The 72,089-nt window shown below is 40.1% G+C and overlaps 1 protein-coding gene across 1 annotated transcript; it reads right to left on the reverse strand.

Moving 5' to 3' along the window:
- Positions 1–6,414: 6,414 nt before the first annotated feature.
- Positions 6,415–56,177, reverse strand: MDFIC2 (MyoD family inhibitor domain containing 2). Its single transcript, XM_067303671.1, has 5 exons — positions 56,103–56,177; positions 55,333–55,420; positions 26,234–26,272; positions 12,649–12,870; positions 6,415–6,674 (listed from the first exon to the last, which is right to left on the reverse strand). Exons 2-5 carry the CDS (start codon positions 55,418–55,420, stop codon positions 6,415–6,417), a joined length of 609 nt encoding a protein of 202 aa, XP_067159772.1. The 5' UTR covers positions 56,103–56,177.
- Positions 56,178–72,089: the final 15,912 nt, after the last annotated feature.

Raw genomic sequence — 72,089 nt, forward strand, 5'->3', positions numbered from 1 at the left:
ATGCATAGTAAAATCAAGGATTTGAAAATGGATTAATATTTGATTATATCTTTGAGAAGATGAATGTTGATGCATGTCCACTCCTGATTTTGAACTGTACTGAAGTCACTTACAAATGAAACTTATTTCAGAGACAGCATCTAGACGTAAATGAGGAAATCGTTGGGCAGGTCGTAATAGGGCAGGGAGTGAGGAAGCAGAAAGCTCCAGGAGCTGGGGAAAAGGCCTGCTCTTGCTTGCTCACCTTCCATACTGCAGCATGCTTGCTTCTGGTGCAGTAGAAATAGCAAAGATTACTTTGACAAGCGAAACCTGTTCCGGGGAGCAATTGAGCAATTGGAGATCACTAGCTACTAACAACTTCTGTCAGTTACTTTACCCAAAGCTACCCAATGTCTCTCTTTCTTAATTCTTTGCCTGTCTGTCTATATATCTGTATATACAGTAGACTTGGCTGAACACTGTACTAGTGAAAAATGCTTCTTAGAGAGAGATTTTCTTTCGACTACATTTTTGATGAAAAGGCTCATGAAATTCAGGGCGTGCTCTCCTGTTCCAAAGAGAACAGATTAGAAAACCTGATCCTTTTATTTCAAGCAATTGACTGTCCCATTAAAAAGCAATTTTTAGCACATTTTGCTTTCCCTTCAATGTGGAGAAAAAATGTGGTACAACTCCCTGAAAGTTGTTAGGAGCTGATGAAACTGTGGCTGAAACTATGGGCAGCTTTGCTATTTCCTGAGCACAAGTTTGTGTGTATAATGCCTTTATTAAATGATAAGGCACATAAACACTTTGAGGTGATGACTGATGCAAATATACTGGAATAAAGGATGAGCCTGTAATTAGCTGTATACTTATTAATTAGTACCATACAAAATAGAGGTACTAAGAGGATGCTTCAATCAGGTTTTTAAATGCTGTATATGATGGAGCATAGTTTGCAGCATAAAACCAAAATGATACTTTTGCTCTGCTCCTTGTCTCCCTGCCCTGTGTCTTTTCTAAAGTGAACATGTCACTTTGGATGTATAATCTTATCATATTTAGATTTGATTTAAATCCTGTCCTTCCTCAGCTGTGCTTGCTAATGGAATCACTCATGCTTTCTTTACAGTTGATCTAATAATATTTTCTTCACTGCTCTCTGGCATTATTTTTACTTCGTAGAAATCATGGAAAAACTGGCAATATAAATTGAGTCTGCATTTTAATGATATTGGTGGTGACTTTCTTGTGTGCTTGTATAACTGGTGAGTTTTGTTGTTTCTTTTTTTTCCCCTTTGTACCATGGTCACTTTAATATACTGTGGCATGAGGATGTGAATGACTGTTTCAGTTACAAGGTTCTCTAAAAAGGAAGCAGAATTTTCCAATAGTATATTTATAAGCAGGATACCCTTGTGATCTGGTCCTTCTTCAGCACCAGGACAATGGTAGCTCACCACTGGAAAGCACTAGGAGATTGCCCCACTGCTGTCTATATTCTAAGTCGGTGACTTTTAACATTTTCTGATTTATGGATTTCTGTGATGTCTATCTGGAGATTCATGAATACATACTTTATATTTAGTGACAACAGGTTTGTTTTTCTTAGCTCCCTTCTGGAGACACCTAGAAAGAAGACAGATTACATACTGACAACAACTGCTTCTGTTGTTTTTTTATTCATGCAACCTCCATGATGACTTTAAAAGGAAAAAATAAAATAACTAAATAAAAGGCACGTTGAGTACCCTTAAGAGTGATTCTTCTAGGTCTACTATCTGAAATACCAACTGATACCTTGGGAGAGTGAAGCCCATTACAGAGGGAGCAGATGCAATTCGGCATTGCTCTTTCTATTGTGCCTCAGTTCTGACCATGGAAAAGCTAACTCTTGGGACAGAAAGTGCTCTGTTTACACTCAGACCTTGGCGTTTTTCCTAAGGGTACCAATTATAACAATGTTTTTTTGTGATATGGGCACACATCCATTATAAGTTGGCTTGCACCCACCAACTCATTTTGCGCAGGCCATGGAACACACATCAGATGGCAAGGATTCTTGCTCGTGTGCAATGTTAAGAAAATCTAGGTTATTATATGGAATTCATTATTCTGCTGGTAATTGTTCTGTTGTGCAATTATATGAAGTATGCTAAGAGAAAGTGCAGTTTCCCAATACTTCACTCCCCCCTCCCTTTTCTTTTAAACCACAGTAATGATAGATTATTAATCATGATTAATACTCAGTTACTATGATTTATAGTACAGTGGTGCCTGGAGATCCCAGTCTGTTTGGTAACCCTATTTACTCATATAATAGGAAACTTACTTTGCATTTAAGATGTTTAAAATGCAGCTTGACATAGATTAAAATTAAAGCAATGCAGAAAACAGAATTGAACTAGCTATTTCATGTAATTAAAAGAAAAATTTAATAGATACATTTTTAGTCCAACACTACTGAAAGTTTATAGTTACTACAGAAGCATAACAATAGAAGAATATGATTGCAAACATCTTGATTGCTCCCATATTTTGCTTTCTTCCTGAGAAACAATGTCTTCTAGAGCTTAACTGTAGCATTCAGCCAGAATCCCTATAGTTAAGGCAGAGTCATGCTTTGAATTGAAATCTGGAAGATGTTGGTCATTCTGGTTGTGGTTGCTTCAGAGAATATGAACGATCAAAATGCTCTAGGAAGGAGAGGAACGTCAAAGGAGATGATATAATATGGGAAGCAAAGGAAAGTCAAAGGAGAAAATATAATACTCTCCCTCTATGCATTCGGGGAACTGCATGGACTAATTTAGGGCACTTTGTTAATCCCCTATTCAAAGGGACTCATAGTGTGTTTGGAGAGTAAGGCACCAGAATGACACTATGGAAGGGTTTGTGGTCAGTTGGAGAACTTCATTTCCTTGAAGATAACTGTTCTTTAACATTTACCTCTCAGCAGCACCTTGAGGCATTTCATGTTGGGTCCTCCGTGTGCTGGGTGCTGTACAACACTCAGTAAATGACAATTCCTGCTCCAAAGAGTTTACATCCTAATCTGTATTGGGATCTGTGAGCACCCTGGAAGGAGATGGAAAGACATTTACCTCCCAAGAATGAGACCACTGAGTCTTTTCCCAGAGGAGATCCTTAGAGAGTATTCCACAGTCCTTTTTGGTAGAAGGGGGAGATATAGTTCTTCATTATTATCTCCATCTTCTTCTTCCCCCAACCAATCTGTCAGTGCATTTATGGTGCTGAGGAGAGGCGTCGTGTCGGAACGATGTTCCAGTTTGCAAAATGGTAACGTCTATTTGTTGTTCTGGGGAGCTGGTTTCACACGTTGCAGAGATGTCAGCTCTGTGAGCACAGCTGAGTTCAACATGTTCAGAACAGCGATCCACCCAAATGCCTCCTACTCACACACTCAGGCCTTTCTCTCCAGTAAATAAAAAAAAATAGAGAGAGCGAGCCTTGAATTATTCCTAATATTTCTGTTTAACTGGAATGTCTACCCAAGTTCAAATCTGATACCTTGGTAATTCTCTGTCCTATGAAGTCAGTTTAGTGTGGACATAGGGTAGCTTTCTAGCATGCTTAATGGAAAAAAAACCTGACTTTCTTTCTCTGGTGCTTGGTGTAAATGTATTAAATGGTTCCTGTGTGTCATGAAAGTGTTACTTTACAATTAGAAGTTTTATGTGGGGGAAAGAAAAGATATCCTGAACTGTTAGTTCTACTACGTTATATGAAATAAGGTATGAAAGACATTAAAGATGGAAGAATATTAACACATTTACATGGTTTCATTGCTTGGACAGAAGGCCTACAAAAATCTACTTCCTAAAACAGGAAGCTGAGCTATGTATCACTTTACACATTATGCAAGGAGACATTGAGATATTATTTAACACACCATTCACTACAACAGCAGCTCTCTGTTTTCCACCGTGTGATTGAATTTACATTGTTGGGACATCCTGTCTCGCCATGGCTATGATCATGGCCATTGTAAATTTATCTTTGACCTTACCCCTGCCCTATAGTAGACATGACCTCAGTTTGCCAGCCGATGGATTATGACATGAAGAAAAGCTCTTTTAAATAATGAGTCCTAGGAACCCAGTTCCATGACTGAGGAATGAGACCTCACCTGCCAGGAGCAATTGCAGGACGGTCAACGTGTATAAGCTTGCAAGGTCAGAGCTATAACAAGACATGTCCTGGCTTGCAAAGCAAAATCCCCTTTTCTGGATTCCCCTTCATCTGCAGCCCTGTGTGGTACTCCCCCCTCTGGGTGCCTCTCTCAGGCTCCTTCCAACCATTTGCATTTGTGAAATCCTTCCTTTTGGATGGCAGCATCAGGAGCAAGGACTGGCAATGTGCATCTCTGTTGGTACTTCTCTCAAAAATGGTGTGTGGAACAAGTTCTCCCCTCCTTCCCCCACTTAAACGGTTTTGGTCAGTGTCCTTGCTGATACATGCTTGCTTGTCACTTTGCATGGACAACCTATGATGGAAAGTGGAATGATCCAGGCTCTGTGGCCAACTCTCAACAGGTTGCACTGAGGCTCAGGTGTGTCCATACCCTACGGCCAGATTTAAGACCAGCTATCTGCAGGAGAGTGAAAACTGGAGCACTGAAATTCAGCATTGCCCAGCCCAGCGTGTGCAAAACATGTGCCTCCCAGATGACTGCATGGGCTGTGGTTAGCGCTCTCTGCGTTTGGGTCCAGGTGTGTCTGGCAAGCTGACACAGGCTGGACAGTGGAGGACTAATGACTTTGTTCCTTTACATGGCTACAGCTAACAAACTGATGTTGCAATTAATAGAGTGAAACAAACCTGTTCTACTCCCCACCAACGTCCTGGGAGGAGTGCAGAAAGCAGGTACTGCTGAGCTGCTCTCTCCATTTCTAATTTCTCCCTTTTTCTCAAGAACATTTTTGAACTTTTTTTATTTATTAGAGTAAAAATCTTTCATTTGCTAAGAGGTCATTGAGCTTTATAAGATATCTGTAGAAAGACTGTTAGCATTTCTACTTTTCACTTACCTGTTTTTTAAAAACATGAATTTCCAAAGCAAGGGGTGAAAGGAAATTCACATGATTTTTTATTTCCACTCATTAAGTATTTTTCAGGACTACAGATTTGAAATTCTGATTATTAAACAGGTGGCTTCAATGATTTTCACAAAGCTGAGTATCCTGGCACCTTGTCCAGGATTCTTGTCTGGGATTCCCCAGACACTTCTGCACTGAGAACAGTGGGTGGAAGAGCTTAGTGCCTGTGCAAAGTAAATACTGTCTTTGGTATTAGTCTATAAATTTCTAACATGAGCACGCAACTCTGTATTTTCCTCTGTGCTTAATAGGTGCATTCTTCACCCTGAGGCAGCCGAATTTACATGCTTTTGTTGTCATATGTGTAATGTGCAATGTGTATTTCCTTTTTATTAATCAGACCTTCCATCAAAAAAGAGATAGAGGGAGTTTGAAAGCACAGCCAGGATAGATACTGTCATTTTGTAATCTTTTGTGCACAGGTGGAGATGCCTGTTTCCACTAGAATAGATGGCAATATTCTGCTGCTTGCAGAAATCTTGCAAATGAAAATCAGGCAAAGGAGTTGCTGGCTATCCATGGGGTAATTCTCCTCTGGAAGTGTGCAGTCAATTTCCATTTAGGCTAATTACACTTAAGGAGCCCTTTCCTATAACTAATGAACAATAGGCATAACCTGTTATTACATAACCATAGGCACGCACATTAATACACTGTTGAATTGCACTACCCTGTTAAAATGCCTCCTCTACAAAATTCACTGGAGATTTTTAGAGACATTTGCTGTAATTACCACTAGCATGGTTTCTAATTCATTTAATTTTCTTTTCTACCTAAACTGAGCATATAAGTGTGTTTTAAGAGATTGAATAAATAAATTTTTAATTATAAAATGATGTTATATCATACATTATTAATAATAACCAACAATGTGTAATACATGTTTATGTATGAATCCATTAGGAAGATGAACTAATATACATCAGTCCTAAAACAATGTCCTAATTTATCCTGTGTTTGTGAATGGGGGAAATCCATGTTTAAAACAATTAGAGGTTTATAAAAGCATCAGATTGACAGTGGGTAAAGCATTGAGCACACTTGGTACTTAGGAATTCTGTTGTCGTCTATGGCAAAGGAGGAGACCCTTGTCTGCTCTTTATTGGTTCCAGCAGTTTGTGAAATTGCACAACTGGAACGGTACAGAGAGACCTGCAAGGCAGGAGCAGCATAATGCACATAGTCCTGACTGGCAAACACTCTGATTATTATTGTTATCTTAAAAAAAAAAAAAAAAAAGGCATTTCTCCTTTGTACCCTCTCAGCTCCCATTCGGGTAGTTTGGGGGAATTCTGTCAATTATTTTCTATTAGCGATAGCAGACTTCGGAAATCTCCAAGGCAAGTTCCAGGCACTCGCTAGTCTCATGACAGGACTCAAAAAGGCTGCAGTCAATGTCACAGTCACAGTTGCAGTCGTTGTTGGCGTGGTCTTCGTTGGAGGTCTGGTAGTATCTATTGGATGGACAACAGGTATCTATCAGCCAATGTTCACAGGTATCAGGCAGCATTATAAGAAAGTCCCAAAACTGGCAGAACAAGCAGGCCAGGATAAGTGTTGCGCATTCATCTAAGAAAAAGGAAAAGCAGCAAGAGGTAAGAAAAAGGGAGTGCTTGACTACCCAGGCTTTGGCTAGTGTGACTACACAGAAATGAGATGCAAAAGACAAAGATCCCTGCAGCACACAGGGTAGGCTAGGAATCCAGTGTTGAGAACTGCTTTCATTAAATAAGCCAAATGAAAGGATATTCTATGTTGTTTGTCCTGGAAAAACAACTGACGTGAAAATATTTTGAATGAATGTACTCTGTGGAAGTGAAGGTCAGAGGAGCAAGTGCACTTAAACTGCTTGGGGTGTAAGCTTCAGCACATGAGCGAACTTCACTCAGCAAAGATATTCTGCTTGAGGGTTTGCGGTATTGCAAAAGTGCATGATGCCACGTGTTCCACCTGACCCACAGGCACTACATGGGAATTGATTTTCATCAAGTTCAAGTTTCAAGTTCAGGACTGAATCTTTCTTATTCAAACAATTCTTCTCTGGGTTGTCAGTCTTCTGTGGTCTGATTCGATCCTTGTTGGAAGTTAGTGTGCAAAGACCCAGTGATATTGTGGAGAGTGGATCACGCCCTCCAACTCTCCAAATCTAGTTCTTGGCTTTATACCTGGTTGTTCTGGATGCATAGGATGTTGTATCGCTGGTTCATAAATTAGATATGGCATCTGGATAAAGACTGAGATAACTTTATGAGCAAGACCAAATTCACACATATGGGGGGAAAAAAGAGCACAGATTCATCATCTGCTTATGGTTTGATTTCATAAGTAGTCTAACAGTAAAAATGTTTAATGACTGCTCAATTGCTTAACTGAGGAGAGGGAGTAAAAGCAAGTGTGGAGAACAGCATTTACACAGGGCAGTATGATGATCAATACTCACCCCAGGGTCCTTCTACTTTCTCACTGAAATGGGTTTCTCACCTTTTTTATTCACAGATTTGTTAATTTTTAAAAGGAGACAAAAATGTGAAAAACAGTGTCAGCTAGGAAATATATGTATGTATATAAAAAAAAGGGTATATATGTTTAAGGGAAGTTCTCTTTATTTCCAGCACTGAGTAGGGTACTAGCAACAGCATTCATCTCTATGCCCATCTGTGTCACCATTCCTACAGGAGCCAGTGAGTATTTTTGAATAGATATTCTTGACCTCCAAGTATTGTATGTCACTAATCCCCAGGCCACAATTCTTTACGCTATTTGTTTTTTATTTTTGTGATCTGGTATTTCCTTTTCTCTTTCACTTTCTGGATCATTTTGATCCATCTCAACTATGTTTAGCACTAGAAATAAGACATTTCAACCATATTTTGGCAGACTAGGGTTAAGAGTGTATGTGGGGGGAAGTTTGCTATTTGCAGCAACGGGGCTCTGAAAGGTGGAAGTAGTTTGGTTTGGTAGACCCATCTTTTTAAAAAATAAAAATAAAAAAAAAAGCCAATGGGAAACTCCGGTCCCTACTGCTGATGCCCGTGGGTCTCTGCTGAGTTGGCTTGTCAGGTGGCTTCTCCTCTACCATCCCCATCCTCTGAGGCTCAGCTCGCCAAATCCTTACACCCAGGTAGTGACACTGTCTCTGAGAACTCCCACACCCCAGCTCCAGGATCAGTTGATGGTGGTTTGGCACTGCACCACTATGAAAGGATATTAATACTGTGGAGTAGGTTGTTTCAAGAAATTATGGGTTCTTCATCACTGGAGGCTTTAACGACCATGTTAGACAAACATTTGTTTACGCTGAATTTATCACCCTCTGAGATTAGAGGAAGTAATTGGTGGTCCATGTGAGGTCCTTCCTGCCCTGTTTTCTGTGGTTCTTTGATTTCGCATGCAGGATCCAAAAATCAGTTATGTTATTCTCAGTTCTTTTAGGTTGCACATATTAAATGAAAAAGCAAAAAGTGGACTGAGCTGAAAGCTGCCTTGACTGCAAAAGAACCACGCATTCAGAGTGGAAGAGAGCTAAATCGCTCTTGCTTTAAAGGCAGCTGGTCATTGCAGTCAACTCACAAAATTCAGGGGTTAGCCAGCTGTTTTCTGGGGGATCAAATCATACAGGCAATCATGAGAGATGCAAATATACAGTACTACAAGGAATTACGCTCACAGACTTAAACATTTACATGCGCGCACACGCACACACACACGCTGCATTTTACATACATATTAAAGGTAGTCATGTTTACTGCCGATCTCTTCGGATCAGAAGTTTCACCTGTAAAGTGGATTTCATGGGACTGAGCCTTTGCTTTAGGTGTAGATGTGTGTCTATAAAGCCAATGATAATGCTGTGAGCTATTTAATGAACGACTACAACTGGCAGGACATTTCTGGAGAGTGATTTTACATATTTCAGAAAGCATAATCCCATCCTTTTGCTCTCTAGATCTCTCCTCTCCTCTCCTCTCCTCTTCTTTTGTCTGTTGGTTTTAGGAGAGCTTTATGCTGGTAGCCTTCCTTTACTGTAATGTGCAATCCTAAATGGCAAAAACTTTGTATTATATATTTCCCCCTCAAAAGTCAACTATTACCCACACTTCAAATTACAGCATTTGGGTAGAATGCATTTGAGTGCAGCAGTGTTTAGAGTAGGTGTGAGATTCTGCCTGTGTGAATCCAGTTGGAGTGCAAAGACCCAAACCTTTCAATTTGTTTTTTTTTTCTCTCTCCTTGTTTTTGGAAAGGAAAAATGCCTCCAACAATATGAATATCTTTTCATTGGTTCTTTCAGGAAAGCATATGGTTATAACCACATTTCTTGCCCTAGGATGACTAACTGTGAAATAACTCATTCAACTACTTTGGTTCTGTTGTGGCATTTTATATCTCACGTAACATAAAGTTCACTGCCAGGAAGTTTCCAGAACTATGCTTTTTTTTTTTTTTTAAAGAAAGCTTTCTTGATGAAAAACAAAATTAAAAAATCATTCCAGCTCCTTTATAAAAAAAAAATCAGTTACAGCAGGTAGCAAGAATAAATAGCATGTGATTGAATTTCTTTCTAAGTAGCATATCATCACCAATGTTATCAATTTTAATTCTTATTTAAATATGTCAAGATCTATTTAAGTTCAGACAAGCACAACTAACTTCTAAGTCAGTTCTGTAGAATAAGAATGACTAGATTTTGGTGATACTTAGTAAATTCATGCTTATATTTTTTTCTAAGTAAATGAACTGAAATAATTATAAAATTGAAACATTGTATAAGGTGACACTGCTGCATTTAATTGTATGAAATTTACAGTGTAGAAAATGTAATCATTTTATCCAGTAGTCCATGGTGTAATTAAGACTATTCTTTTTAGGTATCTTATGTTTATGAAATTTCCTTCCTGTACCTAGATATGAGAGATCAAATTCAAATTATATATCAATTAAGGATCTTTCTAGTTTTCTTTTTTGCTTTAAAGGTCTATTTTCTAATAACAGTTTTTTTCCTGAATGTGTTAACCATAATGGTGCTTATGTAATCTTAAGAGAATAGATATGATTCTTAGGGCTTCATCCAGGAAAGGGAGCACACAAAAAGCACAAGATTTTAATAATAAAGTAATGTTTCAGCACAGAGTCTGTGATGTGCAGTAAAGATGCTTTTAAATTCCCATCAGAGCACACACCATGAACTGTGATAATGGATGTAACACATTTTGCAAAATCTGCATGTGTGAGGCTTTTTTGTCCTGTTTTAAGTGGGGTAATGTATATAAATAATAGATATTAGCAATTAAACATCCATTCCTATGCATTCATTTATATATTTGAAAATAAATTAGCCACAAACTGCATAAAAGAAGATGCAATCTCCTGTTTTCTCTTCTGTTTTCCCTGCTGTTTGTGAAAAGGCATTATTGCATTTATCTCAGTGAGAACAATGACCTCAGCTCTCATTCTCTACATTAGTAGATTAATTACCACAAAAGAAGAACTTCTAACAATTTTGCCAGCCTGTCTGGACTCTAAATTTTCCTGCTTTTGGCTGGTGGCTGTCAGCTCACCCTCCACTCAGGCAGATAAGTCTCTGTATGAACCTGGTCCAAAGCTCACTGATGCCACCAGGGTCACTTCTGGTGACACCTCTGAGCTCAGATCTGCTCCTCTTTAAGTACTGGATCCAAAATAAGCTCCAATTTCCTCAGCTAGTGCTGCTCTCAGAGGTTGTCCGTGCACCAGCGAACAGGATTTGGCCTTGTGTATGTGAAATAAGCAGTAACTTGTCAGAATAGAGTGAGCAGAGTATGCAGTGACAACCACAAATCTGGCTTCCTTTGGTTTCCTTGGCTGACGTCCAGCCCTTAACATTATTAATTGAGCACAGATTGTTTTTTTGTTAATTTCCTTCACTTTTAGCTTTTTAAGGAGTATGAAATCTGTTATTTGCATCACATGGTACACACCTGTGTGCCAGTAATGGTTGAGGGGCCCAATCCAATAGTCAGTAAATCCAGAAAACAGTGTGTGTCTGGACAAGAGGATGAGTCCCTTTAATGTAATAAGTACTTCCTTTCCTTCATTGAAATTAAATGCATTCTAATAGATGTATCAGAGACATTCCTTTTATTACAGGATCAGTGATACAGTAGAGATCCTAATGGTTCCTTTGGAGTACTGTGGTTTATTATGTTATCTGTATTTAGTAGTTCTTGATTCAGGGGTTGTTAATATGATATATATGATATATCCCAACTACATCGGATATAACACACTCTAATCCTTTATTGTAAAAGGCACACACAAGAAACTTAAAGAAGACTTCACAGAACAAAAGCAGCCTTTTTTCAAATCTATGGGAATAACCAGAAGTAGCTTCTCACATGCTGGTCATCAGCATAATTCCACTTAAATCAGGGGTATTATAATATTTATAATAGCAGGAGTCATGGCGCATGGTCTGTAATGAGTGTGCACAATCAAGTCTCTTCCTTAACTCTCAGTTATACTACTGGCTGTGAAACTCTTACAAAAAGTAATGCAGGTATCCAGCACCTTAACTTGTGCTTTTATGAAATAGAAAGGAGCAGCTCCTTTAGTGAAAAGGTAAGACAACTCTGATCCATAGTCCCAGGGCAAATTATGTACTAGCATCAGGTACTGTTCATTTGCAAAAATGTACTTGCACTATTGGGCTTCTGCTGCAATTTTGGTTTTTAACTATCTTTCATAGTGCTTTGTTTTCAAATACGCTTTTCCAAAACTCACAGTATACTGGACTGACTGGAAGTCCTATCCCTATACAGTGCCATTTTGTCTGAGGGAAGTTCTAACACATATATAAAAGCTGCAAGACCACAATTCATCTAGGAACAGTAACATATATCCAAGTTTAAGGACACTGCACCTTTTATGCTTAACAATAAGCAAGTGCTTAAGTACCTTGCTGAATCTGCAGGGACAGTTTGCTACAAAAGCAGAATATAAAGACCTCCTCATCCTGACCCACATGAGTTTTGCAGTATGGGCTGCAGAGGGAGGATTTGGTGATGGGTCAGCAGGATGGCAGTGTTGCATGCAACGGTTTACTGCTTCATATAACCAATGTCCATACCACTAAACACGGCATCTGTTCAGCAACCACAGCAGCTGCTGCGATAGCAACAACAAAAGCAACAGCCCCTGCTATTAGAGAGAAGGGTGTGTGTGTGTGTGTGTGTGTGTGTGTGTGTGTGTGTGTTTATCTGATACCGACAGATCATCTCTGTGAAAATACTGTTTACAAAGGTACAAAGGCTCTATTGCACACAGCGCCATAGGCTCTCAGCTCTTCTTCTATGACTTTAATATCACTGACACTTTAAAATCATCTTCTACGGATTCTCATCTGTCACAAAAAATGTCTGCAGGGCAACTTAGTAATGCTTTTGGCTACATTCTTGAACCTGCTGTTCGGCATGTAAGTATTTATTCAAGCTAGATGCACATAGTGCTCTTGAAATGGTCATTATTTAGAAATCAGCTTAAATGCAATCTGTTTTATAAAACATACCGTCACTGTCTCTCTGATGTACTGATGCATCATCTTCAATGTAGGTGAATTTTCTGCATTTCCCCAGGGAAGAAATGGATGATGTGCTAGAGCCTGACAATTTCTTCTCTTTTTTGGTATCCTTTGATGAAGCATCTGTAATGCTGAATTCTGAGACAGAACTCATAGCAATACCTTTCATAGGCTTTTCATCCGTATGCTTTTCATTTGTAAGTTGGTTATCTGGTGGGATTAGAAAAAAAAGGGTTTGTTTGTGAGACTAAGACAAAGATCCAAAAGAATCACACATGCAGAATTTCCAAGCCTACAGCTGTTTAATGCCAAGATCGAACCTTACTTACCTAATGATTTCAAGGGGACTCTTTATATACATAAAGTTTATTCACAGAACAAGTATTTGTAAACTTGCAGTCTAAGGTTTTCTCTTAAACCCAGTGGACTTAGTGGTTAAGTGATAATCCATTTCCATTGGATATGATAAGACTAGGAGAGAGAACAGAATTATTGCCTCCATTGAAATCTATTTAGAGTGTGATGATATCCTAGGTTTAACTTGCAAAATGAAAGAAGGCAAAAGAATTATCTTGCTATTTTTCAACACCAGCTCTGTTTTCCTAAATTTACAGCCAACAGTGTGCATGTAGGTGGTACCTAGATGCAGATGTGCCAGCTCACCATGGCTCATAATCTTGTTGCAAAGAAAGCCAGATGGTCTCTGTTTAACATCCAGATTCATTATTTCATAACTTCACCCATACTTGTGTTGTTGGCCTGGAAGTCAATTAGAAGACGGGCTACTTCACATGCTGTCAATTTGCCAGAGAGGCAGCTCAAAAACCAGAGGGAGAGCTTAATTTTAAGACCCAACTAGGCAAAAGGTTAAGAAGAGTTCTGAGCTCAATTTATTCTTGAAGAACTTCTCAGGCACAGATAAACATAGGTTGATATATAGTGTCACTCACTCTCCAAAGTGATCAAGAGGCCAAGAAACACATTCATTCTCTCTACTGCTGGGATGATAAAACCTCATCAGTTCTTATCTACAGCTGATTAACTCCAGCACCTCGCATCAAGCACAGCCTCACTTTTTATCTTACTTAAATCTTGTGATATGCTTGCTCTTAAGCTATATACAGAAAATCAATCATTACAAACACCTCAGTTTTGTAAACATGAGAGGAGCAGTAAGTGCACTAAAGCAGTTAGTCTGTTTTCTGCTGCAAGGAACCAGAAGAGAAATCCTGCGTATTTTTTGTTTTCCACATACCTTTGATACCTCCTGTATTCTAAAAAACAGCCAAGAAGAGATGGAGAGTGAAACCTTGATGACACTGCAGTAGTCTCCCATAGTATTCTTTAGCCAAACAGAGGAGATTTGAACAGGATGGGTGGATTGCAAGGTAGGTGAGAAACCATTGGGATGATCGGGCGGCTGGAGAGAGTCCAGTGAAGGGCCACCAAGCTGGCGAGGGGTCTGGAGAACAGGATGTACCAGGAGAAGCTGAGGGAACTGGGCTTGTTTAGCCTGAAGAAGAGAAGGCAAAGAAGGGTACTAACTGTTGTCTTCCACTTTGTAACTGGGGTAACGGAAAAGCCAGACTAGGCTCTTCTCAGAGATGCACAGAGCTGAAAGGACAGGAGGCCACTGGCACAACTTGCAGCAAGGGAAGTTGGGATTGCATACACGAAAAAAATTCTCCATCATGGGAGTCGTAGAGCACTGGGACAAGCCCCTGGAGAGGCTGGGAAAATGTGCAGAGCTCAGCTGGGCACGGCCCCCAGCAAACTGATCTTTGAAGTTAGCCTGGTTTTGAGGTGGAGGCCAGACTAGATGATTTCTACAGGTCCCTTTCAACCTGAACTTTTCTGTGATTTCTGTTTCTATTTACTTACAAAATGAGTGAACAATTCATTTAAATTTTTACCCATACTCAGATTTCATGCAGTTTTAGGTCGTCTTCATGTGGTGAAATTTATAGAAGCAAAAGGCTGGGTGGAAGTTAATGAGGTAAGAACCTGGAAGATGGTAAGATGAAATACTAAGTGATTGTTTTTCTTAACTTTAAATCATTGTTTTAAGAAAGTTTGCTGACAGAATTTTTGGCTTGATTTTGAACTTATAACAATGAGAAGGCCCTCTATGAAGGAAATGTGGATTGTCCCTATCCCAGAGAGTTTACAGGTTGGCCTTAGGTAGGAAGCGACTGGTGGGTTAGGCAGAAGTGGAAGGAAGAAAACAATAGTAGTAGTGGCACAGAGACCAGTCTTGGAAACCTATAATCATCAGGTTTTGCAGGCATTATGACAAAGGAGTTGTACAGTGAGGAGGAGAAAGCTTTAGATGTTCCTGGGTGGCTCCTCCGGGCCGAGAGGCAGCACTGCACAAAGCACAGTGGTGCTTGCTTGCGGTTTGCACACATGATTACAAAAACAGCATCCTGGGCAAGGCAGGTCTGCGATTTTGCTCATTTATTATAATTTGTTGAGGGTTTCTCCCCTTGAAGCAGGTAAATATAGCTTTCTTGCCTCTCTGACTCCTTGGCCAGCCTCTGGCCAAAAATGTGAAAATTCACACACTTTGGCTGTACTTACAAGCATCGTAAATGTTGTTTTGCAGTGTTTATAGATCAATGACATATCACAGTTTTCCCTGCCCTTTCATTCAATAATATACCATCTCCAGGAAAGGCTGTGCTAATTGAAGTAGCAGGGCTCTGGAGGAAGCAATGGCCTCCTCATGCATTGGTTTTATTGGATAATAATTGATTTGCAGGTCCAACCCATCCGTTATTCGGGTGCCAGTCTTACAAATGGATCTTGTTCATCCAGTCTGGGACCGTACACAGGTTGAAGAGTTGAATACATATGGATCAGATTGAACGGCCTATGTGAGAATGGTGATTTCAAAATTAGCCCTAAAATCTAAGCTGCATATATTTTAAATCACAGTATATCTGTTGAGTTCCCCATTTTTGCAACAATACAATGGCCCACAGAATCCATTTAAGCATTCAACAAAATAAGACTGAAAAAAATCAGACGGAAGTAATCGGTAAATGCCAGACTAACATTTACTGTATCCACCGACTTCTACTATTCATACTTGGAGTCAATTTTTATTCTTGAAGTGCTGTTGAAGAGAAATCAAAACCAGAAATAGAAAGGCATAGACATAACCTGAATATTTCAATACAGCACCATCAAACAAAAGGGTAACAAAAGCTGTCATTCAAGGATTCTTCTGTTTGTTAAAGCATACTACATCTTTGAAAATACAGTGCATTTTAGTGTCAGACTCTTAGTTTGAAAAGCTCCCTTTAAGTAATGTTATACTTGTCTTGTACAGCTAGATCAAGTCTTCATGCAATCACCGTAACAAGCAACTTGCTATGACAAGCGAGATCCTTGCTTCCAGAAAACAGTGTGATAGAGGCTAAAGCAGTGTACAATTATAGGTCTCCATTTCATTTTTATGCAATTACCTTCAGTTCAGCTGTGGGTCCATCTACATTATGTCTTTTATCAATTTAATGTTTGCACAAAGTGTCTAAAGAAATAAAGATTATGCTAGACCAGCATAAAAAAAGTGGTTAGCTTTTTTTTTTCTTTCACAGTTTGTTGCTGCAAGGAACGGTAATAGGTTTAGAGATTGGAACAAATAAGTGGAGCCAAATAGGCTTTAAAAATATATTATGTACAACCGATATTATTTATGATTACTTTTAAATGCAAATTGTAGAAAAATTAAATTACAATTAGAAATGAGCAGGAGGTGAAACTTCACAACTGTCTTCTTAGAGCCTACGCTCAGAGTTTCACATATCCACAAATATCTGTTTCTAACTTGTGGAAATCAACCACTGCAGTGAATTAAGAGGGAAAAGTAAGTGTATCCTAATGATGAAGTTTCAGGCTATTCAGTGTTAGACTTTTAGACAGATTTAGTTAGAAGTAAGCCCCGTGATGCACCAGCTTTAAACAGTATCCAGAAGTAGCAGCTTTCTTCCCAAGTTGAGCAAGGAGCTTGCCTTGCCTGTGGCAGCAGAGGACTGGGATCACTTACCCATGTTTATATTACAGATAAAGATGGTCTCAATATTTGCATGAAATTTCTATTCGTTTTCAGATTTGGGTGACTTAGGTTCCTGACTACAATGCCTAATTTCACGAGAGCACAAAGTAAATCACTTATTATCTGCTGGTGCCAGCCACAGATGCCCCCGGCCGGTGGAAGCAGCTGTGCTGTTAAGGCTGGCATTTACAGCAGGTCGGCTGACCCCTGTTTCCCTTCCCGGCTCAGGCACGAACCAGCTCCTGCAGGACAGGAAGCCGGAGCTTCTTAGCACCCTCTTGAAACTGGCTATCGCACAGCGGCGTATGGTTTTGGGTTGCGGGACCAAGAGGTGTGCTGGGCAGGGGTGGCAGCAGTACGGGCAGCGGGGGGAACTGCCTCTGGAGAAGGAAAAAAACATCTCTCGCCCTAGATAGGGCTCGTAGATAGTCTGTATTTTGTAATCGGAGGACAAGTGATGGAGGAGCCGCCACGCCGCTGGCCATCCCCTCTAGTGACATGTGCTACCTGTCCGGCCTGGCAGGGCCCTTCGCCCTGGGGCGAGAGGTCCCAAGGGTTGATGGCAACCTACCTGAGACGCTCCACCAGCTGAGCACGTCCGGCTTTTGACTTTGGCCGCGAGGCGTCTTCGCGCACCGGCTCAGGAAAAGAGCGGAAGGGGCGCCCGGCTGGCCTCTCTGCCGCTGGGTTCGCTGCTCCACGGCCACTCTGTTGAATTTGTCGCCTGCTCCTCGCCCGAAAATAGCAGGGCGCCGGGTCCCTTCAGCCGCGGGGCGAAGCAGGCGGAGCCGCCTGCCAGCCCGAGGGAGGGAAGGTGCCGGGGAAGTTTACAGGCTTGAAGGGAACTCGCCGGGTTTGGAAAAGACACGTAGTGGAACGGAAGGCCTGAGCGGCTGTGTTTTTAATTATTAAATAAATAAATAAAATAAATTATATTAATTAAAGCTGACAGGACCGTCGCGCTGGGCACCATAAATAAGCGTGGTTCAACATGAATCAGCCGCAGCCGCTTCATCAGAGTGGTTTACGTTAAGACCTGTTGTTTCGGGGGTCGCATGGAGGCCAGTACGCTTTTGGGGAGGGGGGTCGGGGTTAGGCGCGCGCGGGCGCCGTTCCCGCCATCGCGCGGCTCCGTTTTGGAAAGGGAGGCAAAAAAAAACAACAAAAAAACCCCCAAAGAAACCCCAAACTGCTGAGAGAGGCAGTCTGTGAGGAGAGCGGCGGAGCGTCGCAGCCTGGCGGAGGGAGGGAGGGAGCGAGCGCCTCAGCGCCGCTCGGCTGCCCGCCGGAGAGGCCGAGGGGGAGCCGGCGCCTCCGGAGCGACCTGCCACGGGCACCTGCGTGGTTTCGGGCCCGCTGGGTTGTGCCGAGCCCAGGCACGAGGATCCGGGGGGTTTGGAGACCGTTTGTTTCTGTAGCAGGGACGCAGGGAATGGCGTGCGAGGCTATAAATACGCCTGGGGCCGCCTGGGGCTGTTGGGCTACGTGTGGGCTCCACGGAACGGTGCGAGCGCTTCTCTTCTGCTTTACGATGATGGACTGGTAACGCGCAGGAGCCGGGGTTTGCCGTTTTTGTGCCGTTGCAGTAACAACGCTAATGGTGCCCTCCCTGCAGGTGGTATTCTATCAACAGTGAATTTTTGACCTCGCTGCATACGTTTTAACTTCATGAATTAGTGACCCAGCTGACTGTAAAGCCTTCTATAGGCTTACTATAAATCTGTCGCAGGCCTGGCAAAAAATTTTGGCCCAGATCCTAAGCTCTGACAGGCATGTTTTGATGGACTGCATACCAAGCACTTCCACTAATATTTCTTACTAATTATACCATATATTAAAAAAAATGAATGAAGCCAATGTTTATATGTAGCTTTAGCTGCTTTTGATACAAGAAAGAAACACAATCCCTAATAAATTTTCACCTTCAACATTTCTATTCATTATAATTTTTACCATGATGAATGAAGTCAGAACCGGAGAGGGAGGGGGTTCATCTCGAAATCTGTTCAGTGAATGACTGAATTTCCTTCCCTTCACCAACTCGGATTCAGGAAGAAGGGAACAGATGGACACAGGAAGAAGCGGGAGGCAAGCGAAGAATGAAGAATATGGGCGAGGAACAGATGGATTCGGAGGAAACTGAAGAGGAGAGTCAACAAGGATGGTAAGAGAGTTTTCCACTTGACCTTTAAGGAAATCTGCATATACCGTGGGTCAGCTGGATTTTGCTTTGGGATGCACCTGTTTTCCTCCCGGTGGCACATGATGCCTCAGGCTCGTAGGCCATGCCACCGGCACGCACTGGGAAATGCATGCAAACCCAGTACCCAAAATGGGCTGGGCATGGTAAGACGCCCGGGCACCCGAGCCAGCCCAGCAACTGGAGCTTACGATTTTGAAGGGGTATCCTGCACCCTGTTTGTTGCTAGAGTTAGATACTCAAAGTGATTTATGATTTTACCCGCTTAAAGAAAGACATTTGAGATGGCCTGATTTTCAGAATATGCTGAGCATCTGCACTGTGAAGTGTATTGAATTGTATTTCCCAAATCACAAGAAAGTTTCAGAAAATCTCGACTATATTCTTAATTCTATTGAATTGCCTGCATATAGTCCATTGATTCTGGCTTTGCTAGCTATAGAATGGAAAAGGTGAAAGTTAAATATTGGCCATGTGTGTCATTCCCTTTGAAGAAAATGGGAGCCATGTGCACTCACCTAACAGCAAAATTTGGCCCAAACTATGATTTCACAGCTGGGCCCTAACTTCAGGAATGCCAAAGCACTAAATGGCTCAACTGGAGTAACCTGATCAATGCTGTATTTTCACTGTGAATTTAAATTGCACACACAGCAAAAACAGAGTTGGTTTTCCTCTCTTTCAAAATCACCTTTTTCTGCAGAATTGATAACATAAATATCAAGTTTTGCTCTCATCGCACAAACAAGTAAAATGGCAGAAAATGTATGTTTAAAAAATGCACAACATTACATCCTTTTTACTTTTTGGAGACTGTTTAAGAAAATGGCTTCATTAGTTTTGACTGAAGAAAAGATTCCTTTAAGGGATTTCAGTAGGTGACATGAAAAATGTTAATATGAATGATCAAGACAATGGAGGTTAAAACTGTTTTGAAAATATGTTTCTTTTATAGATCTCAGCTGTTGGAAGAGTTACAGAATAAATATACGGTAGTGCTGACATTCAGTGCTGTTTCATCTTAGCAAAAGAGTTTTTAATAAAGAAAATTCTTTTCAAGGAATGCTTTCTGCAGCCAGTCTTCAAAAAGAGGTTTTCCCCCCTCCTAGTTTAATAAAATTAAAGTAATTTATGTCATATTGATATGTCGATATGTTTTTCAATAAACTTTTTCACAGAGTTTTTTTAAAATTCTCTTCACTTTAAAAATTATAATTATATGTCTTCCTCCCACTTTGAAAATGGCACAAGGTGCTCATTTGCAGAGCTCTACTGTTCAAATCTTCACTGAGAATAGAAATGTCATGACTCAGTTAACAATGCTTTATTATTCACATTGATCTTTTTTTATAGTGTTCTTTATCTCAAAAACATTGTAAATCAGATATCTTCCTCCCACTCTTTTGTTCATTTGCAAATTTTTATTATTCTAGTTTAAAAAAGCAATGGAGTGTCAAGAGTCAGTGTATATTGTTTATGTTCTTTTTTGCTTTAAAATTACTTTTAACTATAAAAAGTAAGGATGTACAGCCAGGAAAAAAAAAAAGCTGGATTTAAAGATGCTTAAAATAAGGATTGGAGGAATCAGTGTGAATTTTATGTTGTTCACTTACACCTTAGAGTTGTAACGGACTTTGAAAGAAGGGGGACCAAATATTTTATGAAAAAGCTTTTTATGTGTTAATTCAAAAGTCCCTATTGTATCAGCCATCATTATCTGCATTAGATACCAGACATAATTCATACTTCCCAACAAACACAATAGCAAACTTCACCAATGCTTTTGCAGAGCATTCGCTAGTTGGTTTACAGATGCCTGCCCGGAGACCTGCGCTTTCAATTGCTCTGTGTCAGTGCTTGGTGCCAGGTTCTCGGGAGCCCTTGGCTGATGTGTGCCGAGATAAATCACTAGATTTTCTCAGGAACTTCACAGCACTCTTTTGCTCACAGCAGCAGCTTATTCATAACCTGGTGGGCCGGGTACCTTCTCTTGCAGGCCAGATGCGGGATCTGCAGCCCTGGCAGGATGCTGGAAAGCTGGTCCAGGGCTTCTGAGTGATACGGCCGTGCAGCCCTCAGAGAGGAGCTGCGCGTCAGCCCCAGGACTGGTTTCTAGATTCGATCTTCCAAATTCTGCTTCAGACCCCTTTTTCTTTCCTACCGAGCTTTTCTTTAGGTCTCTCTTTATGTCTTGGGTGTTGTGAGTGCATGAAATACAGTCACTTACCCTCCATGAAATAAATCCATTGCAGTGATTGGGGCTAGTCCAGCAAGCAGCAGGATCTTGTGGCATTTCACATACTGCTTGCTGGTAGGTAATGTTTTTTGGCCTGTTTTGAATTCACTTCCTCCCATTTATGATCAGGGCATCCTGGCACCCTGCTGTGACTCCAGCAGTTCTTGAGAGACATCATCCTCTTTGGGATTTTCCTAGAAGGAATGGCTATTTCTGAGGCTGAAATTAAGCCCCAGATTGGATTTTTGGATCTTGTAGGTGCTGTGGCTACCCTATCATATGAGGCAGCCCTATAAATCTTTTGTTAAAAAAAGAGAGAGTCATCTTTCAATATTCTTTTTTTTCTTTCTTTCTGTTTCAAGGCTAGACCCTCCTGACATTTTGCTAAAAGGGTTTATTAAACCAATTCAGAGCAAGAGAGACTCAACCTGAACCTGTGCCTGAAACCATAGCCCTGTCCTTCCTCTTCCAAGCAGAGGGTTAAGCATCTATTTGTTTTCTTTAATGACCAGGCGATAAGTATGGCTGGAAGGGGGCAATAAGGGACTATGTCACTCCTCGGGACTTGCTGTTCCCATTTCAGGAGATGGAGGGCAGATGCTGAGGGGATGCAAAGAGCCTGGGGGAAGCAGATAGGGGATCTCATCCCTCGATGGTCAGTGCCATCCACGGCCATGCCCGTCCCCATCCCCTCTCCAGGGGTTCTGGGAGGTTCAACGTCATGCAGAGCTCCATGTGGCCACCCAGCTCCTGGGGGGGTGCAGGGATGCACAGGCATCCCACACCCAGCCCTTGGTGCAAATACATCCCAGCACTCACTGGTAGCTACTTGTTATACTTCAATGATAACTTGAAACTGTAAAATTCTCTTTCTTCCTCACTGCAGAGTGTGAAGCTGGAGATTTTGATGCATTATCTTATCTGAACTGATCATGTTGTTTTTAAACTAGAGAAAATCCAGAACTTATTATTATTATAGTCCTTGCTTTGGCAGCACTGCTGCATTAATTCAGTCTTCCTTCCTTCCTCTCAGGGTTAATTGCTCACCCCGTCAGTGAGGTTAAGACTGTCTGACAATATGATCAAGTTTGAAAAGCAAAATCCTAACCAAAACGGAGGAGCCAGAAGTGGACAGTACTTTGTTTAATACATTGGCATAGTAACTAAAGGTAAGTCTACCCTATGGACATGCTTGTGTAATTGCTCACTATGTTTAGTTTGGGAAATTTATAGATAATGTAAAATAGAAAATGTTGAGTTTATTACAAGGGATCTTTTTCCACCTAAAACTCCATGTCATTAAATCTGGAAAGCACTCAAAATTGTTGTTTTAACTGTTGTTGAGTGCTATCTAGTGAAAAGTGCAGATACCTGAAGGATTTCCAGGCAGAATTTGTGAACTTTTCAATGAAAAGATAGCATAGTATATTCCTTTCCTGTCCCATGGTCTTTGGCAACAATACCTCTTTTTGAATGACACTGAAGTTATATGTTTAGAGTTTATTCCCAAAGCAGATATTATGCATGGTGATGGTCACAAAGATATCCTTGCACAGCATTAATGGCAGAGGAAGTTCGAGGCTGTCAGCATTTTGATTTGGTGGGGGGAAACACCGTCAAAACAGCATGTTTTCTTAAAATGTATCCAGTTTAAACGCTGTCAAATAGAGCTGCAAATCACAGAAGATTCAGCATTTCTCATGGACAGTCCTTAAAGCTCTGCTCATAGTAAATTGGCATATGATAATATATAACTACAAAAAAACGGGACTTCTAATAAATTATACAGGCTTTTCTCTGATTTGAATCTGATGATGCATGGCGATCTGTGAGCGTCTTATGTCTTTTAGAGACTTTCCTAACAAACACTCCTATTTCTCTCTCAACTGCACACGGTACTTGAACACAATTGGGAGCTGGACTTGTCTACTAATGCAAATGCTATTAATCTTCCTGCCATCTGATCACCTCACTGGGTGCCTCTGAGCAGCCTTGATCAGGTGGTGTTGAAAAACCATTTGTTTAACTCTGCAAGGGCCTGATCCCATATCAGCAGATGTCAATGGGAAGACTTCCACAGAGCTCAGTAGATCAGGCTCCAAAACAACTTTGGACGTGATTGCTCCTGAAGAGTTCTTGTAGGCAAAGCACTTACCAATTTCTGAAGCAGAAAAGGATGTATTGTGCTGTATCTTTTCCCAAAATATATTTTTGTAGGCAACTCCCAAGCTGCAGAACATCTATTCTGGAGGAACGCAGACTACATTCTCTATTTCTTAATTGCATGAGAGGTACTTTTAAGACAGTGCACTCTGACAAAGGAAAACATGGAAAACATTTTGCTCACAGTATTTAAATGCGCTTCTCTCACTGTGCAGTGGAAGGGCGTGTTTAAAAGTGCAACCTATCACTGGTTTTGGATAGTGTGGGAGACCAGGGAAATTCAAGATGTCTTTCCCTGTGTATATTAACTTATTTGGAGCAAAATAGTGTTCTTAGAAAACATGAATCCTTAAGGCTGAAGAAAGTTTCCTTTGTGACTATGGTGCAAAGGTTTCCAAATGGCTGCTTGTTCATTCGGATGCACAAAATATTTGATTCAGCTTGGTTACAAGTGCAAAAAGGTAATTTCTTCTCACCATGACACCCTCACTGTGGTCATTTCTGCCTAACTTTGTAATAATATTGGCAAGTGCAGTATTAGCACAATTTATTCATTCTATGGGCTTTCAAAGAAGCATGCCTGAATTCCTCTAATCTCATTGAAATGCCTAACCCTCCCAAATCACTGACAGTTTGTTTTCCAAGGAACTGCACTCACAAGGAATTTCGCTAGAGGCTTTTGTCAAAATCAGTGTCCAATGCAAGCAGTGAACACCAGACCTGGGATGGAAAACCAGAGATTTCAAGTTTTGTTAGATGGTAGGCTGGCACATCCGTGGACCACGCACAGGGATAGAAAGCTGGATTTGGCGAATCTCGACACATTAAACTTGCCAAAATCCCAGCAGCGGCAGCACTTGTCTGTCTCCCTTTGGGCTTCCCTTGCCCCACCAAAGTCTGGTGAGGTGAGGTGAGGGTGCGGGGGCATTTGGTCCCTGGGACATGGCCCAGCAGAGGAGCTCGTCCCTCTCCTCAACACCAGTCAGTGCTTCCTCACATGAAGAGTTTCGCTGAGACTTGTACTCAAGACTCAGGTGAATAACCCTTCTAAGCAGGGAGATCACAGCCCAGATCCAGAGAGGAGAAAGCATGTGTAAATTAAATGGAAGAAATGTCACCGTTTTAATGCTGAGATTGGGCAAAATCTAACCCCCATTAATCCTTCAGAGTAGGGCCTCTGGTTTATTCTTTTTTCAATCTATTCTGTATTCAAAGCAAGTACTTTTTTTCTGTCACTATACCGCTATTGTTAACAACTATAAATGTATTAAAAACACAGGGGCATTTTAGTATGTGTATTGTGCATAAGAAATATTGTTACATGACAAGCTCCAATTGGCAAGTGAAAAGAGGTTTTATTGAAGGAAATAGCAGTAGCAAACAGTGAACTATGCAGAATAATGGTAATTGTTCCTTTAACATTGGCAGCGCACGTTCACTTAATATGACTGCTCCTCTGTCTCTGCCTCATCCAGACCCAGCGGACCTGTTAGACAAGCAGGCAGCCACCTCTCTCTGGGATCAAGCTGTCAATGCAAACTTGCTTTCTTTCTATTTCTCGGAGCTAAGCTATACCCCCAGAGCTCCAGAAGCTTTTCCTGAGTGAAAGCTTTAAAAAAGCTCTGTTCTAAATTACATCACACGAGCCATTCTCTTCAGACTGACAGAACAAAAGAGGGGGGGGAAATGCCAAAAGTACCATCTGAATGACTTCTGAGTTGCACAGAATGATTTACCTCTTCATGGTCTATAAGAGCAGACTAAGATTGTCTTGACCTTGCCTACCTAACCCCCAGCAGTGTCCTCTAACTAGCTTCTGATCAGAGAAAGTTTGCATCATGTGTTTGCAATACAAATAAATGCAGGATAGAGCTGCTGTGCACAGCCTTTTGGCTTACAGCAACAGGGTCTTCAGCATCCCATTAAAAATGGTCCTAATGTGGGCATGGTGCTTCCTAAATTTTTTCAATGAGGTGATCTCTAATGCAACCAGCACATTGATGCTGGAAGAGCCCAGCCTGGAGCTGCTGCCCAGCCTGGTGTGCTCACTCTCTAATCAGCTATACCCCAATTTGCAGCTGTGGTGAGGGAGGACTGTGTGGAGAGAGCCGCTGCAGAAATCCAAAAAGTCTCTTAGGTTGGCTCCATCTGGGACTCCCCAGTTAAAGGGGAGTAGCAGGTGCAGAGGGCCTGGATGAGCATCGCCCAATCCTGCTGTGGTTGAACAGGAAGGGGATATATTGGCAGATCTCCCACTTCCTCTAAAGGCTTTCAGGTGGTACCAATGGGTCAGAGAGCTCTCATTCAGTAAAACACGGCCAGCTGGGAAAGAAGAAGGCCCTTCCTCCCACTTCAGATTATAAATAAAGGTAAGCAGGAGACAGCAAGGTCACAGCTATTCTCCAGGTAAGATAGAAAATCTGCAGTCCTTGTGAGGTGGCTAGGTGTTGGTTTGGATTTTGGCAGCTTTGCCTCATTCCAGAGTAAGCCACTGAAACCCTGCAAATTGAAACAAGCAGGCTTTGTGCAGCTCATAGGCTGACTCTTCAGGGGTCCTTACTGAACTTTCTTATCAGAATGTGTATAAAATTGAAAGTGTTTAATCCATGTGATCCAGCAAAGCATGCAGTTTAGCCAACTGCACTTCTATGTTTGTTCTGCTACTTTGAATAAACCTTGAACTTCTTTAACTCATATTAGTACAAATAATAGTATCATCTTAAAGATGGGCTAAAATCTGAATCAGATGATGGGTCAATATTAAGGCAAAAAATATGCTGCTCAGATTCTTCATAGAACTAGAATAATTCAGCTCCTTTTCTTGCATGAAAGAGGCTACTTCAATCATTATAAATACATGGTACTGTTATATGTACTGTGGGAAGAAAGAACTCAGAAAGGTGGGAGGACTTACCAGAGTCTCCAAGGGGCTGTAGGATGGGGCCATCCAGTTCTGGAAAACAAAGTTAGAGAGAAAGGCTTCACTATGTGGGGAAACCTTCCTCAGTTGATGAGGCAGGTTTTGCTACCCAATGTAGATGCTGGCATTTTTAAAACTGCTGCATCTGCTCAAAACCTTATTGTAATCACAGGAGAGAGAAAGGTTCAGCTACTAAGGTGCCTCAGGGGCTTAGTCATCTAATTGACTTCGCAGCATGGAGGGGGAAAAAAATGCTATTACTAGGAGATACCTCTTCCTTTAAAGATCTGGCATCCTCAGGCCTCTCACTGAGACCTTTTTTTTCCCCAGAGGACAAACCTGGTTTCCATATGATTGGCACAACCTGTCTTAACCAGAGCAGAGACAGAGCCCCAAGGATCCTGGCTCACTAATACAGCATTCATCCATGAGTTTTTGGTGAGTAATGTTTACATTTATGGTTATGTCCTTTTTGTGGCTCTGGTCTGAGTTGTCTTCACGCACCTGGTCAGTGAAATGGTATTGCCTTGTTCGGTAAGGAACCGACTTAATGCCCATTAAAGCTGATGGAATGCTTGGCTTCAGGGTGTACTATTTCAGGTGTTATATCTGCTGCTTATGCCAAATTGTGAAAATCTTAATTGGGCAAAATCTTCATTTAAGTAATTGGGACTGAAGAAAATGCTAATAATGAACCTGAATACTGACATCATCACTGTATATTTTATCACATCCCTGTTCCTATCAGTGGTAAATATGAAGATGCTAGAGCTTCAGTGTTTGAAGCTAGCAAAGTGAATTAAACATAACCACTGTAATGTATGCAGTGTAGCTTTCTAAACCATAGTTTAGGCATAATAAGCTGGGTCCAAGTTTAGCTCATCCATCTTTATTTTTCAGTTTCAGGGTGGAGATGTTTTGTAGTTTTTTAGCTATATGAGGGCTTTTCACTGCCTTTCATTACCATGGTATCTATATATCTCATAAAATCAATAATATTGGTGTCTATGGCACTATGTGTTTCCCCTCTGCTTGGAGGGAAAAACCTAGATATTATCTAAATGAGGAATTATATACTGGGTGGCATTGCTATGTTATAGGATGTGGGATTTTGTGCCATGCAGGTGCCACTCAAAGATAGAATGGTTTGAAGTCTCTCTGGTAAATCTGTACTTGGGTCTAAATGTATGAATCGGGGAAAAAATACTAGCTCACCTTGTAAATCTCAAGTTGTATCTGTCATAGTGGCAGCCAGAAGCTTGCTTGCTTGTAAAAGGAGGAAATTTGATCTGGAAGTAATTTTGAGACAATAGACAGGGTGCCATGGCCCTGTTTCCAGGCTGCTGCTTGATTAAAGCACAAATGGTCTTTCAGCAGGACAGCAGCAAGGTTCCTGATGACACAGGGACAAGTGTGCCTGTAGGCCAAGACTTCATGGGTTGCTGACACCCCACCACAGGCAGGCCCTGCACACCTGGACAGGTCTTGTGCACTAGTTGGCTTAGAAGAAACTAATTTGTTTGTGCTACCGTACAAACCATGCTACCCTCTGCTCGTACCCTACAGCGATTCACATCCTGTACTGATCTGCCTGGTACACTGTTAGCTACCTGCTTTGAGGACATATATGATGGGTTGCCTGCTCTTGTCTCAACCTAGGTCTGCTTCCACTTTGAAGTCTGTAGGTGACTTTTATTCTCCCTTTCACTCTACAAGTATGTGCAGTCCAAACTTTCTTCTAGCTTTACGAAAAAGAGAATGGTAGCCTATGCCTTTTTCCATGTGTTTATTTCAAGCCATGATTCTTCTAGGAAATGTGATTTGTTTCTGTCTTTCAATAACAAATGACAATGATTAAGGATGCATCTCTGCCAGATGCCTTCTAAGTGGTTTCAAGTAGTTTACTTAAAGAGGGATTATTTCACTTCTCACAGAATACGCGGCAGCTGTGAGGTAGTGTTGAGCTCACACAGAGCAAGGCCACTGAGCATTTAAGGAAGGAAATGTAAGGTCCAATACACAGACAGTAAGATCACAAGAGCTTAGAGAGAGTTTGCAAGTGTGTTGTAGATGAAAGTGCAAAAAAAACAACTGGGCACTTCCTTTACTGATGATTCTGAGGTGGCACCAGGAAGACTAAGAAAGGCTAGCGAGGTCAACCTCCCATTGGAGATAACTTCTTAAACCCTGACTGTCCCTCACTGAATGCCTAGACTAACCATTTAATTTTTGTGTGCCTTAATTCCACCCCTATAAAGTGGGGACAGGTATACTGCCTAATTGTATATGATTGTTTTAAAGCTGAAGTCATGTCTCCAAGTTAATATATGCCCTGTAAATGCAGTTGTCAATGTTTTTTTTGGTTGCCCTGTTCAGCTCCAGAAAGCATCTTAAATTCTATGCAGTTAATTTCTATAGCTATTGCAGTTTATGACCACTAGTTAGCTACAACAGGAGAATCAAACTTTGCAGACTCCTGAGTTTCTTTCCAGCTTGTAGTTTTCCTTCCTGGCCAAGTCTGTTTTCTACTCTTGCCACTCCCTTTCCTTCTGTTTAAGGGGATTAGCAATACCGAATAGCCCCTTATAAGAACTAAGTCATTTCCATTTTAACCAGGGAAAATTTTTATGCTATGTTTGACATGAAAGATCTGTGCATGTATCTGGTTTGGGTCATGGTAAGCCAATCATTTGTTAGAAGACCAGTGTACAATGTGTACTCTTGCTCTTAGTTGTATATTTACTGGAATTGTCTGTTTGGAAAGTTGGTATGAGCATTGCTAATCTAATTTTTGCTCAGTTGGAGGTGATGGAAATATAAAGATAGGAAATAAAAGGTTATTGCCATGTGTGCTGAACTGTGATTTGGTAACAGTAGTTGTCTTGTAGTCAAGTGGTCATCAAAACCTTTCTTGGAGCAGCAATAAACTTAAAAAAAAAAAAAATCAGGAAAATGTATCAGTTTTCAAAGAGTGAAGAAAGATACAGCAATTATTGTGACATGGATTTTCAGTCTGTTTCTGATTATCCTTTTGGCTGGAGAGTTGGGGTTTCTAATTGTAAGGTTAAGGAATCCTTTTTATCTATCTCTTGCCTCCTAATCCTCTGCTAGACAGTATTGTTTTCTGTGCCTTTTGTCTTCTGGGGAAGGAGACAATCTCTGGCTCATGTGAACATCTTGTTAAAGTCTGCAGAGGATTAGGGGGTGTGACAGTTTTCTTGCCGAGCCTTTTTATTGGGGATTTTTATGCCTGCTTTTCTGGGAGGTCTTTGAAATGTCTTTTATGTAGCAATCATTTCACTCTTTCTTTGTTGTCTCAAATGTTGAGGCTGTATTCTTCTCATCTGTTCCTGTTTATATTCCATACTAGCTGGTCATAACAATCTGGCTTGAAATAGTACACTGTCATCACTCCATGTGTGTCTGAATCACAGAAGTGCTGCTAACTGCTCTACCGCAACAGCAAAGTTGAGTTTCATTTTAGCCAAGCTCAAGTTTTAGCATGGTTATTTAGTATGAAATACTGTTAAAGGGTTTCCAGGTGAAAAATACTGTAGTTTAAAAAAACAAAACAAAAAAAACAGGAGTTGGACATTTCCACAGCTATGCATAGGCATTTAAAAATGCTTCTGCTATGAGATAGATCCCACTTAGGGTGGCATTCATCATAGCAACTGTAGTTATTTAAGTTAGGTGTTCAGTCTGGGCTAAAGTCTTGTTATAATCCACATAAGAGACAGGCCTGTCTTGCTGGCCGTTTGTCCCATCTTGATTACAAGTGTTTAAGCCAGGAATGAATTGCTCTTTGGAAGTCTTCTGTGCCCCCCCACCCACCCCTTTGCCATTGGCTGCAACAAAATACAGACAATTAGCGCAGGCTAGAAATCCAACTTTTATATGACTGAAGTTGGATAATATGGAGACTAAGCCTGACCAAAGCAGTGAAAGAATTCACTTAAGAAAAGCTGAATAAGCTTTCTTTGAAAAAGGAAAATTTTATTAATTTCACATTTCAGTTTCAGAAAGCTATGGAGTTGGTCTGTATATTTTAAGTCTTGGTAAAACACAAGGTTTTCTTCTAAGAAGTTTTATGAAATCAGTGTTTCTATTTCTTCAGCAGCTATCTTAAGATGCATAGACTTTTCAAAAATCAACCCAACTGTTTTTTTAAATGAAATGGTAAGCACATGTTATAGCTGATTTCCCATGATGCTGATTTCTGACCTTATGCAAGCTCAGGTACCTCATGGGGAGTTTCTAGATTCAAGGTTAAGCAAGGAGCCAGGTTATGTGATCTTACTAATAATGAAGGTCTCAAAAATAGCTTTCTTGGAGAAAATGGCTTCATCACCTTCCCCTGGGAGAAGACTGAGGTAAAGATTCTGTTTCCATGAAGTTATGACGAAAAGTGACTGACTAATGTGGACGAGATCCTGTTTCAATTTTTACCTAGCTAAACTGTTATTTATTTCAACTTTACAACTGTTATATCTTTGTAGAGGAAGGAGGTACCCACTTAGATGTTTATCTTTTGCTCTAGTAAATACCTTTCTAAAAGGTATTTTTCTCTCCCCTATCAGCAATTTGCCTCATATAACAGTGTTTTTACCTGTATTCGCTTGCAGCCTCCCTATCCTAATTTCTAGTGTCTAAAGCCATATATAATCTCCTTCTGTTTCGCACTTAACCACAAAACCCACTCTTCCAGATGTGACCTCAGTTTATTTTATATAATGTGTCTTTTGTTAGAGTATTTTATACAAAGCATAATATGCAATGATACGGCACTGATGTTTATCAAAAATACGTTTCACACTGTACTTATTTCTATTCCTGTCTTTTGGATCAAGTACAATACAGCTGCAGATTAATACCACCTTTTAAAATAGATTTAATGTGTTTATTTTCTTACCACATTCACTCCGTCCAATAACTTGTTATATGGATTATACTTAATGGGAATCTTGTGGGACTATCAAAGGGCATTTATTTTCTATTGAAATAACAATTAAGATAACACACAAACTAATATAGTAATCAAACAAACCTGACAAATAACAAAAACTTTTTTAAAGCTGCAGAGGCATGCTAACAAATCTATTTGATCAATATATGGGATGTGAAAAAAGAGGAGACAAGATTGACTGATGAATAAAATGGAACTGACACAAATAGGCTGACAGCCAGTCGCAAGTCTCTTTAGGGCAAATGCAATTAACTTAGAATAATAGACTCAAATTTGATGGTTAGAAATGCATTTTTATTAACAATCACAGCCTGAATCATTATGCGCTCTTATGAATAAAATTGTACTTATATTGAATGTCTGTGTATATGTGTATGCATGTACATACAAAAAAAATCTTGCTGAAGGAGAGCTTTATTTTTGTGTGACAGAGAATAACAGTATGAGATTTAAAATAAAAAGCATACACAAGTATAAATCTAAATATTCAAACCAGTGATATAAAAATCACATATATGGTATGCTAGTATTAACAATAAAGGCAATAAGCATCAGTCCCAGGACTGCTTGTTCTTTTGGGAAGTGAAATTGCAATCAGGGATTTACAGATTTCATTCTGAGGCAGAGAAGTCATTACTAGAAACATAAGCTCATTCTCTTTACTTTAATAGGTATTTTAAATCATTCATTTAGAAAATACATTAACTATTTATTGTAAAGGCAGTACATTTCTATTGGCGTTCCATTTTCATGCTTTTTTATAATCCTTTTAAACAAATTATTTTATTAAAAGAAGATTAGAATTAGCAAAAGGATCCTGCCAATTTTTGAAAATGCTACTCTTGAAGAAGGATATTTCCCATTATTAACAGGTATGAGGTATTAAAACTTTAAAGGGAGGGAAGATATTCAATTGCTAATGTGTCCTTTTTCTGTGACCTTCATTGCAGAGGCTGATTGCTATTTGTAAATTACTTTCAAAATTATTAATCTCATTTAACTTCTGAATAAATATAATCTTTTTTCCCCCCAAACATCCTTGGGATTTAGATATTAAAAGAGCTGCCTATAGGATACGCTATGGTGCCAAAGTGTCTTATTTGTTGGAAAAAGATTAAAAAAAAAACACTTAAAGAAATGCTAGATGGTATTAGCAAAGTATAACATGAATGTGAAACCATGATACTCACAGTGCTTGGTGGTTAAATATCTTAAGAAGATGTAATGTTAGAAAATAAAATCATTGCACTGGAAATGACTTTAAATCAAGTGTTCTCCATCTCAGTATCCTCTCTGGACCACTGGCTGGCCAGGGACTGAACAGCAGCAAAATAGAATGCTCTGTAGTTGCATGAAGAAGCTTGTATATAAAACTGTCATGCTTCTCATTATGTTTCTGGGGTTGCGAACCTGGATCCAAGCAGCAACCATACTCAGCTTACTCCACTGAGGCAGTGGTTTTAATCCTCCCTGTTTCCCAGAAAGAGTGAGAAGTGCACAGATGTCCTGGGAAGCCAGACTGCCTGCCTTTGAAGAGCCCCTTGCTTCTTGTTGGGGAAATACTCATGAAAACCACAGAGAAGCAGGGATAGCATGAGGCTGGAGATTTTCCTGTAAGCACCTGGGCTTGGGGGGAGTCACTTTCTTTTTCCCTTGAAGTGGCCATAAGGTCATTGCCATGGGGGAAAAATTTCTCAGCAACTCCAAAAGGTTGCTGGAGACTTTCCAGCATTTTTTTCTCCTTCCATAATCTACTCTAGATATTCATAGCAGCCTACCACAACATTTCCTGAGCTGGCTTCTTAAATAGCTGAAACTGCCTATTGTTACTGGTAAGATGGACGGATCATATGTTGTTCTAGCTTCAACAAATCTGCTGTGTGTCTAAAAGGAGAGAATAATAGTATGGAGTCTGGCATAGGGTTGATTTACTTTGACATAGAAATTATTGGAAAATGCTCAGAGACTAGGACTGCTAAAGATTTCTTGCAGAACTGGATTTGGTTAGGAGGGAGTTGAAGTAGTCAAATTTACGTTATCAATTCAGTTTGTTCTCTCTAACATCTGTGTAGATGCGTGACTGGAGACCAGTGGAAGAAAAGCTACTTTTTGAATGTGTTGCCAGACAAAGACTACATGCTCCTTTATGACCAGTCACTTAATATTTTAAATGGGCAAAAGATCCTAAAATAATTTATATGAAAGTTTTAGTAGGTAAACAAGCTAAGGAGGAAAGACCAGATGATCTGCTGATTTATATGGAGACAGCTTTTTGCAGTTAATTTACAATTAATAAAGGGACTGGGGCTGTGGGCTCTGTTCTTTTATCTTGTTGGTTTTAGGCTAGTGAAATATTGCTCAACTCCATGCAGTGTTTCCTAATGTATGGTGATATAAGAGAAGGGAGACTGAGGCCCTGCATGATGATAGACTAATTCTCCACTGATGTAATCACCCAACCAGAACAAGAATGACTCACTCTATCCATAAATATCCTAAGGCCTGCTTCTGATCACATTTAAATTTGTTCACACCAACCTCATCTCATTTGCTTGAATGGTCTTACTCCTGAGTTAGTCTAATACATGCAAGAGGAAACCCAGGCCTTTAAAAATCAAATCATAATTAGTTTCTCTCTTCATAGCTGCTTTAGTTAAAAATTATATATATGAAAGCAAAAGAGGATGCTTTAAAGTGGAAGAGGTTTGTTTTTCTTTTTTTCCTCTTAACCTAGCAGCAGTAGAATTTTTGGTAATGTATCATATTTACAATATGTTTCTATTGGCATTCAGGCTCTGTGCTTTTATATTCCCTTTTCAGAAGTTGTTTCATTAAAAGAAGATTAGAACTAACAAAATGTAACTACCAGGTTTTGAAAATACTTCTCCTGAGAAGGATATTTCACTCCATCACCTGCCTTTTTTCCCTACTCATTCATCTTAAATGTGTTCAAGCTCAGAACTCTGATTTCACCCTTTCATGCTCCCCAAATATTAAAAGATTCCAATCTACATCAGTTTCCATTTTCATCAGTTTTTATCAGCTATGAATATGGTTTGGCCAAGATGTTCTCAATAAAACAAATACTTTCACTTTATGTTCTATTCACCTTGTCCTAGAGCAGGATTCGCAGGTGCCAGGCAATCAGGGGTAACTAGTCTGGTACCTGAGAAGTGTTCGCGTATGAAAATTCTAGGCCAGTATCCACAGGTACTGCATGGAAAGCCAAAAATAGATTACACAAATATATTTTTTCCTGTGAAGATACCTGCAGCTAGGTGAAATTTTCAGGTAGACAGGCTTAGTGGTGGCCAACAAGAATCCTGACAGAATGAAGAATCTGGATGGGGCAGCAGGATCTTCCTTGTAGACTGACTCTTCCTGTATACCTACATATGTATACATTTATGATATCTAAATTGCGTAGATATGGATAGACAATATATTTGCATATTCCTCCTCTTCACAGTGAGATCTTACAAGCAATGGCTAATCCTCGTATGCTCAGTGATGAGGGCTCTGCCAATGACTCATTCTCCCTATCATGTGTACTGTTTTTTCCCCTTATTAGCATTTGGTGCTTGTGGCTGGGAAGTGATAAACAAGCAAATTGCTTACAAAAGATGTATTTATTTGTAACTTCTATTTATTTAAGGGGCACAGCACTGATTTACTGCATATGATTCAACACTGTCCTTCAGGCTGAGTTGCACTAGGCATGGTGGTGTGTCAGTGCCACAGGCACAGAGGGAAGACAGTATATTTTAAATGTGAGGGACAATGCCATAAAGAATCACAGATGATGGAATGGGAAATGACCTAGCCCAGCTAGTCCCACCCTGGATGGTGCAAAATTTCTGTAGGCTAATCCCTTAGGTGTTTTTTCCTCTCACTACTTCTTAGACACCATGGAGTGATGGCGCCTGAAACACTTCCTCAGGCAGAGCACTGCCTAATCATCCTTGCTCTGAAGACATTTTCCTACCATCCAAGCTAACTTTTTTTTGCTTTCCCAAATATGCATGAGGGCGGGTGTCCTGCTGTGGGGGTGGAGAGAAGTGCAATGAGGTAAATAATTCCAAAGAGGGTATACCAGACAGCACTGCAGGTTCTTCAAAACTTGATTTTTCTGGGATGATTCTGTTTCCTCCCCATTCTTGGTGGTGCTTGCTTGTTTGTTTTTCATCACAGTAAAGGGTCACATTCTGTTCTCACATGTGTTTTCTTTTTTTCTTTTAAAGCTGAATTGCTCTTAAAGATGCCAAGACAATTATGATTTCAATCATGCCCTAAATTGAGCTTTGGATATTTTATTTATATTAGGTAGTGCCAGTGATAATAAAACAAGGGATTGATTCTGCCTTAGTTTTTATGGTAGTGCTAATAAAGTTCTCTGGCTCCCAGATAACGTCTAACAGACCCTATACTGCAGTGAAAAACTATATTTAAGACTCAACTGCTGGTTATTGTCTAGGAAATGTTGAAGACATATTTTAGTAGCACGTTAGTAGAAAGTTAACTGTAGTGGGTAGTGACTTCTACCGTGACCAGAAATCTGTCCATCTAGATGCTCAGTGCAGAAATAGTTGAAAAGTCCCTGTCCCTGAAAACTCAAGGTCTAAGCAGATAAGGAGTTTACAGATGAACTGTAGCATGGATCCCCCAAAGATCACATAGGCAGCCTAGGAATGGCCAGGTATCATGCTTTGTTCTTTTGTGTATTAGATGGATGATAAAAGGCATTTTTCTCCAATTTTAAATAATGTTGTAATCTCTTACAATCTTCATCCTCTATTTGCTAAAATTGTTGCTTCATTTTTTTTTCCTGTAATCAGGGAGAGAGCTGTGTTGATTCCTTTTCTAGATGACTTTTCAGCTGTTTATGGTGTACTGGGAAAAAGGCTGCACGTTCCCAGCCTGCTGATTACTCCTTGACCTCTTTCCGATTCCTTTAGGTTCGATTTGATTTTTTTTGTATGAGAATATTTATGTAATTTCAGTGAAACTGCTAAAGTTCTCCCAAGAGAAGGTGAATTTATGAGAGTTCCCATTATACTTCTCTTAGAACAAACTTTCACAAAATATTAAGGAAGGAAAACTACAGAATTGCACTAAAATCAGCAAATAAATACATATATAAAATATTGCTGTCTTGTGAAACTAAACAGGAGAACTATATCTCCCTTGAAATTCACAGTAGCTTAGAGCTGCATGATTTTTGGGAACAAGCTAGACCAATAGAATTATCCAGTCTGACCGGGGCACAAGAGAGCTCATAGAACTGTCCTCAGTAATTTTTTTGTTGGACTGAATTATTCTTCCCTGCATAAATGAACACAAACCCCACTGCACTGTGGTAGAGGCCCCCATCTTTAAAGCTAGGTGCTGCTCCCTGAAAGCCAAAAGGAGTTTTGCCATTGACTTTGAAAGTAGGAACGAGCCCTTTATTTGCAACTTAAAGCAAGTAGGTTAGAATTATGAAGAATGATTATTTAAAATAGCAATGATGTAATATCAGTGTCAATTCCATTATTTTAACAGATGTAAATTTGCTCTGCTCTTGAACTCTGGTGAATTTTAATGGCAATATTAAAGAGATACTATTAAGACTACTTAAAAGAACTATTTGTAAAAAGTGTCTCCAGTTAGGGGAAAAAAGTTTAAATTGCTTTTTTATTCAGTCTGCACAATTATTTATTTGAATGGTTTTGTATATTGCAAATTAATATGTATTAGAAGCTAAAAAGATCATGCTAATAATACCAATAGTCATTGGATATAGGAGAGCTTGCACTGTTTAGAAGAAGAAAATAGACCTCTTATCCAGCCACAGTTTAGATAGCCTTAACTACAGGGCAAATACAGAATTTATAAAGTATATTATGGACAATGTATATGAAGAAACTACTTGAAAATCGGCTGTCTAAATAATTTTACCTGGTAGGGCAAATTTATGTAGACTGCAAGGCAAGTTCCATTTCAATAAATCTAGTGTTGTACCTGCCTGATGACGACTACTGTCACTTTCTTAGCAGTCAAAGGGAATTGAGGATTCAGGGGTACTGACAGGATCCGGTTCTAATTCTATGTATTGGGTTTTGCGCAACCTGCATTCCAGCGGGACACCAATGGGAAACAGAGGCACCTGTGGCCAGTCCTGGAAACAGACCTTTTAAGATCTGTGCACAAAGCTATTAACACCTGCTATTTCAAGAGGGCTGCATTTTCAGGAGGGAAAGTTTAACTGTTTTAAAACCAATCCTACTGCTGCAATTCAGAGCTTATAAAATTAAATGGAAGACCCTGAATGGTGGCATTGCACAGACTGGGTTATCACAGGCCGAAAAGAAGGTGCTGCCACTTTTGTGGGGTGGTGTTTCTTTTTCTTTTTTTGGAAATGAATTGGATGAGTAATAACAGAATTTAGAAAATGATACTGAGAATCAGGGAAATCTAGATTGTAATAGTACAGTACTGGCATTTTTATTAAGGGCTCAACTTTTTTGTCATTGAAGTCAATGACAATTTTGTGGTCTTTAACTCATCTACAGCTACTAGTTTGGGGTCCCTCAATTATTTCTGACTATTTCTTATAAAATGCAGAGCTAATCTGCAAGAAATGCTGAGCACCAGCCACTGCAAACAAAGTTGGTAGGTACCATAATATTCAACTACTCATAAAGCTGGATATTTAGAATATCTAAGTACTAGTATATGTTACTAATGTATATCTAATTTAGCATTAGGCATATGAGTCCAGTATGTTACTGTCTTGATATATAGGATGCTTCAGTTTCTCAAGATATATGGTAGGATAGAGGGAGATGAAACCAGGCCGCAGAGCTGGGATCTGAACTGTTCCTAAGTTTGAAAAGGCTCATGACTGGGATTTCATTTGGTTTGCTGTAGAAGTATGATCCAGTCCCAAGGTTTGTATCTAGGAAAGAATTTATTTCATGTTTCTAAGTTATTAGTTCACCTCCACTCCTATTAATCGTTTTGATGCAGCTGTAGGCTGTTTGGTTAATGACTGGAAGAATTTTAAGAATCTCAAATGTAAAAAATTATCACAAGTTTCTTTCACCTTAGTCCTATTAGAAAAAGAAAATATAAGCAGTCTAAGCAAAGCTGGATCTTGTGAATCATTTGATCTAACCATTGTTTCTTCTTACATTGTACTCTTACTTAGTAGAGTGCCTTTTTTGCAAGTACTCAAATTTGATCCAAAGAACAATGTCTCTTTCCATTAGTTTTTGTTTCCTCTTGCTGCAGACAAAGTGGAATATTACGAAGGGCAAATTCATGGAAGTCAGTTCTCAGCTTTCCCTCAGGGGGGTCAAGCAGCCTTCTTCATCTTAAAATCAGTCTTTCAGTTGTGCAAAAACTACCTTTCACTTCTGAAAAAGCCACTATATGTAAAAACCTGGACTGACCTATTGTGGCAGTAGAGAAAGCAAGGGTATATTTGACTGTAGCTTGTGTACGTTCACATATATATAGGCTTAGACATTGTGTGTAAATACAATCTACATGGGCAGAGAATGTGGATTTTTTTCTGTCAATAGAATCACGCTGTGGCTAGTAGATTTTGTTCTTATCTCTGGCTATGGAAACATTTTCTATATAGCACCAAACAGCCGGCTGCTCCCAGTCTTCCAGCCACCACTTCTCCCTGATTTGGTGTGACTGACCCAGAACAGAGTGCTCAGTGCAGCCTGTTTGTAGCACAGTTGACTAAAGCAACTGCAGTTCAGTCAGTATAAGGTTTTAAAGCAGAGCCAAACCAAGCCTAATGGGCAAATCACAGCAAGCTTGGAAGGGATCTTTTGCCAAAATTCAAACCCTGTTCTGCCAATCTGCTTGCAACTTAATGGTACAGTCTACACAGTGCTCTTGAGAATAATAAATATATAATCCCATATCCCACAGTCCATTACCACATAGCGTTTGAAAAATTTCCCATTAACAAAACACAGTACGTGCAGGTAATAATATCAATGTGTCTCATTAGAGGGGGAAAAATGGAAAATATGCATTGTATTAAAGCTAAGTTCTAGCCTCTTGCACAAAGCTTGAGAAAAATGTATTTCTCCAGGTGGTCTCCTAAGTAGAGGGAAGGATACAGTTTCTTGGCTGTTCTAGTGATTAGAGACAGGGCAACACCATACTTGTGATATGGTCTTTATTTTGGGCCAGTGCGTTCTTCATCTTCCTCCTCTATCAGAAACAGATTCAGCAAAATGCCTCGGCACAAGCCTAACTTCATATGAGTAATTCCACTGACTTTTCACTCAATCCTGGTTAAAAAAATCATATCCAATATTTGTCTTGGCTTCTGTCAGTGTTGCATAGATGGCTTCAGGTTGCAGAGCAACCTGTAGAGACTCCTGCTCTGATTTCCTTTAGCAATAATAAAGATCTTGTGTGTAATAGATGTAGGTGGGGCTAAAGTATGGGGATTGAACCCATGGGAAAAATATTACAGGAGAAATATATGTGCATATACATGCCTTGCAGACCCATAACATGAAAAGCACATACCAGGCCTCTCAAACCTTTGTGTGTATAGGATCTTTTCTTACCGTTTTTTAGGAATGCTTGAGACTGAAATCAGTACTACAAAATGCTATTGATGGAAATGGAAGAATAACATTGGCATTATCAGTTTCAGCAAGCAGCCTTTGCTCTTTAGGCCTCAGTCATTGATCCTCTGTTGAACCAGCTTATGCCTGGGCACAGAAAAGCACTTGTTCAGTTTGGAAGGAAGCTAGGTAGTTGCTAAATACTCTGTCTGAAGGAGAATATTTAAAAGGACCAAACTGCTTGTGAATAAATGAGCAAACTAATTCTACTCTTTTGCTGTTTGGGCTGAAACCATCAAATCCATAATCTGTTTTGGTGTTTAGGACAAACTCCACTTTTCAGATTTATGAAATTGAATACAACTGTTCCTTGGATAAAAGCAAGCATGTGAAGGATCCTAGCAGGTTTCCTAGCATGCTTTAGGGTAGCTTAGGTGAAAGCTGATATACCCCTGGTGCATCTGTTTCCACCTGGGATCTTGCACCTTGCTGTTAATGCAGTGTTTCTGGAGAGGTCTCTAACCTATGGGAAAAACTTAGCTGAAGAAGTTTGTAGGAGGAGGTTTGTTGCTTTTTCTGTTCATATAAATATCCACAAAACACGCGTGGCCCTTAAAGAGCCCTGTTAGGTGGAACAATTCCCCTGGCAGTATAGCACCATGTTTCTGCTATCGCATGGGCCTGTGCACTCAATACAGCTGCACAATGTATCATGTAACACCTTCACCTGCAAGCACACTAGCTTGCTGTTGTAGCAGGGACCCAAAACTGCAAATAGCAATAGCCAAGAAAACTCCCTGGTATACAGCACTGTCACTGTGAGGCATAAACACTTGAGCCAACAGTCCAAGACTTGTACTCAGTGCCTGAGGCTTGGCAGATCTGACCCAAGGTCTTCAGTCTATCTCAGGCTCTTGTGGTGGTCACACAGCCTGGTCTTCAGTCCAGAAGCTGGGCATGCTGGTGATCTGGCTAAGGAGTGGCTGTGAACCTAAGGGCAGAGTCCCTGTCTCAGCACAGGGTGCTGAAAATAGTCGTGGATCCCAAATCCACTTGCTGATGTTACAATGAAAAATCTTTTCAGGGACAAAGGGGACAACAGCATGCATGCTGCTAAGATTTTACTGTTAGTCCAGTTAATATTCATGTGTCTAACAGTTTATATTCTTTAACAGAAAAACTTTGACAGATTCAACACTGTTGTACAACTGCCTCCTCCCCCAACATTTCCCGCAAGCAAAATGGAGGGGGATGGGGTCTTTTCTGGGAGGAGTGTGATGTTAATTCTTTCTTCTATCACAGTCTTGGGGTCCATTTGGGTTTCTTCTTATACATTTTCTTAACACAGCCTGCTTTGTTTTTCTTGTTTCCCAGCTAAAGTCTGAAAGTTGCACAATAGCTTCTCCAAGCCTCAGTCATCACATATAAAGGGCTATTGTTTGTCACCCAACAACTAACTAGGTTTGACGGTCCTTTTCCATGTGTGGTGTTCCCAGAGCTAATTTCAAACAGGTCAGGCAATAGTCGCTTGACTGCTAGAGTTTTTACAGCAAGCTAAAACCAGCTCAGGACAAGAAAACTTCAGACACTCTGAGACCCTGCACTGTCAGCTCAAGGTAAAGCTTCTGGCCCTTTACTGGTAATGACAAAATCATGTTTACTGGGCTGCACTGGGAGTCTAACTGTAGAGCTGTAGTTTAGCTGGAGGCATAGACTGGGAGCTGTGGGTATGGTGACACAGAGATGTCTTCTTGCCAGCAGTAGCCAGGATCAGCAGCGAGTAGTCAGCAGTAGCCAGGATCAGCAGCTCAGCCTGAAGGATGAGCAGGATGGTTAACAGGCAGTCTGAACTGTCCCCAGCCAGATGTCTCTGCCAGCTTCAGGGAGCTGCCTGCCCTCAAAATGCAAAAATTTGTGAAATCCACGGCCCCCTGGAGAAAAATGTGTTGCAACCAGAGCCCCACAGAGCCAACATTGCTCTGTTGTTGGGTCTAATGCTATGTTGATGTTCCTGAAGCTCCTGCTATGCTGCCAGCTTGTCCATCTCACTAGTACAGCTCTGTCACTAAATAGCCTGGGTAATGCCTACCCACAGGGATCCAAAACAGACAGAGCATTTAAAGTCATCAGGGCTATTCAGTTGGGGAGGTAACCTTAAGTAACAAATATCTAAGATTCATATGATTATACAGCAGGAGAACTATGTAAAGAAGCAATGTTGTGGACTCCACAATATGAACGTACAGCCGTGATTTGCCTTTCTGTCTCTCTTTGCCTCTCCTTCTCCTCAAACTCAACCATACCACCATTTCTGGAGATTGTGTTCAAAGCACTGCAACTTTGCTAGCAATAGTTGTCTTGGGAAGCTGGTGGTAAGCCCAAATCTTCATTCTGAGCATTGCTGGTGACTGCACACTGGGCAGTGCTGTTCAAGAGGTTCGAAGACTAGAATTGGCAAATGGCAGTGACTCTAGCTGGGCAGTCTCAAAGAGGACTTGCCCTAGTCTTGCTCTCTGGGCTCTGTGGAAGAGGAAATTCTGTATATTCCTTGCTTGACCTGCCTAAATTTTGTGTCTGTGTACAATGAAAAGCCCAGTTCTCTCTCTGGATGCTTCTGTCTGCAACCAAGTTGGCAGGAGGTAGATGGAGTGTGGTTGAGAGCTGCTAGAGCCTTGGCTCTCCTCCCCCATATTTCTTGGAAGAGTAACTGGCCAGGTATAAGAGAGGAGATAAATTATGCCTTTCTAGGGCTATCATAACATACTTCTTGTGCAGCAAGAAGAGGGCAAATGGTGCTGTGCCTCGTTGGGACCTCTGGCAGGCAGGATGAGAGCCAAGGAAAGTTCAGGTTAGGCACTATGCTGTCTGCCTGACAGGGCCGAAACGTGCTACCTAGACATGGGCAGCATTTGTTTTCCCAAAACTGATGAGAATATGTCATCATAGTTCAATCACTCGTTGCTTGGTTATCTGACGACTTTTTGTTTTATGAAAAAGTATATTCACAGATTTAAATAAAACTTAGGAAAATTATGGCTTTTTACATATAAAGCTGTTTTTTTGTGTGAAATTTAACTTGAAATGATCTTAATGACTTATGTAAAGTGAAATATTGGGTTTTCCTTTTTCTTTCTCTTTTAGCCCTAGTCTCACACAGGCATATTAATGATTATTTGTCAAAGTCACACTGTTTGCTTACAAGGTACGAAGGCTTTTTAGACACTATAATGACAGCTTTTGATTCACTTTATAATATTTAGAATAAGCCATAAAAGCCAATCTCTGAACGAACAGACCGCTTTTATTGGCTTTTAGTGCTATTACTGCTATCATAAGTGGTAAATTGGCCTAATGCAAGTAATACTGCTGTGTCATACTGTAAAACCACTGCTTAGTTTCATATTTTATTTTGCATGAAAAAAATTTAAGGCATGGAGATTCTATACAACTGCTGGTGATTCCCTCCAAGTGACAGCGCGGTAAGCTTCCACTGCTGTTTGGATTTTTTGTGCTGTGATTACTGTCTCTTCTGAGATAGGACTGATCATAAAGTTAGGGGCTGAGAGTGCGAGTCAGAGAAAAATCTTCCTAAATTTATGGTATCCATCTGTGGAATGAGCTTTCAGAGCAGAGTGGGTGAATCCAGCCTAGGTCTCTATGAAAGAGTCAAAAAAATCTTTGAGAACACTTCACCTCCATAATGAGAATATTAACAGCACCTGTCTTGCTAATTCCTTAGTCTGTGTATTACTTGCTTTCCTATGCTATGTGGGCAGTACCAAAAATCTGTGCACCAAAGCTGACTGACTTCACTGGAAATAGCTCTGCTGGGAGCAGCAGGGTGTCTTTAGAACCTGTCTCTGTGGTCCTTTGCAATCTTCCTGCCTCTGTTAGGTACCTGGACAGATGATTTTTCCAGATAGAAGTGACAATAAATATAGCTGAAAGTTGCTATAGCTCAGGCCATTCTTCTAGCAAAAAGTTATTTAAACTTTTATTTCTGAAAGTGAGTATCTACATGAAGTTCATAAGCTATTTGTCTATTTAAATCATAATTAAACTAGAAACATCAAACCATCACTGCTTAGCTTGAGACTGGAATGGGCATATTTCAAATACTTTACACTAGATCTTTCTTATATATGTCTTGTTTAAAATTATCAATAGTATTTTAAAATGCAAACACTTAAAATATCTGAAGTAGCCAATACATTGTCACAACTTTCTACTTAAGCAGAATGACTACCAGGTGCCACGGTTAGTTTTTTCCTGTGATTGTCTTTACTTTCATTCCCTCTCACCCTCTTTCTATTATATTGCTTAGTTGTGAAAAATACATTTGGAATTCAAAGATTTAAAATTTCAACTAAAACAGAACAGAACTTCTCTATTTTTTTTTCCAAGTCAGGAAAAAAAGTTAGTTTATCACCATCATAATACTTTATTTGGTTTTATTTCCCAGGATAGTATTGGTATATGACAGAAATTATTGAGGAAAAAGCAAAGTTGAAGTGAAGAGGTTTACATTTAGTTATGAATGTTAGGGGCTTTTTTCCATTCTTTATCTTTCCCTTTGCCTATTTACTGTCAAAATGGATTCACTATAGTCAGAAATACTATACTATAGATTTTGTCTATGAGGATTTATCAGCCATGGTGTAACTTTAGGACCTGCAACATAGATGATATGTCTATGTTACAGTCTTAAACAGAAAGCATTAAATTTCAACTTGGTCTGAGTCAAATCCAGAATTGTTGTACCTGTAACAGTGTGCATTGCCTAGCATATTAGGCTTCCATTAATTGACAAAAGAGAAGCAAACTATGATTGTTTAGTTTAATTTTGACTTCTTTGGTGTTCAGTGAGTATGCCAAGTGAGAGTAACTTACAAGCCAGAAAACTGAAAGAAGGGCACCTGTTAGCAGTATGTTACATGAAGCAGCCCTGCAAAACTGGAATCACCGAAGGAGGTACTCTATATCTTTCTATCACTCCTCTCAACTTATTTTGAAGCTCTGTGTAGGTAAGTGTGGGTGTCATTTAGAAAGCCAGCATAAAGCATGGGTGAGAGTTAACCTGGAAGTGACCCTTCTTTTGACTCTCAACACACAAGTCAAACTTTAGGAAGGCTAGAGATTGGAAATACCAGTCTAAATCTGGCTTTAGCAATACATAATACGAACATGGTCTTGAGAGCTGCTTTGTTTGAGAATGAAGACTGAATGAACATAGAAGATAAATGATTCTAGTTTGGGGGGGGGGAAGTGTAGTGTGTTTTAAATTTAGCTTAAATTTGAAAGTTCAATAGCCATATGTAATTCCATGTTACACTACACAACCATTAAAAAAAAGATTAGTCTAATGACTGAGAAGTGCTTATCTGAGTAATAATCATCGGTTTAGCTGAACACATGCCTGAAATAATTATTTACTTAAAAAATGCTGTTGGAACAGGAAGAAGAATCAGAGATTCCAACTTTCGTTTTGGCACCCAAGTTGTATCTATAGATGTGTGATCGCATTTTAACCATGTGTATTAGATGCCATGTGCAACAAAGGGGCAATTTGGGGTTAAAATAGTTTAACTTTTTTTTTAGACAACTGTGTTTACAAAGGTCGCATGACAGATAAGACTCTTTGTTAATCTGATTCGTGATGGGCTTGCTTCAGTAGGAATATATTACTTTGACCTGTATTATTTTACTCTGAAGAACTTAAATAAGTGTTCATATTTAGCCAAGCATCTGCTCTTTAACTACAGGTGCAGTAGTATTGCAAAACTGTGTTCCTATCACAACTTAATAGCCCAGATCTTTGGGAAAATTGGCATCTACATCCTTGCTGATTTGCAATAGCATTTTCTTTCTTTTGAAACTGCATGTACGCATATTTCAGCAAATGTACAGAGAATCATAATTTTTGTTAATAATCAGTTCTCATCTCTAGCATGGCAGCAGCACAGAGCAGTGCATCTCCTCTATCTCTGGAACCTACTGACATGTTCAGGCTGAAGTTTTTCTTGCTGCATGTACTTCTGTACTGTGTATATTTATTTGTGTGTGAGAAAAGAAAACATTATCATCTTTAACTGCAGCAATCACAAGCACATTAAGTAGACAGATAATAAACAATTCATCTGAATTTATGATTTAGTTAATTGTTTGCTTGTTTTTATCTAATGTGTTCATTGAGATTAAAGACTGAAACTAGAATGAGACTACATAATCAGGAGACCTTAAGAGACTGTTTAACTTTTATAGGATGAAAATTAATCTAGTTTAGGGAGAGAGCAGGGATCTCTTGTACCATTTATTATCACTTACGTGGTAAAGAGGCCTTGTGCAGTTCTCTTCAAAGAGATTAATCTCACTTTATAGTAAGAACCATCAAGAAACTTGGATGAGGGTTTCAGCACCTAATTTTTGTGTATGCCCTTCTGCCTAGTAGTTTCCAGAGTCCCAGGTTCAACTCTGTTCAGCAGATGAAAAGAATGAAATAACCAGGAACAATAAGTTGATAGGAGAGGTATGGTAACAAGGGGAATGAAAACCAGGAAAACTACTAAGAAGCCCCAGGGACAACCACCCCCTCAGTGGACTTACAATTGCTCCACTTGTATTGGGCACCTCAGCCAGCCACTGCTCCACAAGTAGAGCAGGAGCAGATGCTCTAATCCCTTCACACCTACTTGAGTGAGACCCTACTGATCAGAACAGCTGGTGGGCTGAGTGTTACCCAGGCTCAAATCCCTCTCTGCCTGCTCTTGGAAGTGTTCTGTGTCCAGAAAGTTAAAGTATATTCTTCTCCCAAACCCACCTGTTAAAATTTTTCCACTTTTTAATGAATAGCCAAATACTCTTTGTAGCAGTGACTAGAGCCAGTCTCCTGCCTCTCATTCAAGTGTCCTACCTGCTTGTGGAGTCATTCCCAATCTCTCTGGAGCGATGAGTTTAAGTAGTCCATTCAAACTTAGGTGTTTGAGACTCTCCAAAACACAATACTAGACAGAACATTTGATAGTCTGGTGACTGGGAATTTCTTCTGGGAGAAGTGAATTCAAGTCCTTTCATGCTGTTATGTGCTCTCAGCCCAGATCTTAAGTCCCAGATGAACTCAGCAATCACTAAGCTATTTTAATAAGGGTTTTATGGTGGAAATCCCTCATCTGGTCTTGTGTGAGGTGTCTTAGAAAAGAGCCTGGCTGGTGAATCTCAGTGCAGCTAAGTATAAGGCAGGTGTCTAGGTGCTGAACAGGGTCTTGCCTTTAAGATTCTGGTCTTACCTTGCAGATACATGGTGCCATTTTCTTTTTGGAAACATAGTTTTCTGCAAAGTTCAGATGGCTAAATCTTCTGTTTGTCTAATTCTGGGCATCTAAAGAAATAATTCTTGGTGTCTAACTATCTCTCCATTATGGATTTAGTTCTAAATACTTGTTGAAAAAATTGGGAAAGCAAATTCCTATGAACCTCAGCTAACAAGATCAATATTTCAACTAAATTCACTTTTGGTCTTTGTCTAAGCTTTTCTTGTAATGCCTGTCATCATAACCTACAGACATAGCACCATAAACAGTAGATAACTTGCATGCCCAGGATTTAGCCCATTTACTGCAATTTGTTTTGAGCACTTGGAAGCAGTTGTATTTTGGAGAGTGATAGTAAATCTTCCTTGAGAAGAGAGGAGACCTATTTTTTTCATAATCTAATTATCCTTAAATTCCCAGATTGCCTTTGTATCAGAGGGGTTCAGTCAGATTTTGTTTTACACCTCAATATGACTGACAATCTGGCTCTACATATCAGTATATAATTTGCAGGGCTATAAAACACCTTCTGAAAATTGTTGGAATTAAAAGAGAAACTTTTGCTGTGGAAAAAAAGTATGAAATGACAAATGTGGTTGCTGGAGCTGGTCACAAACCTGAATTTCTACTTGGGGAATTCGGACATTTGGAGATGTTTTTGTTGAAAAGTGGAATTAAAGGTCAGTAACTTTAAATTTTCTGTGAAACAAATTTTGAAAAATGTCCAAATTTCACTAGCACGTGTTAGACTGAGTGATGATTTACTCTTGACCATGCAGTACGTAGCTGGAGACTGGCACTGAACTGTTTACATCTGCTATTAAAAGCCTTCAAACTCAGGATAACAGTAAATCAGGCTTGCACAATAGTTGTTTTCTGATGGGATTCATATTAAGGAATTAAAATCTTTATAAATGAGTTAAAAGGTCACTAGTAGGTTTGAAATGTCTGTTTTTCATAGTTTTTGGACATCTAATACACAATTAGACTTCAAGGTCTTATTGTTTCCCTCCAGAACAAAGTGAGTATAACTCCCAGTGCTCTTTGCATTACTCCAGGTTACAAGGAATACAAATAATGCTGCTTTTTTTTTTTTCCTTGAGCTTTCAGAAGTGTTAGCTAAAGTTGATTAAAGAAACTGTCAGTGTGCTCTGCCTTCATTTTTGAAGAGAAGCAAACACTTTCTGGAAGTGATGCATTTACTGGAGTCAAAGGCCAATGAAATTCCTAATAGAGAATATACAATCAAGAACAGTAAAAATATGAATCTTCTGAAAAACTTATCACTGTTAATAGTACTTTTTTTAATCATCCAGGCTAGTTATTCTGTCTACTACATGCATCTTTCTGGCCTGTACTCTCAGAGCTGGGAGAACAGTTTTGCTTTTGACACTTCCCTCTGTGAACTGAAATGGTAAAAAATGAGACAACTTGTGAATGGTGTGTTTCACTCCTCCTACCTCATTTATGCCCTAAAACAGTTACAGGTGCTTGTCTTAAACATACTGGGACAAATTAAGGTTTTTGCAAGCCAATGCAACTCCTTTAGTTTAGTGGAATTACATGTCACTTTGATCCTGACACTTAGCCTCAGATTTTCCATGCACCATGGTTTGCCATTTTAAGCAGGAAGCACTCTGGAAGTTCTGGGAGATGCAGATACTTTTGACATGTACACCCTTGAGAAAATCAACAGCAAATGAGTATCTGAGTTACAGTAGAATCCTGTTTTTTCCTGGACTCACACAAACAAAGGCAAAGCTAAGAAAAATTTGCTCAAACGCAATATATAATTTGCTCTGCAAGACCTTTAAGGGTGTATGAGACAAAGAACATCTTCAGGTTTTCCCAGCACTGGCAGTTGAGTGCAGTAGACGTTTTTCTTCATCTGTGGAACAAATTCACCTAAGCCAACATTGCTTCCTATATTTTTACAGTCAATATCCAGTGCAAGAGTGTGACTTTAAAGACTACTGTTCAGAGAAGTCTCACTGTCTTTACTGAACATTCCACCTTTATGGCAGTGTTCAAAGCCTTTCATTTCCAAGGACTCTGCAGTTCAAAGATCAAGGACCACTGAGTTTATAAAACTATAATTAGGACTGGTGAGCTGGGACCATTGCAGATTTCATGTACTCCCTCTGCATTGGAAGAGAGTCTTTAAATCTGCTGTTTTACAGCTTAAAGGAAGGGTTGTCTTGATTAATTCATTTGGTCATAGTCCTGAAGCTGACAAGGCATCTTCCAGGAATTTGAGCCCCCTGGGATCCTTGTCATCGGTTTTTAAATGCACTTTTTTTTTGTGGTTCTTATCTGGAAACAGTCTACTTAGATTTCTAGCATTCATCTTATAGGCATTTGGCATTTTCTGTGTTACATGAAACTGAGAGGTATTTCTTTGCTGTCAGTCTTTTATAAAGCTCTTCAATTCAATGACTTCAGTTTGGAAGAAGACATAAAAAAGCTTCTGGACCAAAGTCAGCAAAATTCAGAAAACAAGTGTCTGTGTGTGTGTAGAATTACATTCACTGATTTCTGAATTTTCAAAAAAAATTTGAAAACGTGTCATTTAACTCCCTAAATGTATTTGTGCAAGTCGGATCAGAACACTGTGTTGAGAATACTCTCTCTGAAACCTATGTAAAAAGTCTTGACCATTACTCCAGCCCTTGCAAAAAGCTGGAAGGTTGTGAAAGAACTGGGAATTTATCTGGGAGAATTCTCCCTGGGAAAAAACAGTTTCATGATGTTATATCCTTCCTGTGTTGCTGCTGCTTGTAAAAGTCTCTTAAAACTCCTAGGTATCTAGGGAAGGGGCATTTGAGTGCTGCAGAAGCTGAGGGTTTTGCTATTACTATCAGGAATATATTCCAGGGGCAGGCTGCAGGATGTTATGGTGAGGTGCAATTAGGAATAGACTGCTCCAGTATTGGATTTCTGGGATGTACCAGTAAGAAATGTGGCACAACCTCACCCAATGGGATTACTTGTGGAATAAGGTATTATTTGAATAATGCCGCTACAGCCCTATCTATGATATGAGTAAATCTGCCTTTTCATATGAACTGTGGTCCTTAGAGGGGTGAAATATAATCCTGAACAGAGGCTCTATTTAGCACTTAAGCCCTATTTTATGGTTTAAGTGCTGACCTCATACTGACCCTCAGTACAGGGCTGAATTTCACCCTACAGCGAAAATCTGTTGGCTAGAGCAGCTGATTAAAGAAATCAGGGCTAGACATCTTACTATTCGCAAGACAGTGAAAACAGGCTTATTTTTGACAAAATATTTCTGATTTATGGGAATTTTAGTGCAGAAAGGGGCTATTTTGGAAAAAGTCTTGAGATTAACATTTTAGTTATACTTTTGGCAGGAGAGCAAGGACGCCATTTCATTAACTTTTTGCTGGAAGTTATATATGGAGGGCATTTGTGTACACAGCTGGGCAGCATAAAACAGAAGGGCTTTGTGTGGAAAATATCATGAAATGAAATTTCATTTCTGTGCAATTTGGACCTGCATTCCTGAGCTACCCTGGTCATTTTTGAATGAAACCGTAGGAGGGCAGTATTAGGCCCTGACACACTTTCCCTGATGTTCAATCCCTTGCAATGGACACAGAAATAGTGAACAGACCATTGCTGGCCTCCTGTGCAAAATCAATGTCACCTTTTACAGCCTTATGTCAGTCAGATAAGCTCCTGCCTGCTCCCATGTATCCATATGGCTATAATCATCAAGTGATAAGGCGAGATTAAATGTTTGTAAGGAACTCCAAAAGCCACATGCTGAGGCTGGTGTGAATTTAGCTCTGCCTTGACCTCCCTTCCCAGCAGATGGCTGCTATTTGTGCACTAAATCACCAAAAGGGAGGAAAGAGCCCTGGTCTACGTGGAGGAGCCAGCTCTGTGCCAGGCAAGGCAGGAACATCCCTCAGTCAGCCCTCGGGAGCGTTAGTCATCCTTGGGTACTGCACTTAGAAAAGCATCTTAGTGTGGCTTCCAGATTTCACAGACGCTCTTAAGTAACTGTTTGTGCCAGATTAGGAGCCTGTAGAGATCTTTTTTACATGAGGTACCATGGCCTGCTGATTGCACATCTTGCTGGTGCATGAAACAGGTGGGACTCCGATCCGTGCAAAGGACATTTCTTTAAAACTACATGCAGGTTATATTGGCGTTTCTTTACCTATACATCGATGTCTATACATATCTATTCATATTTTATAGACTGACCAAACTACTGTGTTATTGGCCTGCCTGGTCTGTCAACAGATAGGCAATGCACCAGTGAAGCTATGAAGTTATGCTTCCACAGTTTAGCCCACTGTATTTTTATTTTTCAAAAGTAGACAACTCTTCTGTGGCAGAGTTAGTGTGAACTCTCTGAGCATGGTGCATGAGACACTTCACAGACCTGCAGGGTGATCCCACAAACCATCATTTTGTGCATGTCACAGGGCAAAATGCGTATGAGTGGGATGCATATGTACTGAGGACTTCTGCTTCAGTTTTTCAGGGAAGAAACACAGATAACTTTGCAAGAGTTTCTTTGCAAATGGGCCCACCTTTCACTCTGCCCTGATGTTGTATAGCCATTGGCATGGGGAGCTCTGTATTTCCATCCAAATATGCATCCCACCTCCAACAAAGAGCTGTTCCTGATGTGAAGAAGCCACTGGCAATAACTGCTGCTGTAGAAAATAGGAGTTATTGTCTGGCCTTTCTCCTATATCCCAGGCTTTCATTGAGTTTGTTCTTGCCAGCACTAAGGTCAGACGAACAAGAGGAGGCTTAGAGCTACCTTTTCTCAGTGCTTGTTCATACTTGGAACCAATTCTGCTTGGTTCACACCTAATGATCTGATGCAGACCCTTTGAACAGGTTTTCTCATCTGTTGTGTGATCTTCAGAGATAATAGCCCTGAGGGACATATCACATGTCAAAAAAGATTGCCAGTATAAATTCTTTATGCTGTGATGTCTCGGGATAGGACTGAGATCATTCCTTTGTCCTTATTAAGGCCTTCAACCTATGGAATCTCTCATGCTGTTGTCCAGACCCAGGCTTATGTACTGAGCAGTTAGGAGATACAGGGGCATTTTAGGACTTTCTGATAGTCTAGCAAACTGTGACTGCCCATTTGTCAATCTGACTGCTTATTTGTAATATTTATATGTAATCCCATAATGTGCCTGATACCACGGAGGACCTCAATCCCTCCACCAAAAAAAGACTTGTAAGATAAGCAAGAAATAAAAGGGGAGGGCAAATGTGTCGTTTTCCATTTAAAACATACAGTCTAGTGCCATGATTACATAGATGTTTCTCTCCAAGACTGTGCTAGCTTATGCATCATTTTCCCCCTCCCTCAACAGTCTTCTGATTCACTCATGGCAGTGGTGAGTGAGTGCAGCCATAGGTAGAAGTGAGTTACTGAGAGGTAAAGGCATGAGTAGGATCTTTTTAAATTGGTCTTACTTTGCTTAAAGTTCTATTCCTAGAAGCCCAGTCTATTTTATTTTTTTCTGTAATAATACTTTCTATAAGGCTGGTTTGGTTTCTGTTTTGCTTTGCAGAAGTTTTCCCTCGGAATGAGATTCTGATTTCAGCTTTTAGAAGCTGGAAGATAGAAACTAAATATCCTCTTCCAAAAAAGTAAAGATAAATAACTCTGGCAGCCAGATTAACCCATGCACACACCGATTAAACAGCTTCTAATGTTCAAAGCAATGAACAACTAATAAATACCTCATTTCCATGCTGACCCACTGCACTACCAGTCCATGAGCTATTTCTTTGTAAAGCATTAGAAAAAAAACTGGAGTCTATGAAAGATACTAAAGCCACAATCTAGTCTATATTTCTTATGCGTATTTCTGATACTATGTGGTTCATGATTGCTTCTTTTAGAAGGTACAAATAATCAATACAAAACCATGAATAAAAATAACTTTTCTTTAAAACTGGATGCTAAAAGAACATACAGTTTTCTTACTCTGCCTGATGGAAACAGTAGAAGTCTGTTCTCCACAATTCATTGTTTATTGGAATGTCTGAAATCTATATGCAGGGTATTTTTAAAGCATTTAAACATAGAAGTAAAGCTTCTGCTCCAGACAGTTTGGTTTACCATATTTGAAAAATCTAACATGTACCACAGAAGTGTTTAAAGCAAGGAAACAATAACAAATTTGTAAAAATCTCTAATATAATATAAAATGATGTTCGTGTTCATTTACTGAGGAAAATTTCCTTCCCTTGTGACACATGCTTCAGCTATTTATTGACTCAGCTGTTGTATGAGACCTTCAAGGCCCACTTCTGCTTTATTACGCTTTAGAGAGAACAGTTGTCGATAGACAGTTTGGCGTGCTCTTTCTGAAAGAGACCAATTCCTACAAGAGCAAAGCAATTAAAATATTACTAATGACAAAAAAGCTCAGAACAGTGGATGTCCTTAGGAAAAGGAGAAATAGAAAACATCATGGATGACCACCACAAAGCTAAATCAACTCAGGAACATACAGGTGTAAGAGATGCAGTCTGGCTGCTGGAGTAGGTTCAGACCAGAGGATAAAGAGCCACGTTGGACTCTATGGGGAGTCCTGTGTCATCGGTCTTACCCTGTTGTCTTGGCTGCTCAGAGCCTCTTCTCTTATTATGGACTAGATGAAGTCCTCTACACCTTTGCTACGCCTTTTGTGAAGTTGTGATCTGTGCTTAGACTCATGCTGCGCTCTGTTCTGATGGGATAAATACCCAAGCCGGTTCTGGATTTGTTGTTTACGAGCTAAAGCGCAATGTTATCTTGTAGTGTCAGACCTGGTTCTCACCCTGTCGTATTGTTCTCTGTGATGCTCATTTGCAGAGTTGCTACTGATGGTAGCTGATGTCTTGCATGCAGAGGGTTTTGGGTGTCCAGCCAAGTAAAACCTACGTGTTGGCCAGTCAGCTCTGCTTGAGGCTGATTTTCATTCTGTGAAAGTGCTGCGTAAACAATGATCTGTTGGCTGAAGAGTGCAAGGCAGAGACGTTAATTTAGGCCTACTTTATTGCAGCCCCTCCTGTAGCTGAAAGATCTAACTTATAATTAACAAAATGAGCTTAAAATAAATAGTGATATACATTTTACAGATGACATAATGGTTGCTATAAATGAGCATTTTCCTCTGTACTCTCCTTGTTAATGTTTTCAAAATATGAGATCACTTCTAGACTCTTCCCAAGATACTTTTGTTAGGATTAGAATATAACTGTTTTCATTAAAAGCTGTAATTTGCACCTAACCATGGATACGTAATTTGTATCACATATATCTTGAAAAGCTCTGCTTTCAGACTCTCAATTCAATTCATATAGTTCTGTCATATATGTATGTGTATATACAGATATATATTAAAAACTCCTAGATGTGTCTATATGTGATGAAATATAAAGTAACTCTGCTCTGATTGATAAACATATGTAAAGACATCTTTGTAATTAGCTATGTGCTAACTTGGCAAATCAATTTTTCCAGCAAGAAATATATCCTAAGGACCTTCCATCTTTATGCGTATAGGGATATGCAATAAGGAAAGTTAGCGATCATATGTGTTTTTCTTCTTAAAGAGTTTAACAAATAGAACGCAGTATTTGAAGCATCAGTACTTGATGTAAACTAACTGCTTTAATACCTGGCGATTTTCAGCCTTTAAACTGAAAAGGTCCCCTATACCTCTTTTATAACATCTCTACTTCTGAGAGTCTGTATTTCATATACACAAAACGGAAACCGCCGGCAACTTATACTACTTTTTTCAAAGATAATACAGTGCCAAATCCAAAGATTCAGAGCTGATTTTTACTCCTGTCTGAGAAACCCATACAAACATCAATCCACTTCAGTAATCATTTGAGTTAATAAACTTTTTACCAAGAATGAAGAGATTCGTCCATAATTCTTAGTGGTTGTAGTTAGGGTTAAATAAAGCTTTCTCATTGACTGCAAGTAGACTGAAAAAAATGAGCTTTTGGGGCACTCTAAATTTTGGTAATTTAGGCCATTCTGCACCATAAGCAAACATACATGCATGGTTTGTAGATGTCAAACTATGGAATTCCTGTGGTAGAAATCCTGGCCCATGTTTATGTCTGGAAAAGCAGCCCATTTGATTCTTTTTTTAAATCAAAAAAATTTCTGAAAAGTACATTTCAACACAAACCAGTAATTAATAAATCAGCACTGCAACTTACCTTTCTTCAGCCAAGGAATATTTTGCTTGTCATTTTCAAAACTTTCTGTTGGTTTGATTTTTACCTTGTCTGTCTTGGCTTCTGACATCTGTGTGGGAGGAAAGAATTTGGGGATGTCAGAAGTTCTTTTGAAGAAAGTTTCTGACAAAGCAATATGGTCTCTGTTTAGGTTCCTGATGTAACAAATTGTGTTTACTTACACAGACACTTTTTTTTGCAGGTTATTGATACTATATCTCTGTCATTAAATTTATATTCTGTTCCTAAATGCTTTATCAATATTACATGGTTGCTATTTGTAGATGGATTCTCTTGTAATGTAACTATAAATTACATGATGAAATGAATGAGTGATACACTCGGCGCATGCTGGTAATAGATGTACATGTAACACACAGAATAGATACAGTATGGCTAAAAAGGAAGCGTCTGGTCTGCCTGTTTATTGTGATTCAAAGTTGCTGTAAAGCCTGCCATCAGAGAGGTATAATTATATAAATAACGATAAATATTTATAAAGGCAACTTGAACAAAGTGTATCCAAAAAAAAATCTTTACTGCTGCTTGCGATAATTTGTTTGCTCTAAGCAGAGGAATCGCATGCAAGTTACAGCACCGGAGGGTATCATGTATACAGTAGCTATCAGCCCGTACACTGTGGTTTACTTCCACTGCCTGCTAGGAATAAGATTAGGCTGTCCGGGCTTCTCCTAACTGCTTTCTGTTTTCACTGAATCAGATTAGCTAAAGCATTTCTGCATCTTTTTTACCTGTATATTCCAAACGGGGGTGACAGCAGCAGGGTTCAGGCACCGGCGAGGAGTCCTTTCGGCCGAATCCCTCGCTGCGTGTTGATGTCCAGCATTCCCGTGCACTGACAAAACCGAAAGGATGAGCAGTGCACTCTGCCTGCCTGCTGTGTGGTGCTAGATTTGTCTTGCTGCCAGAATCAGCCAACTTACTGCTGAGGGCTTTTTTTCCTTTTTGTTTGCACACACTTCTGGAGCCAGGTATGGTAGGGTAGGAGGGGTGTAATCAGCATCCCAGCACTACTGGAGTGGTAGAAAATCAACAGCTTTAGGAAAAAAAAAAATGGTTTGGAAGGGTTAGTACTGCAGTTCATAATCCAGTGAATCCTCAAGAGGTGGAAGAAAATAAAAAGGGAACCAGGAAATTAATAGTGACAAATCAGATAAGTGTGTCAATGTTTTGCCTAAATGCAAGCTAAAATACTGAAAGATGTAGGAATTGGACCTTAGATATCTATTTACAGCTGCCACTTTGGTAAAGAAAAAGTCTAATCCTGAGCTGAGTTCTGTGAACTCCGCCAGAGCTCAGTAGGGGAAAATCTAGCGTCTCCCAGGAGAGCGGATGTGGGCACTGGATAACCATTAACCCTATTGCAATAGGGCTGAGAGGCCTCTGGTGGGGACCATCATTGCACCAGTGAGCTTGACAGTCAGCAGCTCGGAGGTCACTGATCAATCTGGACTACCCTGAATTTAAAATTTAAGGTTATTAGTTTGCTTTTAAAATTGTCTTGCCAGTGTCGCCAGCAATGTTACTCTAACGTTAGTGGGAGCAGGATCGAGCCCAAAGAGAACAAGATCGTCGGGTGCTCAGATGTGGCATCCTCAGGTTTCTGTAAGACAAAAAAGGAAATGCCGCTCTGCTTACCAGAACTGAATTTTGAAAGTATTAGTTGCAGAGTACATTCAGAATCACCCAGTTATCTTACCTTTTAAGCAATATTTACAAAATTTCAAGCAGCATTTGTCACCAGATACTATAATCCAAGATCCCAGTGCTTAAGTGTGGCCAATAAATAATAACATATTCCCTTTGTTATGACAATTATCTTCCTCTACTCTCCCATCACATGTCATTCTTACAAGAAAAAATGTTTTCTTCTTTTTTTCTTTTTTTTAATCTCCTGTGCCAACATGACTGAGATTCTTCTACCATCTTTAGCTAATTGTGAATTGCATGGTAAGTGCCTACTTACGTCTCCAAATTGCAATGATTAATCTTGCATGGTTTGAAAACCTATTTTAAGCAGGGTACTTTGGGAATAATTGCAACTGCAGGGGGGAAACATCTAGGGGTAATATTTTAAGATCTTTGCTCCATTCCCCTTGGATGCTGCTTTGAGAGTTTTGTATTTTCAATTGCAGTTCCCCTGCTTCTCCCAGGAATGTTTCCATGTTGTTGCAACTGCAGTCCTTTAAATCTGTGGGTGGTGCTGATCCTTCAGCTGGGTTTGCCAGGGCAGGCTGCTGAGCCCCTGGTGGGGCATCATAAAATCAGCTGGGCTCCACACAGCTCAGCCTAGAGACAGCTGATTGCAGCTTGGACCTGATGCTGGTGTCTATTTCTGAAGTTCTGCTTAAAATGAAGGCATGGGTTGTTTTTAAAGGAAACTGGAGATAAAATCCTTTCTGTAGGTTTGTTCAGCACTGCCATGCCTTGCTTTTCTAGATTTTTGCCAAAATTCTTATGTCTCCCAAACAAAGAAACAAAAGCCCCTGCAAAACCTCAGCCCTGAAGGCTACCATTCTTTGAAATAACAGCCCCTGGAGCCTTGTCTTAAGGGGCTTTTGCTCACTTAAGCTCTCCCGGAAACTACCAGGAGCTAAAAGTGAGTGTCCAGACTCAGGAGCGCAGGACACCAGCATCGCTGGCAGTTGCTGACCTCCCGGCATTAAGCATCTCCCCCAAACCACAGCAATACTTCAGTACTGATGGTACTTTGCTTCAACCAAAGATAACGCAGGTTCCTCCTCTGAGACGCTCTCCTCATCAGCCATTCTTGCAGACATGCCACATGGGATCCCGCTGTGCGCTGGCAGCCTGCAAACCTCCTGAAGTTATCTAGACTGAACCTAGGGAAGGAGCCCACGAGCTAGTTAGGAAAACATCAGATGAATTTCCCTTTTCGAGTATTCTCCATTGCTGACATCCACTTAATTGTCCTAATGTTTTCCATCCAGAAGCATTAAATATAAGCTTTCTTAATCTCTGTCAACTCCAGTTTTCTACTGAGACATGTTTCTGTGTGCTATTTTTTGCCTCATTTAATTAAGTTATTTTGGATAAATGCATCAATATTTCTGTTTCCTAATCAATCTTAAAGTAGTTAGAGGAAAGGCAGGCTTTCCATTCTTCCCCAGTAATGCCAGGCTTTGCAAAGAAGGGGGGAAAAAAACACTATGCAAGAAGGTCATTAAAATATTGAGTAAACTTGTTTTTATTAAAGCTGTAATTGAATTTTTAAAGCCATGGCCCATTTTAAACACCCAACTTTAGTTTATGGTTTGATAATTCATTTCACTTTTATTTTATAGGTTTTATTTTATAGCTATTAAATAGCTATGGGCCATCACTTGTTCCTTTTCCTTCCAGATTGTGAAGTAGGGCATTTATGCGGAGGATTTAAAAAAAAAAAAAAAAAAAAAAAAAAGCCAAAATAGATGTGATATCAGTCAGTTGCCAGATAAATGTAGTGTATTAATTGCTTGAGATTTGAAAGTGTATTTTTCTGGTCTGCTCAGTTGGGAGCACATTCAAGTCTTTGTAGAGTTGGAGAAAAGGCAACTTTAATAGATTGCAATAACCATCAAAGCAGAGGGGAAAACTCGTTACTGTCCTAGCAAGCATCAGAACTATCAAGGTTTCCTTGTACACTTAATGTTAGGTCAGGAATCCAGAATCGGATCCTGTCGTAAGTCTGAGGGAGGATGCGTAGATGTACCTAGGAGACTTTTCAGCTATGTACGTTGATTGGTGCAGAAGTTACCACATCATATTTCAGTACCTGAAGTGACTTTTTACCTGAGGATGTGAACTGTATGACTGGAAGTTTCACTTCCCGGAGAGAGAACCACATGAAATTTCCAAAGTAAAGCATTAGACTGAGCAGTTATTTCATTATTTCTCTTCTACATAATCCAGGTAAAAATGTAGCCACTTGTCCACTGGCAAGTGGTGCTCTGTAGCTTTGGAATGCCCCAAACTGCAGTAAATTTTTATTTATTTATTTTTAAGTATGATAAAACTATGTCTTTGCTCCCTTTTGCACCCTGGGGTGATCATTTCCAATAATAAAGCGAGTATAATGTGATGTGCCCTGTCAAAGTTAAGGAATCTCTTCTTGATCGTGCATCGGTAGGTAGAATATTAAGTTGTGGGAACACGATATACAGCCAAATTATCCTGGTGATTACATGTAAAATGCATGTTTTTTTAGCTGAACCATCATGTCCTGTGAGTGCTTCAAATGCAAAACAGCCTGTTTATAGAGACTACCTCAAACTGGCACTGACAAATGATCTATATGCTGCAGAGGCTCTGAGCAGTACAAAGACCAGTAGGATTTTGCTCCCCATCACTTATCCAACGCTACCTAGTAGACTGTCTAGATATTTTTTCAGTAGCTGGGTTTCCTGCATGGGGAGACATGGGGCTTTATTTCATTTTGCCACTTAGCGCCACTGTAGGTTGGTGAATGTCTGGGAATATGTTTAGACTGGAGGGAGGAATAAAAGCTTGCAGAGGGTTGCAGTGGAAGGTTAGCACAGAGGTCACTAATAACACAGAGGAAGCACAAACCAGTAAGATTAAGAATACTCTGTATTTCCTCTGTACAGAGATAAAAACAAAACAAAAAAAAGAAAGGGAGGGGGAATGGGCAAATGTAAGAGCAGTAAGACTTTGTAAGTGCTCAGATTTCCGGGTTTTGCTGCCAAATCCCTTGTTATCATCATTATTTTGTAATGATTCCAATCACAGTATTCATTGTTTTTTATAGTAGCACCAAAGGGCAATGAAAATTAGGGCCCCGCTGCGCTAGGCACTGTACGGCCGCAGAACTGCAGCGAGGCCTTGCCCCAGGGAGCACGAAAATGAACAGGGCAGAGACTGCGTGTAAGCGAAAACACTTGACCTCCCAGCAAAGCGAAGCTTGTGAAGGCAGCAAATGGCTTATGGATTTCATCTTTCAAGAGGGCAGGAGGGAGGTTACTTAGTGACTGTGCTAAAAAGTAATGAAGGGGACAATGTTAGGAAAAGAGGATGAAGGGCAGGTGAGAAATCAAGCTGAGCTGATGATCGTGGGGCGGGGAAGGCAGAAAGACCCAGCCTCTAGCCCCAGAGCCAATAAAGCCCAGTTGGAGCTGGGGACGGCACTCTGAATGCACAAACAGGCTTTGGCCGCTTTCCCTCCTACCAGCTGCAAAGTCTTAGAGGCCTCATTTGAAACGAATGCTCCCAGGTTTTATAATGTTTTTCTAGTAAAGTATGAGGAATGTGTACCCGTGTGTACTCTGGCTTCAAGCAGAAAGTCCTTCCTTTCCATTCCATGTTGTTTTGGCCGTCACAGGCCAAGTTCTGTGTTACCTGAGTGCTTTGCTCTCTTTATAGATGTTTCTGCACTGCCGTGGCATTTAGGTGGTTATGTTGGGTGGATAGTAACTTAAAAACATGAGTTTTTCAAAAAATTGATATCGAGTACATTGTGGGACAACTTGGTCTGTTAAAGGCTCAGTGGTGCTTTTGGAAAGGTAGGAGGAACTAAAGGTCCTTTGGGTGGACCCCTCTTGGCCATATGCTTATTTTTCTGCTGCAGGAGACCTTTCCAGACCGGTTACTGAAAGCCATTTTGGCATTACAGAAAAATGAGAGAGAGAGTGTATAAAGATGTAAGGAAGCATCCCAGGCTGAGATGGAAAATGGGCTGAATGGTGTAATTGCTGCGCTACTGCAGTGTACACTGGTGTAATGGAGGCAGGAATGTGCCTGTCTGATGGAGGGGACGTGTCCTTTGGAAGGCAGGGGTAACCAAGAGCAGTTCCAGGACTTCTGCAGGAGACTGAGCAGACCTCTAGGACTGTATGGGAGTTTGTGCAGCAGGCATGAAAGAAGGCTGTATCTTCACTGCAATAGTCTGCTAATGTTATCTGGAACTGGCTACCTCAGGTTGTTGCAAGGCCATGATTGATTATATTCACAGGATTTTTAAAGAATTTTTGGATGGTGTTTACTCATTCTCTTTCTTTGCTCAAACCAGGATGGGCTTTCTGTGTCACTCCTCACAGATGCTTAGCTAACCTGTTCTTGAAGTCTCCAAGTACATGCTCTCCCAGGCAACCTATTCCAGTGTTTTTCTATCTTGATAGAAGTTTTGTTGATGTCTGACCCAACTCCTCCTTTGCTACAGTTTGAACCCCTTATTTCTTGTTTTTTCTATTCTGCATGTGCAAAACTGATAGTTTTCTGGTTTCCTTTTGCAATTGTCCTTTCATCAGATAAAGAAGTGCTATTGCATTTTTCCTCAGCTTTTTCTTCCTCAGACCGAACAATCCAGATTATTTCGGTATTTGCTTATAGGCCACATTCCCATGCCTATGATCAATCTTCTGATCTTTGGGACTTCACCTTTTTTGAAACATGGTGTCCAAAAGTGGACACATTCCTCCTAGGATTTTGCCCACGTTGAACAGAGCAGTAGGATTACTTGCATGTTTTACAAGCTTTATTCTTGTTTATACATCCCAGAATGGTGTTTGTCTTTTTCATGACAGCATGAAATTGTTGACTCATGTTTAGTTTATAATCCATTCTGTTCCCTTCTGTGGAGTAGCAATGGAACCACTTGTTTTCTGTCCTCCTTTTATGGAACTGATTATTCCTACCTAAGTGTAGGATTGTGCAGTTGTGCTTATTGAACTGCATCCCAGTCTTCAGATTATTTCTCCAGTTTGTGAAGATTGTTCTGAATTCTGATCCTGTTCTCTAAAGTGCTTGCAGCCCCTATGAGATGCAGCTGTGTTGGCAGATGTTTGCAGAGCTCCAGTGGAAATTGCTTGTCTCTGGGACACAGGTGTTTGGGGTAGGTCACAGATGAGGGTCCTAAACTTTAGGTTTCCCAAACTGTGCTGGTCATGGATGGCATGTGTGTGCCCAGTTTGTTCCCTCCTAGGAATCCATTAAGAACCTTAATCGCTGGTTCTTCAAGGTTTGGCAAACCACAGGGGCAGCTTCTTGGATACCAGTATGACATCTTTGCTTATGTAACCAGCTATGTGGGGCTGTGGAGAAAAATCCCTCGTGCTCACGGCAATTGCAGAGCGCCTATTGTGAATGCTGACAGCAAGACCATGCTGTCCTTAACGTGGTTTGTACACCAGGTAGGTGTATCCGTGACTTGCTACATTCCCCATAATATGTAAAACAAACAAAAACAAACTACAGCCACCCCACAAAAACCGTGTCAAGTGTTTTTTAATGAAGAGGAATCTCAGCACTTACAGATTTCTTTGCTGATGGGCAGAGCTTGATAGCACCTTCCTAAACAGCACTATCCCAGATGAGATGTCAGTGAAAGCCTTGTGCTTTTTAAACAGAAATAAGACTGGCTTAAGTGTTTCCCCTTCATGCTTTTAGGTAAGCTGCTTCCCAACAGTGGTTGCAATGTGGTCATCTTCTGAGAGGTGCTGAGTACAGCTAAGGTGGACTTTTTTTTGTCTAAATTACTGGTATCAGAAATTGACAGAATTAACCCCTTGACTTATTTTGGGAAGATGTCAAGGGAACTTTGAGCTGAAAAAGTTTCTCTGCTCCAAAATATAAGTTTAGGGGTTAGCTAGGGAAATGATTGCAATCAGGGTACTCGCAAATGATGCATGGGGCCCAGGCATGTGCCTGCATGTGATCCGTCAGACTGCTTTGGACTTACCTATAATGTTTCTCAGCTGACCACTAGTGAAATGAGTTTCCTCCATTTTCTTGCTAAGTTTGTTCTGCTTTGTCTATTTAAATATTTATCAAGCTACAGAGAAGGCAGTAGTAGAGAGAAAATAATGAGTTTGTACACTCATAGCTAGGGTTCCCCTGGGGTACAAGAAACATCAATTCAAGCTCCTGCTGAATGATTGTACTAATTTTTAGCTGAAGTGAAATGACTACAACAGGAGAGGTTAAGAAACTCGACCCAAAGGAGCCAATAGTGTGGTGGTTATGGTAGTTACCTGGGAACTTTCTCACTCATGCTTCTGTGAGACACTTTGAAAGGTCTGTGATTTGGACCAGTGAAATGAGGAAACCTGTGAAGTCCCAAAGTTTTGTGGAACAGGAAATCTGTTTCCTGCCTGAGCACCTACGATTGCAACTGAAGTCAACATGAGCTCTGGGAGTTCAGCACCCTGAAAATCGGGCCTGATGTCTAAATGCAATTGAACTTCAAAAAGAAAAATAGTTTTCTGACCCTTTTGGATCCTAAAAAAAGAGTATTTATTCCATTTGATCAGCTATTCACAAATGATGCCTTTGTATCTTTAAAATAACTACAAACCAAATTCAAAACTGGAAGCTCTCATCTTTGATGTTATCTGCAGATAAGATAGAGCTTTGAAGCGCTAACGGAGACTAATTGGAACAGAATACCAATACAACCAAAATTAATGGAAAACACAAGAACTGTTTGGAGCGCTATCACTCTAAACTAGGACCATTTCTTTTCAAATGCTATAGAATTTCAGGAAAAAGTGCAGTTCTCTGGAGTGTAGATGAAAGAGGAGAATTGTCTGATTAAATGTGGAATGATACTTCAAAAACAATCATAGGGTTTAAAGTTATTTGTATGTATTCATTGTATTTTTAAGTATCAACTTCTTTCAAACATAAAACAAGCTGGAGGCTGGAGGAGGGTGGGAAAAGTGTCACAGGTGAAATGGCATCAAATTCATATTTTTATTTGAAAAAGGCTCATCTTTTCTGTCTTGTTTTGAAGAGTGTTTTTTTCCCTCCTGAACTTGAAAAGAATTTGTCAAAGTTGCTGGGGGGGGGGGGATAAAGATAGTGCTATATATAGAAAGCATACAGCACAAATGAGAATAGAGAAAATTATATCTGCAGTCAAGCTTAGACCTGAACATTAGATAATAAACTGTCTTCAGTCTTAGATACAAAGGAGAATAAGATTTGCCCTGGAGTTTTAACCATCTCCTGTAGGCCAAACCTGCTCCAGTGCTCTACGAGGCATAGGTGGCAGGTGGTTTGGCAACCCAGGAACAGTGCGGAGTAGAGTATAAATGTGCCTTGGTTATTCTGGAGAGCTACCAGCCTTGGTGCAAGCCCGGGCAGCCCTTTGGTGCTGCTTTGCACCGTGGCACCATCAGTCTGTAAGTGGGGGGGACCCTTTCCAAGTCTGCCTAGGTAGTGGAAGTGAGATAAGTGATATGTGTGCTTGCATCCTTACTTCTAAAAGCACGTGAAGGCAGTGTGTTGCGTCGATCTGTTCAAGAACCGCCCCCCCCTTGGTATTAAAAGAAAATTATTCTGCTCGCTTAGCCAAGTACTCTGATATTAAGCAATGCCAGAATTGAGGTTGCTCAGGCAACCTTATTTCTACTCCCTCATTCATTAACACACTAGGTGATCACATAATGAAAACTACTAATTTTTAGTTCAGATGGTACCTTGGGTTTAGATGAGGACCCATCCAAGATGGCTTGTCCTACCACCAAAAGCCTGTATCGATGACAGCCTGAGGCCGGGGTTTCAGAGCGTTTTTTCAAACACTGTGTGTGCTGTGCTGAAAATGCAAGGAGCACAAGGGATGTGGCCATTTTGAAAAGTTTGTCCATCAGATGTGAATGAGATCTCCTTTGACAAGGACTGTTTCTCTGTAAGGTCCCAGTGTGGAGACCTGGAGGTTCTTCTCTGCCCTCTTGAGAAGACATTGAGTGAACGCTGTTGGCACTTCCCCTCTGCCCTCTCCCCTGACAAGGAGCCCGGTGGCCACAGCCCTTGCTCGTCCCATGCAACTTTTTTGTGTGCTCTGGTTCTCCTGTTGCTTGGCACTTCTCTAAGAGGCAGGTAGCCAACACTACAGACATCTTCCCCTCTCCTCCATCTCTGCCATGCACCGGCTTAAACAACTTGCTTCTCCAGTCTGGCTTCTCTACTCTGCCATCCCATTCCCTGTTTGGTCTGTTTGTTTTTTTTCTTTGCTTGTTTGTTTTTTCTTAAATATTTGCATTTCTTATGCTTTGCAGTCCTTGGCTTCTGTCCTCTTTCTGCAGGACTTTCCCAATTTCTTTTAAGAGAAGATGGATAAACTGTGACATGACTTTCTTACATTGTCACTCACAACTTTTTCTTTTGTCTCCTTCTCAACCTTCACATTTTCTGATGTCCCTTATGCCCACTGTTAACCAATACTTTAGTCTTCTCAAATGCCTTCTGCCATTACTCTGTAGTGGAAAGATGGTTAATAATGACCATATCTATCCTGTGCTTCAGGATATGCTTTGCATTTGGAAACATCAGGATAGTAATTCCCTAACTTTTTGAACTAGCTGACCACACTCAACTGTTTTGGAGAGTGGTCAAATCTCAAGTTTGTTTTTTTTTTTCTGTTTTATTTGTAAACCACCATCCATCCTTTTTATCAGAATTTCAGTTGAAAATACCATTGATACCATTGTCTAAAATGTTTCAGACTGTGACTCTTCTATTTTCTCAACTAGTTTTCTACCTAAATTGTCATTTAGTTCTTTTCCAAGATAATTCAACAGTGGCTGTGTTTTCAAATATTACTTAAATGGTAAAAAGCAAGCTTTGTATATTTTTGCAAAGGTCTCCTTCTGCAGTGTAGATTGAATGAAAAGCACAGCTAACACTTATTCACTATGCTTAGTTTTTAAAAGCAAAAAGTGTCTCTTATCTATAATACTAAAGAGTAGTACAGCATCAGCAGCTTTTGTTTTAATGTCTATTGCTTTTTCTTCTTCAGAACCTGGAATTTTGCAATCCTGTTAAGTGCTTGTTTTCTCCGATAAATATTCTGCACTGTTACTACATTTCAGTTGTTAGGTTTCTCAGGGGACAAAAGCAGTAAAGAAAGAAAATGAATAAATAAACAGCTCAAAGTCTTGAGTGTCCAAAAATATTGCAGTATCTTGATTTGAATAATCGAAAATTGAGACACTTTATTTGGGTACATTTCATCACATCGAAAGCTTTGCATGCAAATCTAAAGTCTGCCATTCTCTCCCATTCCTTTGAACATTTTAATTCCTGATCTTTCTTTTCTGTTTTGCCTGTTCCAACAAAAGGGCAAACCTATATATTATTTACAAATAAAGTTAGCAACCTATGTATTTATTGTAAAAATGACCCACAGAAGAGAACAAAGGGGGGGGGTTACCTTCTCCCTGCTTTTTGCAATGTCTAAATAAGATCCCTTGATTTTCTTCTCCTTTTGTTTTACTGTAGAAATATCGGAACCATCTACCTTTGGTGTTTGATATAGATCTCCTTCAGAATCTTTTAAGCTGCAGTTTTTCTCTTTGTCTTAGCTGGAAACACTGAAATAATGAATCTAATTAAAACCAGCAACAAGACCCCTGCTCCCAGCACTTCATTAGGAAGATGAACTTACGGAGGAGGTTAATGCAGACATCCCAAATGAAAGCACTTTAGTTCACCTCTATTTCTAATTAGACCTCAAAACAAAGCCCATGGCCAGCAGAGTCTGACTCCTCTTGACTTCTGAGAATGTGGGGAGGGTTCATTCAAATTGCATCTTTGGTCCAAATCTGTGTCTTTCTGTGTGTGACCACAGCATTGAGGAGAGCATCGTAGGCCACACTTGATGGATGAGGGAAAGCGCCTCATTCTTGTCCTCCAGCCAGACCTCGGTTCCTCGCAGAAACTGTCCTCCTTAGAAATCCTCCCTGCACCCGACCCTTCAGTTCATTTCCCCATTTCTTTCGGTTTGTGTCAGGATCTAAAATCCTGCTGACATCAAGTACACTGAACCTAGGAGTACTTCTGGATGTGTCTGGATGTACCTGTGTCTCCAGGTCCATTCCAAATACATGAAAAGGAACCCAAACTCCTAGGCCAGAGAGCTGCACCAAGGTCCATCACCAGACCTGGGGTCTGGGGCTCCACTGTCAGAAGCTGTTGGGAGATGATGGTGAGTGACATGAGTACATTGCGATGAGGGCCTCCAAAGGCTCTCATTGCCTGGCCCAGCTTGTTCGACAGTACTTAATTTTTAACATGTGGAAACTTCTGAAATATGCATCTTAGAATATCTGCTTAGCTTGCCTAGAAAGCTTTAATAATTAATGGAAATTCAGAGTTGAGGTATAGTAATGATTTATATGGGGAGCTGTCTTTACACAATCTGCTCTCAAAGCTTTCTAGAGTATTACTCTTAGTGTCTAATTAACTTCCGAAGAGTGATACTGCTCCTTTCACTACGCTGATTGATCAAGGGCTTAACTGCAAGTCATATTTTCCAAGTGATTCCCTGGTGTCCTCTCTGCTCTTATGAGTTCTTTGCTGAGGAACAGAACTGTCTTAGACATCATGAACTACTTTTAAGTTTTCAGATACAGCATCTTAGATGTCGGGATGTTCTTACTGCTGTTTAGCCACACATAACCATAGCACAGAAATTTCCAGTCTTTAGATATGACTTCATATGATATGGTCTAAATATTTCCCTTTTCCCCAGTAGTGAGTCTTCCTGGCAAATCATTTTGGAGTATTGTTCCTCTCACTCTTTGGGATTTACTATGATAAAAATACACTATTGGGTAAAAAGTTCTGAGAAGCAATGATGATTTAGAACTAAGAAGTATAGTGTTGCGAGCATACCAACTACCAGCTTGGGATTTGGAAAATGTAGGGTCAGTTCCTTCTGCCATTTGCTTGGTGGGTGATCTGGGTAAATGCTTGCATTTTCCCCTTATGTAAAAAAGAGATAGTGGTCATATGTTGTGCTTTTGTAATCTACCAGGGGAAAAAAACTAGAGAGACCCTAGGACTATTTCATTATTATCATCATGTCTGTTTTCAAACTGTTGGGTTTTGTGTTTGTTTAAATTAAAGCTGTGTGAGAGAGCAAAAAGAAAAGATGATGGGACAGTCAAGAGCAGGAAAGGAGCAGAGGTTTCACATGTCTCAGGTCTTGTTCTTTCTTCCACTGCATTTTGGCTATTACAAGTGATAGGAAAAGTCCTAGAGAGGCAATGATGAAGAAAGCAAGAAGTGCAGCATTAGCCCTTTCAGACATCCTCCCTTTCTGAAGAATCTATCCATCCCTGCCCACAATCATTACTGAGATCACCAGAGCGGATGCTGGGCAAAATAGCCCATCTCCTCGGTGTTTCATTCTCCAGTTTAGGCCTATCTTCTTCTACCAGTTTGGCCTGTTTGTCCCACCACTTCCCCCATTGCTTGCTCATGATCTCAATGGATCTCTTTTTTGTTGCATTTTACCTTGTTGTTATAAGTAACCAAAGCATTCTATGAATATTTATGTTTGCCCATAGCTACATTTGCATTTGATGTTGGCTGCTTGTCCTCAGCTAGTGAAACAGTTCTCAAAGACAAGAGAGCTACTACTTTGTGAGGAGCCTGAATCCTCTTGGGCCTCAGACAGAAAGCTATCACAACCCCAGAGCCTTTTGGTACGCTTGCCACCTTGACTTTCCCTGAGCTGCTTTAATCACACACCATCAGTCTCATAGCACAAAAGCTCCTGGTGATAATACCACCGTCACCTCCCTCTCTCTTCAGTTCAAATATATTGGGTTCACAAACCTTGTTTCTTCTTACCAGATTCTCCCCCATTTAACGGTAGTGAAAGCATCTCCTCCAGTACTGACTAGTCTTACTGGTACTGAGTTTGTCATGTATTCCCAGCATATGGTTAGCATAGTTTCTCTTTTTTCAAGAAGACTGTGCCTTCACATTGAACCCTGAGTGCATTATGGTTATGTCGCTGGCTTTGAAGGCAGTGTGTTCAGGTTTATTTATGATGGACAGCTACTAGCTAGAGGATATCTACTTCCTTAGGACCCAAATATTCTTCTGACGGGATTAATGGTCCCACCTCTTAAGAAATTAGCTACATCTTCTCTATTTTCTCTTTCCATCCAAACAGCATTTCTGATACTAATAACATCAGCCAGACTGAATGAGGAGATAAAAGCACTGGTGGCAGAGTTCCACGTATGAAGGAAGGTGTTATAAAGTCTTGGAGGGCTCATCCAAAGTTTGCACCAAAATTAATAACTGGCTTTGTCATTTAAATCAGTTTAGAACCCTATCTGTACTTATTCTGAAACTTCATCAGACAAAAGCTTGACTAAGAGTCTTATACTGCAACTTCTTAGAGGGTTTACTTTCTGCTGAAGACATTTAGGCCACCTCCAGAAGTTACAAGAAGAGGCTGATAACTGAGTTAAGGCACTTTCTGTTTGGGGGTTTGGGGGTTTTTTGTTTGTTTGTTTCTTCTTGTAGGAGCTATGTTATTGAATTACCAGCTCAGCTCATTCTGTTCAGGCGTGATTTTTTGGGGGGCTTCTTTGGCAAATGTTTCATGCTGCAGATCCCTCATGATAGTTACATGGGGATGGCTGCACATATCTAGCATTTCTTGAAAACTGAAGCATCAGGGCTTGGTGCAGCTTGCTAGACCTATCATACAATCATGCTATAGCTAAACTGACCCCACTGCTTTATGAACAGGTGAGAATACATGGAAATTATCTAAATAAGAAATAGTGATCTTCCCCCAACGCAGAATTTATTAAGAATTGCTGTCTGTGCCCTCTTCTTGTCTGCTGTTCCAGAAACTGATGAAGCACCTGGTTTCTGTGCAAAGAAAATGAGGGACAGTTGTTTGCCTCATCCTTTATATCTTTGGTGACAGAAGGTGCAGCTCCAAGGAGAGCAAAAGAATCTGCTCTCAGGTGTCTTGACTGACTGCACAGAACTGCTGGACTATAAATGGACAGAACAGCTGAAGAACTACTTTTAGTTCAAAAATGATGCAGCAACTTTAAATGTCGAATCCATTCACATAAGATCATTATGTATTTGTTTATTTTTTAAGAAGATACAGTAGTTTCATGCAAATAGATTCAGCATTTAAAGAGTCATGATTAACCAAACAGGTATTCCCTTAAAAAAACTATTTTTGATATTTGGGTGTCAATTAATGCTTCACCTTTCTGTGCATACTGTAACTTTGAGAAGGAAGCAGTTTCTCATAATATATAAATGTAGAATAAAACTGAGGGTTTTTTAAAAGATCCATTTAACCAGAAGCCAGACCAATGTGCTGGATGCAGGTGAAACACAAACACATTTCATTCTAGATAACACTGTCCTGTCCAAATGCAGTAATATGATGCTGGGATTCTTTGGTGTTCTATGCTGGCTTAATACTGCTCCTATGGAAGGCAAAAGATACTGTTAGCTTCTCTGCAGATTTTGTAAAGGTAATCTCTTAAAATCCTACCCAGAATCAGTTACAGCTATGGTATTTTCCTGTACTCAAGGAATTATAAATTTCATCTGTTAATGGTGTTGGCAGAAACCCTTTAAACATCTGTATCCTAAACCAAAAGTTTCCAAAATGTGGCACGTCAGCTACATCAAACAGGCATGCTGTTTGGCACGAGGCCTGGAGCACTGCCGTAGCTGACGGTGGTAACCGCTGTCACCATTACTGCCTTTGGTGGTGCCTCCAACTTCTGACCTACTAATGGACCAAAAATTTTGTGAACCTTTGAGCAAATACAGGTGTTTGCTGGTAGTAGCAAATATTAGCTCATGTAAGAAAGTGATCTCTTGATACAGATATCTTGTTTAACAGTCTGTGTGTCTCCCTGTGGTATGGCATAGGACTGTCTTGGCTTAAAAAGAAAAAGTGGTGGCGGGAGGGATCCTTACAAATTTGGGCGTACAGTTGTCTTAGTGAGGGGCTACTGAATCATTGCAAACTGCTCACATTGCTACTGCAGCTATTTTAATAACAAAATACATGGCCAATCAGCACAATGTTAAACATGTGTGGCTCTTTGGAAGAGCAGGGCTGCAGACATCCCCATTTAAACTGTGGGGCTTCTCCAGGGTGAAGCTACAGAAGAGCTGATCACTAAAGCAAGAAATCACTGCTCTAGTGTGTGTAAGGGAAAGAGGTAATAGGGATGCTGCTACCTGAGGAAAAGGACAAGTCCTCTTACAGATAAGGGAAAGAGAGAGCTGTAAGGGGAGAAAGCCATGTAAGAAAAGATTAGGGTTTTTTAAAAAGTGGGAAATTATTTAACACTGAAGTTATCTCAAGCCAGTCCTGTCTAGCCCAAGACCACTGCATTTTTGTAACCTCGACTTTGCAGACCACACTGTTTCCCTTAGATAAAAAGGATATGCAGAGAGGAAGAGGCACCAAAAATAAATTAGAAAAGGATTCCTTTAATGCTCATAATAATGTATTTGGATATGATTATCATAATGAATCTTATAAGAGGAATTCACTGTTTCCCCTTTTATATGATGTATTTCTGACCTTAACCCACTTGATATGCGATTCCTGTTCAGTGATGATGCCCATAATGGAGGGGCAAGAAGGATGATCAGAGTTCAAACAATAGGGTAAGAAATGCAGAGTAGTGGGAAAAGCTTCCATTTTCCCATAAGCTGGGGCACAGAAGATACTGCAGCCTCAGCTTTACAGTACCTTATGAACAAACAAATTATGCATGAGTTTGCTCAGGGGACTACTCAGCTACTCAACAATAATGGGTAATTGCCCTCACAAACTTATCCTCATATCACTCATACACACCAACACTTATAGTGAAAAGAAAAGACGCGAAGAACAAATTTCAGTATAAAACACATTATTATTATGAAAATGACACATTTCCATTTAACCCTTTTCTAACAAAAAG

This window comes from Apteryx mantelli, chromosome 12 (assembly GCF_036417845.1).
Source record: "Apteryx mantelli isolate bAptMan1 chromosome 12, bAptMan1.hap1, whole genome shotgun sequence".
Classification (NCBI taxonomy): Eukaryota; Metazoa; Chordata; class Aves; order Apterygiformes; family Apterygidae; genus Apteryx; species Apteryx mantelli.

Bases quoted from the DNA above. Each gene is read 5' to 3' on its own strand.
- MDFIC2 (XM_067303671.1), bottom strand. From the start codon at position 55,420: ATGTCAGAAGCCAAGACAGACAAGGTAAAAATCAAACCAACAGAAAGT. The intron at 26,273-55,332 runs GTAAGTTGCAGT...TTTGTTTTCCAG, and splicing joins TATTCCTTGGCTGAAGAAAG to AACTGGATGGCCCCATCCTA. The intron at 6,675-12,648 runs GTATGTTTTATA...CCTTTTTCTTAG, and splicing joins ACATCAGAGAGACAGTGACG to ATGAATGCGCAACACTTATC.